Source organism: Phoenix dactylifera, chromosome 11, assembly GCF_009389715.1.
Source record: "Phoenix dactylifera cultivar Barhee BC4 chromosome 11, palm_55x_up_171113_PBpolish2nd_filt_p, whole genome shotgun sequence".
In the NCBI taxonomy this organism is placed as follows: Eukaryota; Viridiplantae; Streptophyta; class Magnoliopsida; order Arecales; family Arecaceae; genus Phoenix; species Phoenix dactylifera.
Genome location: NC_052402.1, coordinates 4,763,600 through 4,828,821, shown reverse-complemented (window position 1 = coordinate 4,828,821; position 65,222 = coordinate 4,763,600). Strand labels below are relative to the sequence as shown.

At 40.2% G+C, this 65,222-nt stretch overlaps 3 protein-coding genes and 1 pseudogene across 7 annotated transcripts; 2 read left to right on the top strand and 2 right to left on the bottom strand.

Annotated features, from left to right (window-relative positions):
• Positions 1 to 17,954: 17,954 nt before the first annotated feature.
• On the top strand, positions 17,955 to 19,384 carry LOC103713767 (caffeoyl-CoA O-methyltransferase). The gene is made up of 4 exons (XM_008800789.4): positions 17,955 to 18,155; positions 18,246 to 18,325; positions 18,425 to 18,569; positions 18,684 to 19,384. Exons 1-4 carry the CDS (start codon positions 17,970 to 17,972, stop codon positions 19,107 to 19,109), a joined length of 837 nt encoding a protein of 278 aa, XP_008799011.2. The 5' UTR covers positions 17,955 to 17,969; the 3' UTR covers positions 19,110 to 19,384.
• Positions 19,385 to 20,233: 849 nt separating this feature from the next.
• LOC103713765 (F-box protein At5g67140) lies at positions 20,234 to 24,535 on the bottom strand. The gene is made up of 5 exons (XM_008800788.4): positions 24,331 to 24,535; positions 24,064 to 24,210; positions 23,391 to 23,526; positions 22,096 to 22,194; positions 20,234 to 20,685 (listed from the first exon to the last, which is right to left on the bottom strand). Exons 1-5 carry the CDS (start codon positions 24,531 to 24,533, stop codon positions 20,500 to 20,502), a joined length of 771 nt encoding a protein of 256 aa, XP_008799010.2. The 5' UTR covers positions 24,534 to 24,535; the 3' UTR covers positions 20,234 to 20,499.
• A 2,392-nt stretch (positions 24,536 to 26,927) lies between these two features.
• On the bottom strand, positions 26,928 to 54,232 carry LOC103713764 (histone-lysine N-methyltransferase CLF-like). Of its 5 annotated transcripts, XM_039131340.1 has the most exons (17): positions 53,840 to 54,231; positions 44,770 to 45,002; positions 42,443 to 42,544; positions 41,973 to 42,301; positions 38,108 to 38,269; positions 36,180 to 36,264; positions 35,816 to 35,971; positions 35,657 to 35,704; positions 35,510 to 35,578; positions 34,635 to 35,377; positions 32,373 to 32,529; positions 32,044 to 32,264; positions 30,798 to 30,929; positions 30,482 to 30,572; positions 27,692 to 27,739; positions 27,497 to 27,625; positions 26,928 to 27,419 (listed from the first exon to the last, which is right to left on the bottom strand). In XM_039131340.1, the coding sequence occupies exons 3-17, from the start codon at positions 42,479 to 42,481 to the stop codon at positions 27,150 to 27,152; spliced, it is 2,679 nt and encodes an 892-aa protein (XP_038987268.1). In that variant the 5' UTR covers positions 42,482 to 42,544; positions 44,770 to 45,002; positions 53,840 to 54,231; the 3' UTR covers positions 26,928 to 27,149. The 5 variants fall into 5 exon arrangements, with proteins under 5 accessions (XP_038987268.1, XP_038987267.1, XP_008799008.1 ...); XM_039131339.1 differs by lacking the exon at positions 44,770 to 45,002 and having other exon boundaries at positions 32,394 to 32,529; positions 53,840 to 54,232; XM_008800786.4 differs by lacking the exon at positions 44,770 to 45,002.
• Positions 54,233 to 58,014: 3,782 nt separating this feature from the next.
• LOC103713799 lies at positions 58,015 to 60,030 on the top strand (annotated as a pseudogene).
• Positions 60,031 to 65,222: the final 5,192 nt, after the last annotated feature.

The window sequence follows — 65,222 nt, the reverse complement described above, 5'->3', positions numbered from 1 at the left end:
GGAAACTCTAACGCACTCCCCAATCCCGTGCGATCAAGCCTCTGGATCTGAAAAATGGAGAAAACAGAATAATGAGCTACACTAGCCCAGTAAGCAACAAAATACCCCAGAGTGGGGTCAGAGCATATCAGATCAAAATACAGGATAATGTTTGAAACAAATCACAAATAATATCATTTTTTTGTTTTTATAAAACTCTAATATCATAATCTCAACATGATAGGCTAGGGCCACGTAACCCAGTGGCATGGGTTGCACAGAGTGCCAGAAACCACTATTATTAGTCACCGGTGGAAACGGTGTCCAGAAACCACTATTCTAATCACCGGTGGCGCGGTGTCGAAACCGGTTCCTCACAGAATACAAGTCGACAGGTCCAACGTATAATCCCCATTGGCGGGGCCAGAGCAGAACAGAACAGATCATAGCCATGCTGAGAATATATATATATAAAAACAGATTTCATAAATTTTTCAGTCATAGTTTACGGATTTCAGAGCAAAATGAAATGCCAGACCCATTTTACTAAATACAAAACATATTTCAGAATTTAATATATTTATTTGAAAATCACACTTGAAGTATTAAGTCACTTACCTCTTCTCGCTTGATTCCTACTTCAGGTAGACGGATCAGGTTCACCTGTTAAAGTTTAATTAATTCTTTGTTAATGTCAGAATTAAGCAAAAAAAATTCAAAAATAATATTATTGGACACGGCCCAACAGGGCCCATAGTTAGCCCATAATGGGCATGGCCCGATAGGCCCATATTGGGCACGGCCCAATGGGTTCGGGTTTCGGGTTCCGGGTTTCGGATCCGGGTTCGGGTTCCGGGCTTGGGTCTGAACTGGGCCCAAGTTGGGCCCACAAGGATACTGCCCCACTGGGCCCAACCGGACTGGACTGGGCCGAAGTTGGGCCTGCAGGGGACTGGGCCGAAGTTGGGCCTGCAGGGGACTGGGCCCAAGTTCGGCCTGCAGGGGACTGGGCCCAACGGCCCAGTTTGGCCCGTGATGGGCCTCCTCCTTCCCCAAACCCCCCCCCACGAATAGGGGGAGAAGGAGAGACGGAGGAGAGAGGGAGGGCCGGCGGGGTGGCCGGCCTGGGTGGCCGGAGGCTGACGCCCGGTCGACGGCCAGCCGACCGCAGTGGTGGCCGGCGGCCGCTGCGGCGACCGGTGTGAAGGAGCAACCGGGAAGATCTCGGTTTGGGGCCGAAACAGGGAAAGAAAGCATCATGTTATTTGGCATGGGAACGAAGGCAAGGAGGAGGGATGCTCACCGGCGGTCGACGGAGGTGGTGGGTCTCAGCCAAGGGAAGCTCGATCCGGTGTCAAGCGGCGGCGGCGGCGGCGGTGCTTTCCGAAGAGGAAGGAGGTCTCGAAACAGGGGAGGCTCGGATGGTGGTGGTGGTTGATCGGGCGGCACGCCGGCCACTTGGGAGGTAAGAACAGAGGGAGGAGAGGGAGAGGAGAAGGAGAAGAGGAGGGGGTTCGGTGGTGCCCTAGGGAAGAAGTAGATGGGGCTTTATAGCCCCATCGCAACCGTTCTCCGCCGCGAAAATCGCGGCGGTCAAGCGAGATCCACGGCCGTGAATCGGCCGTGGATGGACTAGGAGGGGCGCCGCGGGACTCTCGCGGCGCCCTTGCCTTGTTTGCCCTTCCGGAGGAGCCGGAGAGGATCGCCCACGCGATCCTCTGTTCCGGCTCCTTCCCCAAATGAATCGGGGCTGAAGTCGGCGAGGGCTGCCGACTTCAGCCCCGTGTCTCACATTCTTCCCCCCTAAAAAAAAATTTCGTCCTCGAAATTTAACATACCTTAGCTTGCAAAAAGGTCCGGATATTTTTCCTTCATCTCGTCCTCCAGCTCCCACGTGGCCTCTCGTTCTGAGTGATGGCTCCACTGGATCTTAACATAAGGAATCGTGCGCCTCCTCAACACTTGCTCTCTTCTATCAACCACACGTGCAGGCTGCTCAGGATATGTCAAATCTTCTCTAAGCTGCAAGGGAGCCACTTCTACCACATGGCTCATATCTGGAATATACTTTCTTAGCATGGAAACATGAAAAACATTGTGAACTCCAGACAGTGACGGTGGGAGTGCCAATTTGTAAGCCACTGCTCCTACTCTTTCCAGAATCTCAAAGGGGCCGACATAGCGTGGACTAAGTTTTCCGCGTATTCCAAATCGCATCACCCCTTTAGTAGGAGACACTTTCAGAAACACATGATCTCCGACCTGAAATTCCAATTTCCTTCTTCTATTATCTGCATAACTTTTCTGTCTGCTCTGAGCTATCCGAAGGCGTTCCCTGATCAGCTGGATCTTCTCTACTGTTTGTTGCACAATCTCGGGGCCCATAATTTTTCTTTCACCAACATCATCCCAACAGATAGGTGATCTACACTTTCTTCCATATAGAGCCTCATAAGGTGCCATTTGAATACTTGCCTGGTAACTGTTATTATATGCAAACTCAACCAAAGGCAAGTGACGGTCCCAAGAACCTTTCATATCCATTACACAAGCTCTTAGCATATCTTCCAAGGTTTGAATGGTTCTTTCTGATTGGCCATCAGTCTGAGGGTGGAAAGCTGTGCTGAAGCTCAGAGTGGTCCCCAAGGCTTTATGCAAACTACTCCAAAAGTGAGATACAAACCGCGAGTCCCTATCGGAAACAATGGATACGGGTACTCCATGCAACCTCACTATTTGTTCAATGTAGAGCTCTGCAAACTTTTCCAAGGTCATTCCTACTTTGAATGCCAAAAAGTGTGCCGACTTTGTCAATCTGTCCACAATCACCCATATAGCATCATAACCTTTAAGAGTGCGAGGCAACCCGGAGACGAAGTCCATAGTGATGTGTTCCCACTTCCATTCAGGAAGTGGTAGGGGCTGCAACAACCCTGCCGGTCTTTGATGCTCTGCTTTAACTTGCTGACATGTCAAACACCGAGCCACAAATTGTGCAATTTCTCTCTTCATATTATTCCACCAAAATGTACCTTTCAAATCCTTATACATCTTAGTACCCCCAGGATGCACTGTATATCCAGTATTATGAGCTTCCTTCATAATTTCATTCTTTAAATCGGAGTCATTTGGAATACACATTCTGTTCCTGTATCTCAATGATCCATCCTCATGAAGTCTGAATTCTGATTGAGAACCTGATTCAATATCACTTCTAAGCTTTTGCAACTGAGGGTCATCTGCTTGAGCAATCCTGATCTTCTCTATCAAGGTAGGTTGGACACGTAAGTTTGCCAATTGTGCATCGGAGTCATGCCAACATACCTCAATTTCTGCTCTCCTCAGATCTTCCAGAATTTTCCTCTGAGAGGTGAGTAAGGCAGCAATACTACCAGTGGATTTTCTGCTTAGTGCATCTGCGACTACATTAGCTTTTCCTGGATGGTAATGAATAGTCAAATCATAATCCTTCAGTAACTCCAACCATCTTCTCTGTCTCATGTTTAGTTCTTTCTGGGTAAAAAGGTATTTCAAACTTTTGTGATCAGTGTACACCTTACAAGATTCACCATATAAATAATGTCTCCAAATTTTTAATGCAAACACAACAGCAGCAAGTTCCAGATCATGAACGGGGTAGTTCTCCTCATATGACTTTAATTGTCGGGAAGCATATGCAATAACCTTATCATTTTGCATCAGTACACAACCCAATCCTTTCTTTGAGGCATCACTGTAGATGGTATAACCTTCGCCACTAGAGGGAAGGGTAAGGATGGGAGCGGACACCAAACGTTGCTTAAGCTCCTGGAAGCTCTGTTCGCATTTACCTGACCACTCAAACTTAACTCCTTTACGAGTTAGTCGGGTCAAAGATGCAGCAATAAAGGAAAAATCCTCAACAAATCGTCTATAATATCCTGCTAGGCCCAAGAAGCTGCGAATCTCAGTAACACTATTGGGTCTGCTCCAGTTGACCACTGCCTCGATCTTCTTTGGATCCACATAGATACCCTCTTTAGATATTACATGCCCTAGGAACATCACACTGTCTAGCCAGAATTCACTTTTCTTCAACTTACCATACAAGTGCTCTTGTCTTAGGGTTTCCAGTACTAACCTCAAATGTTGCTCATGCTCGGCCTGACTCCCAGAATAGATCAAGATATCATCAATAAAGACTACTACAAATTTGTCCAGAAAGGGTCTGAACACCCTGTTCATCAGATCCATAAAAGCTGCAGGGGCATTTGTCAGTCCAAAAGGCATGACCAAAAATTCATAGTGCCCATAGCGAGTACGAAAAGCAGTTTTAGGCACATCTTCAGCCCTTATCTTTAATTGATGGTACCCAGAACGAAGATCAATTTTAGAGAATATCTGAGCACCCTTTAACTGATCAAATAAGTCATCAATTCTTGGTAGAGGATACTTGTTCTTTATTGTTGCTTTATTTATCTCTCGATAATCAATACATAATCTCATACTACCATCTTTCTTCTTTACAAATAAGACTGGAGCTCCCCAAGGTGAAACACTAGGTCTGATGAAACCCTTATCAAGAAGATCCTGCAACTGCTCCTTTAATTCTTTCATTTCAGCTGGAGCCATTCTATAGGGGGTCTTAGAGATTGGTGTGGTACTAGGAATTAAATCAATTGCAAATTCAATTTCTCTATCTGGTGGCAAGCCAGGAAGGTCTTCCGGAAAGACATCAGGGTATTCATTCACTACTCGAATATCTTCCAATCTTTGATCTGATTGTCTGGTGTCAACCACTGTGGCAATATACGCCATACTCCCCTTTCTAAGCAGCCGCTTAATTTGCATAGCGGAGACAACTCGAGGGGAGGTATAAGCACCACTCCCTACGAAGCTGAATTCGGTATCTCCGGGGATCTGAAAGTTTACCCGTTTCTCATGGCAATTAATGGTGGCAAATTGTGATGCTAACCAGTCCATACCGAGGATTATGTCAAAGTCATGCATATCTATAACTATTAAATCAGCAGGCAAGTCTCTACCTACAATCCGAATTGGACAAGTCTTGCAGACCTGATTACCAATCATCCCACTCCCTGCAGGAGTGCTAACATGCAGATCATACTCTAATTGCACACAAGGCAGGTCATGTTTTTGCACAAATGTAGATGACACAAAGGAATGCGTAGCACCAGAATCAAATAGTGTATGAGCATAAACAGAAGCAACTGGCAATGTACCTGACACCACCGTGTTGGATGCCTGAGCATCCTGCTGAGTCAGTGCATAAATACGACCCTGTGTGCGCAGTCTCCCCCCTTTCTGCTGCTTAGGAGAAGAAGGCTGAGCTGACTGAGCCGGAGCAGGAGAAGCTTGCACTTGCTGGTTTCTTGAAGTTTGAGGCCTCTGAACTGATCGAAGGTCCTGTTGAGGACACTCAGCTACCTTATGACCCTGCTGGCCGCATCTAAAACAGGCACCAGATAATCGTCTACAGTGTTCAGTCTTATGCATACCACCACATGCATCACACTTCTGCTTCTCTTGCTGAATAGTCTTTCCATCAGATCCTTGCTTCCCTGATTGCCAAGATTGGTTATGTGATTTTGCAGTTTTGCTAGAATTCTGTCCACTGCGAGCATCATAATCTCTGCTTCTCTTCTTTTGTTTCTTATCTTTGGCATCATAGGTTTCTTTCCAGACAATTTCCAGATTCTTAGCCCTATCTACCAGATCATCATAGTTTGTCGAGTTTATTGCGGCCAAACTCCGACGTAAGTGAGGCTTCAATCCTTCTTCAAATCTCCTCATCCGAGACTCTGCATCCATGACGAGGGTGGGAGCAAACCGAGATAGCCTGTCAAACTCTGCCTCATACTCATCCACAGTCATAGTTCCTTGATTCAGATTGAGAAATTCCCTCTCCAGCTCCCTCAGGCGACTGGAGGGAAAATACTTGGAGTAGAATGCTGTGCGGAATCTCTGCCAGGTAAGCGCCTCATGCTCGGGTGCCAATGTGCGCTCCACAGACATCCACCAATGATGAGCTCGGTCCTGAAGCATATAGGTGGCAAATCTGACCTTCTCTTCATCGGTGCACTCCATTGCCCTGAAGGCTTTCTCCATTTCATTAATCCAGGTTTCGGCCTCTTGAGGACTAGTGGTGCCTTTAAAAGCCGAAGGTGCCATTCTCTTGAATTCTGCTATACTCCTTCTTTGCTCAGGAGGAGCAACATCCTGCTGGACTGGTTGCTGAGGTTGTTGCCTCTGTTGGCGTACTAACCCGACGACCTCCTCGATCAGTTCGAGCACCCGAGTTTGATTTCCGGCGGCAGCTTCTGGAGTTGATTGACCCTGGGTCCCTGAGTTATGCGGTGCCTCGCCCGCTTGGTTAGTAGGGGCTCTTCCCCGAGGGCCCCTGACCATCCGATTCAGGCTACGGACACGACGAGGCGGCATTCTGATTCAGTAAAAATATATAGATATTATAAAATCATCCAAACAGAATAATACGAAATAGTTAATAAAATAAATAAACATTATCCCCTTATCTGGTTCCTACCCATCTCTCAACCTTTCTGACGGATCCTACGAATCCTAAAACTTAGGCTCAATATAATTGTTTCAGTTACAATCCCTAGTGATCTTAAACCGAGCTTTGATACCACCAAATCTGTCACGCCCCGAGCCCGAGGCGCGGCAGACGCCGCACGCCCGCACGGCGGGCCGCGCAGGCGTGCAAGGCATCGGATTACATCAAAGCAGATACAGATGTTCAAGACTTTATTTAAGGATTAATAGCAGATGCTTAAAATTGACAAAATACTTAAAATCATTCAAAAGCAGTCTTACAAAACTCCAAAATAACATATGCCAACATAATTCAAATGTCCAAACTAAACTAACTAAAATGCCAATAACTGAAGAATCATTGGAAACTCTAACGCACTCCCCAATCCCGTGCGATCAAGCCTCTGGATCTGAAAAATGGAGAAAACAGAATAATGAGCTACACTAGCCCAGTAAGCAACAAAATACCCCAGAGTGGGGTCAGAGCATATCAGATCAAAATACAGGATAATGTTTGAAACAAATCACAAATAATATCATTTTTTTGTTTTTATAAAACTCTGATATCATAATCTCAACATGATAGGCTAGGGCCACGTAACCCAGTGGCATGGGTTGCACAGAATGCCAGAAACCACTATTATTAGTCACCGGTGGAAACGGTGTCCAGAAACCACTATTCTAATCACCGGTGGCGCGGTGTCGAAACCGGTTCCTCACAGAATACAAGTCGACAGGTCCAACGTATAATCCCCATTGGCGGGGCCAGAGCAGAACAGAACAGATCATAGCCATGCTGAGAATATATATATATAAAAACAGATTTCATAAATTTTTCAGTCATAATTTACGGATTTCAGAGCAAAATGAAATGCCAGACCCATTTTACTAAATACAAAACATATTTCAGAATTTAATATATTTATTTGAAAATCACACTTGAAGTATTAAGTCACTTACCTCTTCTCGCTTGATTCCTACTTCAGGTAGACGGATCAGGTTCACCTGTTAAAGTTTAATTAATTCTTTGTTAATGTCAGAATTAAGCAAAAAAAATTCAAAAATAATATTATTGGACACGGCCCAACAGGGCCCATAGTTAGCCCATAATGGGCATGGCCCGATAGGCCCATATTGGGCACGGCCCAATGGGTTCGGGTTTCGGGTTCCGGGTTTCGGATCCGGGTTCGGGTTCCGGGCTTGGGTCTGAACTGGGCCCAAGTTGGGCCCACAAGGATACTGCCCCACTGGGCCCAACCGGACTGGACTGGGCCGAAGTTGGGCCTACAGGGGACTGGGCCGAAGTTGGGCCTGCAGGGGACTGGGCCCAAGTTCGGCCTGCAGGGGACTGGGCCCAACGGCCCAGTTTGGCCCGTGATGGGCCTCCTCCTTCCCCAAACCCCCCCCCCCCACGAATAGGGGGAGAAGGAGAGACGGAGGAGAGAGGGAGGGCCGGCGGGGTGGCCGGCCTGGGTGGTCGGAGGCTGACGCCCGGTCGACGGCCAGCCGACCGCAGTGGTGGCTGGCGGCCGCTGCGGCGACCGGTGTGAAGGAGCAACCGGGAAGATCTCGGTTTGGGGCCGAAACAGGGAAAGAAAGCATCATGTTATTTGGCATGGGAACGAAGGCAAGGAGGAGGGATGCTCACCGGCGGTCGACGGAGGTGGTGGGTCTCAGCCAAGGGAAGCTCGATCCGGTGTCAAGCGGCGGCGGCGGCGGCGGCGGCGGTGCTTTCCGAAGAGGAAGGAGGTCTCGAAACAGGGGAGGCTCGGATGGTGGTGGTGGTTGATCGGGCGGCACGCCGGCCACTTGGGAGGTAAGAACAGAGGGAGGAGAGGGAGAGGAGAAGGAGAAGAGGAGGGGGTTCGGTGGTGCCCTAGGGAAGAAGTAGATGGGGCTTTATAGCCCCATCGCAACCGTTCTCCGCCGCGAAAATCGCGGCGGTCAAGCGAGATCCACGGCCGTGAATCGGCCGTGGATGGACTAGGAGGGGCGCCGCGGGACTCTCGCGGCGCCCTTGCCTTGTTTGCCCTTCCGGAGGAGCCGGAGAGGATCGCCCACGCGATCCTCTGTTCCGGCTCCTTCCCCAAATGAATCGGGGCTGAAGTCGGCGAGGGCTGCCGACTTCAGCCCCGTGTCTCACATTCTTCCCCCCTAAAAAAAAATTTCGTCCTCGAAATTTAACATACCTTAGCTTGCAAAAAGGTCCGGATATTTTTCCTTCATCTCGTCCTCCAGCTCCCACGTGGCCTCTCGTTCTGAGTGATGGCTCCACTGGATCTTAACATAAGGAATCGTGCGCCTCCTCAACACTTGCTCTCTTCTATCAACCACACGTGCAGGCTGCTCAGGATATGTCAAATCTTCTCTAAGCTGCAAGGGAGCCACTTCTACCACATGGCTCATATCTGGAATATACTTTCTTAGCATGGAAACATGAAAAACATTGTGAACTCCAGACAGTGACGGTGGGAGTGCCAATTTGTAAGCCACTGCTCCTACTCTTTCCAGAATCTCAAAGGGGCCGACATAGCGTGGACTAAGTTTTCCGCGTATTCCAAATCGCATCACCCCTTTAGTAGGAGACACTTTCAGAAACACATGATCTCCGACCTGAAATTCCAATTTCCTTCTTCTATTATCTGCATAACTTTTCTGTCTGCTCTGAGCTATCCGAAGGCGTTCCCTGATCAGCTGGATCTTCTCTACTGTTTGTTGCACAATCTCGGGGCCCATAATTTTCTTTCACCAACATCATCCCAACAGATAGGTGATCTACACTTTCTTCCATATAGAGCCTCATAAGGTGCCATTTAATTGTTCCGGCTCCTTCCCCAAATGAATCGGGGCTGAAGTCGGCGAGGGCTGCCGACTTCAGCCCCGTGTCTCACAGTAGGTATAGTTCTCCAGCATTTGTAGTTCCGGCCTGGTTCACCATCCATCATATCCTGCACAATGGTAACATTTCTTTCTAATATTCAATTATTTTCTCCTAGTTAAAGGATGAAAATACTTGGGACCAACAAAGACGGCAGAATCATTGATTCTATTGCTAACAAATCAGTAAGTGCAAACTTGAAAAGCTGGTTACTCCGAATTTTGAATGAAGAATAATAGTTTAGGAGATGGGGAAATTTGAAGGAGTCTCCTGTTGCACGCACATTCTTTGTGTACAGGCCTAGACGCAGGTGCTGCGCTGTAGAAAGAAAGTACACTAATTTCTGCGAAAAGTCTCACTGATGATCTTATTCCATTGTATGAAGGAGTAAATCAGATTGGTTCAAGGAAATAGAGAAAATGCTTTAAATTTTGTTAGATTATAGCTGTTTATATGACATAATCAAAGGTGAAATGAACAAACCATCTTATTTCATGATATCAATTTTCAGATTACTAATTAGTGAGGCTAAAAAATGGGAGTCGGAGAAAGCAAAGCATGACCACTTCTTGTGCTTCAATTGAATCTATTCAATAACCATATGCTCTCAGTTGATATTGGACGGCCTCATAATAGCTTCAGGCACACGGAGTTCAAGAACATCCGGTATCCAATTCTTGGCAAACTGAAAAGAAGAAAGCAGCACTAAATAATGGTATCTCCATACCCAGAAAGCTAATACGCTCAGGCACGTTAGTTTTGTTGAATAATTTTTTAGTTATCTGTTGTCCTATTCTTTGGGTATTAGTTGGCTACGTGTCTTTAAGCTTCCTAGTTATCAGGATTACATGTTATATTGTTTTTTAGTGGCTAAGTGGTTTCTAAGTAGTTGCTAGGTGGTTTCTAAGTAGTTGCTAAGTGGTTGCTAATTTCTAGCTTAATTTAGTTGTTGTTTTTAGCCCATTTTGTAAGGTCGTTTTCTTTCTCTTGAAGAATATGAACAGATGAATTTCCTCTTCCAATTGGCTTGAGTTTACATTCCTTTAGTTTGTTTCACTTGTAAATCTGTTTATGCCCAGCAGGTGTTAGCTTTAATTCCTCAAAGAATATTCACCTTAAAGCTTTTGTTCAACTCTGTTTTTCTACATTTGGTATCAGAACAGGTTCATTGAGGGGACCAAACGCAGCAGCTAATGGCGTCTGAAACCTTTGTGCAGCCAGCAATTCCTCGCTTTGATGGTCACTATGATCATTGGAGCATGCTGATGGAGAATTTCTTGAGGTCCAAAGAGTATTGGGATGTGGTTGAGTCTGGAGTAGCAGAACCAACTGCTAGGATGTCAGAAGCTCAGAAGGCAGAGTTGGAGGCTTTAAAATTGAAGGATCTCAAAGCAAAAAATTATCTTTTTCAGGCAATTGATCGGACAATCTTGGAGACTATTCTTTGCAAAGATACCTCCAAGCAAATTTGGGATTCAATGAAGAAAAAGTACCAGGGAACCACAAAAACAAAGAGGCAGCAGCTTCAAGCACTTCGTTCGGAGTTTGAAATACTTCGAATGAAAGAGGGTGAGACTGTTACTGACTATTTCTCTAGGACAATGGCAATTGTCAACAAATTGAGGACCCATGGTGATAAGACACAAGATGTTACTGTTGTTGAGAAGATACTGCGTTCAGTGACACCAAAATATAATTTTGTTGTCTGTGCTATTGAGGAGGCAAATGATCTTGATGAAATGTCACTTGAAGAACTTGAAAGTTCCTTGCTGGTACATGAAAGGAAGCTGAATCGACAAGAGCAGAATGAGCAAGCTTTAAAGGCCACAATCGGCACCTCTTCTTCATTTTCAAATAGATCAAACAGAGGAAGAGGCAGGGGTAGAGGAAGAAATCAGCAAACTCAGTTTTTTGAAGGAAGAGGAAGGGGGCGTGGCAGATTTCAGATTTCCTATAGACCAAAGTCAGCAGACAAGTCCAAAGTTGAGTGCTTTCGGTGCCACAAGTATGGGCATTACCAATCTGAATGTCGAGCTAATTTGTCCAAAGTTGAGTGCTTTCGGTGCCACAAGTATGGGCATTACCAATCTGAATGTCGAGCTAATTTGCCTAACAATGAAGGAGAAAAATCAAATTTTGCAGAAACTGAGGAGGAAATATCCTTGCTGATGGTATGTCATGCTGGAGAAGGGTCAAATAAGAACCTGTGGTATTTAGACACTGGTTGCAGCAATCATATGTGTGGAGACAAGGCAGCTTTCTCCACCTTGGATGATTCTTTCAGAGATAATGTGAAGTTCGGAGACAATTCTAAAGTCTCGGTCATGGAAAAAGGACAGGTGATCATTCAAATGAAGGGTAATGCCTCTCAAAAAATTTCTAATGTCCTTTATGTTCCAGAATTGAAGACCAATCTGCTAAGCATTGGTCAATTGCAAGAGAAGGGTTATGAGATTATCATCAAAGATGGAGTGTGCCGGATTCAAGATTCCAAATTGGGCTTAATTGCTCAAGTTAAAATGACAGCTAACAGAATGTTTCCTCTGCATCTAAATTGTGCTAGTGAGTCATGTTTCTCAGCAAAGACAAATGATGTGGCTTGGCTGTGGCATTCTCGCTATGGTCATCTAAACTTTGGTGGTCTCAAGCAACTTCAACAAAAGAACATGGTGACTGGTCTGCCTAATTTTGAAAGTCCCTCAATTGTTTGTGAAGAATGTGTTATTAGCAAGCAACACCGTGATCCATTTCCAAAGGGGAGTTCAACCAGAGCAAGGAGGCTATTGGAGATTGTACACTTTGATATTTGTGGACCAATTAATCCAGTTTCCAATGGAGGTAAACGCTATTTCATTACTTTCATTGATGATTTTAGTAGAAAAACATGGGTGTACTTCTTACAACAAAAGTCTGAAGCTTTAATGGCTTTTAAAAGCTTTAAAGTAATTGTTGAGAAGGAAGCAGGGAGTCAAATACAGGTGCTGCGTACTGATTGTGGAGGAGAATATAACTCACAAGAATTTGCAAATTTCTGTGAGACACATGGAATCAAGAGGCAATTGACAGCAGCCTATACGCCCCAACAGAATGGTGTTTGTGAGAGGAAGAATCGCACTATCTTAAATATGGTGCGGAGCCTTTTGAAGAAAAGCAACATTCCCAAGAATTTTTGGCCTGAAGCAGTCAACTGGAGCATTCATATTCTGAACAGAAGTCCAACTTTTGCTGTTCAAAATATGACACCTGAGGAAGCATGGAGCGGAAGAAAACCAGGTGTGGATTATTTTAAGATTTTTGGTTGTATTGCTTATGCTCACATTCCAGATGAGAAGAGGAAGAAGTTAGATGATAAGGGAGAAAAGTCTATCTTTCTTGGTGTTAGCAATCATTCCAAAGCATACAAGCTGTTCAATCCAAACACCAAGAAAATCATCATCAGTCGGGATGTGATTTTTGATGAAGGAAAATTCTGGGAATGGGATGAAGGCAAAGCTGAACAGAAGATACAAGTTGTTTTTGATGGGGAAATTGAAGAGGAAAAACAGCAGCAACTTAGGGAGAATGAGCAGCAAACACCAGGGAGTCAAAGCATCATTCCAGTAGCTCCAGCAACTCCACAAGCTCCAGAAGCTGAATTAAATGAAGGACAGCAGTCTCAACGTGTCAGAAGAAGACCAGCATGGATGATTGATTATGAAGTACCTGGAATTGAACAATCTGATGAGGAAGAACTGACATATTTTGCTCTATTTTCCGACTGTGATCCTACAGTTTTTGAAGAGGCTACCAAAGAATCCAAATGGCAGAAGGCAATGGATGAAGAAATTGCAGCTATTGAAAGAAACAATACTTGGGAGTTAACTGAACTTCCAAAAGGGAAGAAGGCTATTGGAGTAAAATGGGTCTACAAGACAAAGTTGAAGGAGAATGGTGAGATTGACAAATACAAAGCTCGTCTAGTTGCCAAAGGTTACAAGCAAGAATTTGGTATCGATTATAAAGAAGTTTATGCACTGGTTGCAAGGCATGATACGATTCGCTTGGTAATTGCTTTGGCAGCACAGAATTCATGGCCACTCTATCAACTAGACGTTAAATCAGCCTTCTTGCATGGAGACTTGGATGAGGAGGTATTTATTCATCAACCCCTGGTTATGTTAAGGCTGGAAATGAGCATAAAGTGTATAAATTAAAAAGGGCATTGTATGGACTAAAACAAGCCCCACGAGCTTGGTATAGTCGTATTGAATCTTATTTTCTGAAGGAAGGTTTTGAAAAATGTCCTTATGAACATACACTTTTCATAAAATCAGAAGGTGGGAAGATGCTTATTGTCTGTTTGTATGTAGATGATTTAATCTACACCGGAAATGATATGGTTATGTTTGATAAGTTTAAAAAGTCTATGATGGCTGAATTTGAGATGTCAGATCTTGGATTGATGCATTATTATCTTGGAATAGAGGTGAATCAATCTGCTGCAGGCATTTTTATTTCGCAGAAAAAGTATGTTCAAGACATTTTGGACAGGTTTAGAATGAAGAATTGCAATCCTGTCAGTACACCAATTGATGCAGGAATGAAGCTTGTTAGAAATCCTGAAGGGAAGAAAGTCAACAGCACTTTGTACAAGCAAATAGTGGGAAGCTTGATGTATTTAACTGCTACAAGGCCAGATATCATGCATGCTGTGAGCCTTATCAGTAGATACATGGAGAGTCCAAAGGAAATGCATCTCCTGGCAGCAAAAAGAATTCTCAGGTACTTGAAAGGTACAGCTGAGTATGGTTTATTTTATAAGAATGGAGAAAAGTCAGAGATGTTTGGCTTCACAGATAGTGATTTTGCAAGGGATCTTGATGACAGAAAGAGCACATCTGGTTATGTTTTTATGATGGGAACAGCAGCTGTTTCATGGTCATCAAGAAAGCAACCGATTGTGACTTTATCAACAACTGAAGCTGAATTTGTAGCAGCAACTTCATGTGCTTGCCAAGCAATATGGTTGCAAAGAATTCTTGAAGAATGTCATTTCAAGCAAGAGGGACCACTTATTATTTTCTGTGACAACAGCTCAACAATTAAGATGTCCAAGAATCCAGTTTTTCATGGAAGATGCAAACATATAGATGTGAGGAATTATTTCTTGAGGGACCTTGTGAAAGAAGGGGTCATTGATCTTGTCTACTGCAGAAGTGAAGACCAGATTGCTGATATTTTTACCAAACCTCTCAAGTTGTCAATATTTCAGAAACAAAGGAAGTTGCTCGGTGTTTGTATGTTGGAGAAGTTATTAAACTGAACTTTGATATAAAGTTTAGTTTAAAGGAGGGTTTGTTGAATAATTTTTTAGTTATCTGTTGTCCTATTCTTTGGGTATTAGTTGGCTACGTGTCTTTAAGCTTCCTAGTTATCAGGATTACATGTTATATTGTTTTTTAGTGGCTAAGTGGTTTCTAAGTAGTTGCTAGGTGGTTTCTAAGTAGTTGCTAAGTGGTTGCTAATTTCTAGCTTAATTTAGTTGTTGTTTTTAGCCCATTTTGTAAGGTCGTTTTCTTTCTCTTGAAGAATATGAACAGATGAATTTCCTCTTCCAATTGGCTTGAGTTTACATTCCTTTAGTTTGTTTCACTTGTAAATCTGTTTATGCCCAGCAGGTGTTAGCTTTAATTCCTCAAAGAATATTCACCTTAAAGCTTTTGTTCAACTCTGTTTTTCTACATGTTAGTTTAATGTTAGAAATTTTAGAAGAATCTTTAAGAGAAATTCCTAAATTGCATGAGTTCCAAAACTTTCATCCACTTTTCTCCTATGACCCTTTTCCAAGTACCTAAATTTAAATTTCAATAAAAAAAACAAATTTGTTCTTTCTATGAATAACTCTGGAAATCTTCAATCCAATTTTTTTTCTAAATTCGTTTTGGGATAAAGAATATGGGTGGCAATTTCTAACCAACTTGTTTACCCAACCACAACCCGATCTACCTAATCAGAGATGTTGGGTTCGCAGGTCTAGAGCAGATCGGTCGATCTTGACCCGTCAGTATGCTGGGTTGGGTTCGATCGGATCAGGGCCTCTGAACTCATCGGGTTACAAGGGGAGTTATATAATACACACTTTTAAAATATTCAAAATTTTCTAATATATATATAAAGGCAACTATATATGTGATTTGAGTCGATGCACTGTTGATGTGATGGCTTAGAACTAAAAAGAGAGATGACTCACCCAAAACCGATGGACCTACTTAATGGGCTGGATGTTAGACAGCTCAGCGGGTTGGCCGCAAGTTGGTGGGTCGAGTACGCTGTAGATCGAGTTCAAATTAGGTATTCGTTACCTGCTGGTGAGTCGGGTCTGGTTCACGTCAAGACTATGAAACTTTATATATGAGGTCAGCCCGAGCAACTGCGCTGATCGCCACCGAGATATTGTATATAGAAGATGATTATTTTAGTGCGTACTAACTCCCCTAATTTTTTTGTGGAAAACTTGATAAAAAGATGAAAGGAAAATGCTTCGTCTGTCTCAAAACCTCTCAGAAACTTGTTCATGGATTTCTCACCAAGTGGTTGCTTGGATGGTCTCGTCCATTTGCATTCGAGGACGGGTATGGGGTTCGATTTTGATGGGATGATATATGGGATGAGCACCACTTCTCGGCATGCCCCTTGCGTAACGCCAGCAAGCCCCAGACCGGATTTTTGTGCACAATACCCGGAGACAGATGATTGATGAAGAATTTTATTCCAGGTAGCTTGCAATCAAAGATACACAACGTAAGCACCATCCACGAGAGCGACTAAATTATCTTATAAGTCTGATAATGTTTTTTTGTCGTACAAAGAAACTGTATCCAGTTAAAGTAGCAAGCATCGCTTTATTTTTAAAATTTTACATAAATTAAAAAGTATATGCAACATCAACGTAAATAATCAATGTCATTTATTTGAAAATTCAGGAGTCTAGCAGTCCATGTACGGATCGAACATGCATGCCATTGCCAGCGATCGCCAGCGGTAGGTAATAGTTTGGAACGAATCCATGGTTGGGTTATCGGTGCTGCTGATGCTGATGTAATGACGACGTCATAGAGGGTCTTCGTCCCAATTGTCGTGGGAGTTACATCTCCACTACTCTCACCAACCTCTCCTCTGCTACGCACCCACCATGATGACCTGGCACCGGCCCTGTCGTTGGTCAGCGGCCGCGTCCGGAGCATCGGACCCTCCTCCCGACAACAACCGGAATCTGCCACCGATCGAAGGGAGAAGGATCGGATCCAATGTCGAGATGACAGGTTGGGCCAAGTCCGGTGGCAACCGCACCATTGTTGCATTTGCATATATTAATTATGCGGCCCGGTCGTTCTGCCTCGCGAGCCAAGATATGGTGCGCAACCTCGTTTTTCACACGTCACGTGTGGATGGGGGGATATTTTATAGTTGCTGCCGCTGCACCCGCATGAGACTCTGATCCCAACTGGTGGAATGATCCTACCACCCACCTAGTCCTGGTTGTTCCGCTTAGTTCCTTTTTTTTATGACCGCATCTTTTTCCGGTTGAGAAATTGAAATTCTCTCTCTCATAATATGGATCGAATGTTGCATTTGTTTTCCTCAACCTAATTTTTTGAGACACGCTATACTAATGGCCTTGGTTCTAAGGTTAAAGCTAGGGACGCCGGTGATCAAATATGCAATCATGGCCGCCTATGTATTGCAGGATCGGCTATGATGGATCAAGGCTTGTGCAGTACACGAGCGAATTACCATGTAGAGGATGAGTCCCGGTGCATCATGGGCCATCCCATATACACCCGATCGCTTCTTCGAATTGAACTGAACATGAAGCGGGGGAAAAGGCGCTTATCCTTTGCTGGTAAATATGGGCACAGTCTAGAATAATACGGGTTACTTCCAGCCCGTTCTCCGTAATCAGAAGTTGGGAGAGGAGACACTCCTTTCGCGGAGGGAAAAAAAAAAAAAAAATCTGCAAACCGTGGTGATGTGAGCTGAGAATTATACGTGTCATTTCTCCGGATGGTCTTTTGCCGCGGACAGCAGACGCTCCTCCGAAACTAAGCTGCGGCCTTTGTTACATGGCCGATTCCGATTGGCCTAGGAGGAATCTAGGTTCCGGTCTTTGTCTTTGTGCCATGAACCATCAACATTTGCATGTCTAATAAAAATTTGCCGAGTGTCCTAATTTTTGATGATTGTTTTTTTTGGAATTTTCTCTGGTGGATTTGAACATCTCTTCCTGTCGTCGCGGCGGTACACGCTAATGTGGCGCGTTAGGTGGCCAAATCGCGGCCATTTCTCCTATTTAAAAGATAAAAAAAAAATGTTGACCAAATGTGAAGTGGGAGGTTGGTGGGTGGGTCCGGTTTCCAAGCAAGTGGTGGCGGGGACACTCCGATTGACTCAAGCCCCAACTCACCAACCGCGGTGGTGGGACCCAGCGGCCGGTGAGGCCCAACCCGGAAAACGCACTACTCCTCCTTCCTTCCGAGTTCCAACCTGTCCCATTTCAATTATATTATATATACCCGGCCAGATGAACATCCCCACCCAGCGAGCAGGCGCAGAGGGAAGACAAGAAGGGAAGAAAGAGAGCAACCAGCAATCCATGGCTACCACCGAGACCGAGACCAAGAGCCAGAGCCAGAGCCAGAATGGGCAGGTGGGCAGGCATCAGGAAGTCGGCCACAAGAGCCTCCTCCAGAGCGACGCCCTCTATCAAGTAAGCAAATCGAGACATGGATCTCTTTCTGGATCTCTTCCGGGCCGGCCCTCGGATCAGATCTGACTGACGCGTGCTGTTTGATTGCAGTACATACTGGAGACCAGCGTGTATCCTCGGGAGCCCGAGTGCATGAAAGAGCTCCGCGAGATCACCGCCAAGCACCCCTGGTTGGTTACCTAGCTTTCTCTCTCTCTCTAATTCTGTGCTCGAATCAAAAGATCCTCGTGAAGCCAAATTAATTAAGACGCGTGTATGATATAATACAGGAACATCATGACCACCTCCGCCGACGAAGGGCAGTTCCTCAACATGCTGCTGAAGCTGGTCAACGCCAAGAAGACCATGGAGATCGGCGTCTACACCGGCTACTCCCTCCTCGCCACCGCCCTCGCCCTCCCCGATGACGGCCAGGTATGCATACATGCATACATACATCTAGATCTGCATCAATGTTAATTTGGTTCATTTTAATCCTCGATTATAATGCAATAATTAACGCGCACCCGCACGATTAAACGAATAAAGATCTTGGCGATGGACATCAACCGGGAGAACTACGAGCTGGGGCTGCCGGTGATCGAGAAGGCGGGCGTGGCCCACAAGATCGACTTCCGCGTCGGCCCCGCCCTGCCGTTGCTGGACGGATTGGTGGAGGACGAGAAGAACCACGGTTCCTTCGACTTCATCTTCGTCGACGCCGACAAGGACAACTACCTCAACTACCACAAGCGCCTGCTGGACCTCGTCAAGCCCGGCGGCATCATCGCCTACGACAACACCCTCTGGAACGGAACCGTGGTGGCGCCGCCCGACGCCCCCCTCCGCAAGTACGTCCGCTACTACCGGGACTTCGTGCTCGAGCTCAACAAGGCCCTCGCCGCCGACCCCCGCATCGAGATCTGCCAGCTCCCGGTCGGCGACGGCGTCACCCTCTGCCGCCGGATCAAATAAATTCCTATATTATTGCTTTTCTTTTCGGAAGAAGAAACTGAACAGAAGACCACCATCCATCACAATTAGTAATCATTATCTCTCTCCGTTTTTTTTTTTTTTTTGTTTGCCCCTCTTTTACTTGTATTATGTCTTTAATTGAAAGCATGTAAACATATAAAGCCACCGCACCGTGGAGCTGTGAAAACGCGTGGATGGGTGAGCTCAAATGGTTTGATGCCCTTTCGATCTCGATTAAATGAATGGTTAATGGGGAGCTAGGTTCTCTGTTTTTATTTTTGTTGTCGTCGTTGTTGTTATTGTTGTTGTCCCCTTTCTCTCGACTGTGGACTCTTGGCCTTTTCTCGACCGTGTCATTCCTCATTACCAAAAGCTGGTGGCAGCAACCAGAAGGCGGTGGCCGATCCTACAACAATCATTAATAAGAATAGGAAAGATGACCAAATCTTATAGTAACGGCCGTTTGTATACTGTTCTAACAGTTTTAGAAGCTCCCTCCGTTATGATAAATGCGAGCTTTTTGTATGCATCAGGGTTAATTCCGTGAGGAGCGGCTGGCTAAAGTATAAACTCCGTGATGGAGATGGAGATGGAGATGGAGATAGTGATAATAAATAATAACCTCATGTTCTCCAATGACCTAATCTTGTGAAGTGGGAAAGTTTGCATGTCCTTGTCCGCGTTGGGTACAACAACCCGTTATTATGCAGAAGAAAGATCCGGTCAAAAAGATGGACTTAATAAAAGCCTGTAGGTTGGGGGAACTCGCAGCTCACACCCTTTTTCACCCAAAATGGAAAAATAAAAAATAGCAAAGTTAACTTTGTTACCGTGACTCGACAGTCAGCTTAGGCGGCCAACCTACTTAGATAGGATGTAGTTAATTAATCCAGGATGCTTCAAATTTATGGCTCAAATAATGCAGTTTCCCAGCACTATTATTTAGTTACCATCGAAACCTACCCCCGCAGCTGCCATCGGCCGAAGTTATTGCTGGAGGAGGTATGACGATGCGGGAGATGATAGATGTGACGTGGGATGAATCTAGAAGATCCAATAAAAGAGCGATGGGAGACCTAACTGCCTCATTGTGGGAATCTGCTGCTTGATTGACGGTTGACACAGAAGAAGAAAAGAGAAGAGAGATTTATTACTGCCGGTGTTAATCGTGCTCATGGTTAGCAGCAAATTTGAATTCCAGGAGATTGGTAATATTAGTCTCCAACAAATGAATATATGTTGAATTTTTCTTTGGATCCACAAGCTCTGAAACTTTATTTTTTGGGTGGTTGCCTCGACTGCGCTGCTGCTGACGTCTTACCATGAGCACTTTAATGTGCCGACAAGATGCACCAATGACCGTAAAGCCTTCGTTTTCCGGCCACCTATTTCAAATATTCAGATGAGGTGAGATGGGTTTTATCTGCAGAGCAGGGCTGATGTGGAGCAAGCTGATGAAACAGTCCGCAGGGACCCTCATCCCCCAGACATTGATGGACTCCAGTCTTCGGCATTTGCTTACGAGCATGATGAGGCCGCTCTCGGTCGCATGGCGACAGCTCCAGAGGCTGATAGCCTGTAAAGCCAATAGCACCAATACAATACATCAGCAGCAAGCGAACAGTAAGAAACCAAGTCAAGAATTTATTGCCATAACTATATCAACGACCTCCAAATACTATCACATCATAGTTTATACGGCAAATGTTTTTCCTCTCTTCCTCCCTTCAGGGCCATAGCATAGTTTCGTCTAGAATTTCCAGAGATGCAGGCCATTCTCCATGGACAATTAATTATTATGGTGATCGATGTGTTAGTTACATGGTAGTTTCGCGCGAGTCAGATGGGACAAGACAGGGTTGAGGATATTTCTGGAAATAGAACATGATGGATAGCCTCATCGCTTGAACTGTAAGGACAGAGACTCCGCAGAAAAATTCCAGAATCTACGGTAGGAATGGATTACATTCCTACCATAGAATTTACAACCTAGAGTCAGGTCTTTAGACAGTCAGCAGCTAAACTTACCCGCCAAGTTTTTGAGACATATGATCCGGGTAAGTAGGTAACATCGGCCAACTGTTCACAGTTTTTCCAATTGCAGTGTCATTGCCCTCCCTTGAATCTTGTCCCCTAAAGCCCTTTGCTTGATCGATGAAGCTCAGATCGTGCTTGATTCTTGATCATAAAATCCATTGGTATTTATTGCACAAGGTTGTAGATTCAGAAGCTGTTGGTGCTTGGTTGACCAGAGCAAATTTTGTTTTAGTCAACCAAGGACTGTCAGATCTCCCGTGTATTATATAAATATGCAGATATTGGGTAAGAACATGCTGATTATGTTCTAGATTAAGATTGATAAGGGATTCAGCTACTCTAACTTCTATGCAAATGAGCATGTTTGCATTTATGAAAAAAAGTCACGAATGTAATCCATTCCTACCATAGGTTCTTCCATGGATAGGCAAAGCTAGGTCGAATTTCAGAACTCTAGGTTGTAAATTCTTGTTAATTCAGCTGTTGACTCTAGGTTGTAAATTCTTGTTAATTCAGCATTGATTGGCAGCAATAAATCTAAATCAATATCGGTCGTCAACTCAATTGCAACAGACTCAAGCAAAATTCACCATACCGGTGCATACCGCTCCATACCAGCAATTCATACCATATCGATACCGAACCACAACTTAGAACAGCAAGCATTCCAAGTGTCGATATGCCAAACCAACACTCATACCGAGTGTGCCAACACAGTACCAGCATGAGTAGTGGTACAGGAATGATACTAAGATCGTAAACCTTGGATTCAAGACAAAAAAAGTTATATATGATGTGCCAGTGCATGAAGAAATTTCTTTCACCTTGACATCAATAACAAGTTGCTTCTCTATTGCTAAATCAAGCATATGCAGAATTTGAGCATCATCATTATAATGGAATGTCAAATAATAGCTAGAGCTCATATTGCAGCACATTGGAAACTTACTTTCAATCGTGGACAACTATCTGCAATTGCATATAAGGATTCATCAGTAATAAATGTACCGCCGATATTCAGGTTTTGTAAAGACATAGCTCTTGAAACCTGCAGAAAGCCAGAAAGCACCATGAACAAGAGGTATGGGAAAAGCAGAGCTGCAGAATCATAAATTAATATCGTTGTTCCAAATTTTGAAAAATATATAAAAGAAACAGAAGAAAGAACCTATTTTATAAGCCAAATATGATGTTAACCAAGTCAAGCGTGGAATGGCTCATTCACGAGGTCATGCGCCTAAATTATTGTGTTGCTATTAGGAAGTTCCATTTGCTCAGGTTAACATGGATTCATTGCTCAGTAACTTCTTGCCTAAAACTTGTCATATGTGCGATGTCTGTTTCTTGGAATGTGCCAATAATTCAGCATGTCTTTTAGTTTAATCAATTTAAAAGCGAATTGGAGAGTGTGCTCCTAAATGAAGACACCCTGCACATATAACCAGCTGTGCAACTATCTTTTTAAAGACCAAAGTTAACATGGACAGATATTGTGAGAAATGAATTGGAAAAGTTTGCAATAACATCAGATGAAACCTTCAGTAGGAGTGATTGGCAAATAAGCATTCATTAAGCCAACCCAAGTAGTTGGGTTAAGGCTTAATGGTTTTGGCTCTCTTCGAGCATCTGCTCTTCACTCTTTCGCTACCCCTACAACACCTCCCCATTGCTCGAATTCAAGTAATGTAGCTAATGCGCCATCAGACGTGCCACATGCAGGTCTAGTCCTATCAGCTGAGCAATTCTTTTCTTCCCCAAATTTCCACCATCAGGTAGACTTGCTCATCAGAGCCTTATTTCAACACCATCGACAACGTTTTCACTGTTTTATTGTGCTCGTGCTTGCTTGCATATAGCGTCACCCAGAACAAGACAAATAAAGATGTGATTTTCGGGTTCTGGAGTCATAGCATGCTAAATTCATAGAAATTTACAGAAAAGAAAACGCAAACATAAGTAATGAAGGGGGAAAAAAACAACAACAACAAATTTCTTCACATTGTACATAAAGAGCTCATTGGGTCAACAACTATGGTGCTGACATATACAGGGTCGACATTCAGTCCATGTATAATTTCGTGCTAAGTAGAAGAAAATATTCATGGCAGCATGTATAACAAAGTTGTGACACAGCGTTTATGAGCAAAGATAGGCTTTAAGCGATGCATAACGACAATTATGCAAGTTCGTCAGGCGTACAGATCAAACATCTAAACTGCTATTGACAGGGGAAAAGGCTGTTACCAGGTGAATGACGCCTTCATCAGTGATGCCAGCCATACCCCACAAGGATATAGATGTCAGATTGCGGACACACTTCGCCGAAGAGATCTTATACAGTCCTTCATCAGTGATCTGGCAACCCCAGCAACTCCGAGAGCTATGAAATGGCAAGTAAATTAGAATAAGCAGGACATAGAAGCAACGACGTCGTGATGCAACAACAACGACGACAACAAACAGGAACTACTTCGAATCATATCCTTAGATGATAACAAGTCCTCAAGGCACGAGTTAAGTTGTATATATCAAATATAGTAATTGCACCAGTCGACTTTTTAAGAGGTACAATCTGTCCCTAAGAAAATGATTGCGATGGACGCTTTCGTGATACGAAGCCGCTTTCTTGTTCAAACCAAGAAGGAGAAAATAAGAAGGAAGCTCATTAGTTATGTAGCTAGACGAAACTAGTTATATGAATTACATATATACGAAAGATGAGGGAGAATAGAAGTTAAAAGCAGAAAACAATGGGCCGGCAATGTCGAATTTATTTATTTATTTATTTTTTTGGTGCCCGTAGCCTCCCGAACAGACATATCCGAGGAACTCAATACAAGAAGGGCTGAAGTTTCAAAGAAAGAAAGAAACGAAGACAGGCAAACAGAGGGAGGAAATTAAGGGTGAGAGCGAGTACATGTCGAGCTCCTTGAGGTTGTAGGCGGCGCAGACGAGGCGGGCGGTGGAGGCGTCGTCCATCTTCCACCCGGAGAAGCTCAGCCGCTCCCTGCTGGCCAAAGACTGCTCCACCCCTCGCCGCCACTTCCAGCACACCCCGCTCGCCCTTTTTTTTTCCCGATCCATTCATTTCAAAACAACTATTAGTTCTAAACCGCTAATCACGAAATTAATGAGAAGGAAGAGGGAGAAGAAGATGACGAAGGCCTCTTGGTTGGATGCTCACTGTGCGAGGTCCCGGAAGGAGGAGAGGAGGGAGAAGATGTGGGCGAGGAGGTCCACCGGCAGCCGCTCTATCTCAGCCTCGGCGCCCATCTCGCCCTTCCCCGAGGAGGAATCGGGGGTGGGGGTAGACAGAGGAGAAGAGAAGATGGGAGAAGGTTCCGTGATCACTTGGAGCTGGGACGGGCCAGGGATGTTAATTAGCATACGAGCGGTACCATATTTGTGTGGTCATCTTGCAGTCATCGTTACACCAAGTTAACGACAGTGCGATTGCGTGGAAGGAGGAAAGGCGACGACTCTGGGCTCCGGTCAAAAGGCCTTTTGGGATTTTATGAACGGGGGTGGATTCGCTGCATGGAGTAATTTCGTTTGTCTGCAGCTGGCAGATGATCGATCGACGCGTATAGCGCCGAGATGGGTTCGCGGATGCTGATTAGATATTGAGGGTGCTCGCATGTTTTGTACCGATCGCGACGGTCAGGTCGATCGCGGGAGGATTCGGGATGAAAAATTTCTTCAAATGGTTCGCGAAGCTGAAGTGGAAACGGCAACGGCAATCTAGGCTGGGACGGCGCCCATTGGAGGTACGCAATTGCTTCTTTCATATATATTATTATTTTTAAAGAACTGTGTGCCGTGACTGTGAGGGGTGCCGAAGTCTTAAAACTTCCACCTAGATCTGAATTCGGATCGGGGCAGATCGAGCCACGCTGCTCGCAGAATCGGAGCATTAATCATGATTAAAATAGAAAGAAAACCATGGTTATCCAGAATCGGACTCTCCATCTCTTCTTGCTTGGAGGGCAAGAGATTGAAACGTTCCAACTAGGATTCAGCGGTGAGGTACATAATTCTAAAATGCATTGGACATGATGCAAAGGCTTTCTCAAACGGAGGAAAACAAAAGCAATGCCAGCGGAAGCCTGTTCCATACATGAGAAAATTTTAGCGAATCCACATGACTTCTTTTGTGCATATAACCCAGCTTCCAAAAACATTTTCATATACAAAAGGTAGAAATTAGTGCTGCGCGCTCATGAAATGCGAGCCAAATATCACGGTATCTTAGCCGATGCTCGCGCATTCATGCAATGTACACTTGCTATATTTAGGATCGTATATGCGCGATCGCTGGTCAAAGAGGATGATGCAGAACAAGTAGCTCTGGATTGCTTGCGGACTATAGAACAAGTAATGGCAGCACTAAAACTAAATTGCAGTTGAAGTTGCAGAAGCATCCAAACTCCTTGTTCACTTGGATGGTTCGAGGGAAAAAAAAAGGCAAGGTTAAGGTACCTGTAGCCATGCCGCTTTCTATTAGCAACATGCTGTAGGTTCCACTGGTAGGGGCAGCAATAATCTATTAATATCTTACGAAGAAAGGAAGAAAATTAATATCAGAGGCCCAACGAAGGAGGAACCGATCAGAAACTTCTAAAATGAAGGGGTAAAGGATCTATTCTTTCGTGGTGCAAGAAGATGACTTACTTTTCACCCCCTAGATGTCCTAGACGAGCTGAAGCCATTGATGAAAGAATTCCAAATGACCTACCACCAGTGTAAGAATGACCTCATTCCTGTCCTGGGGCGACCTTACCCCAAGGAGCGTGAGATTCTAAAGATGCTCAGCGGAGGACCTAATGCAGAAGGGGGGCTTAATGCCGGAAAGCTTATTATATCCATGTGCTATTCCGATTTTATTGATGCCGAACAAGGATGGGGGTTGAAGCCAAAAAAAAAACAAACAAACAAAAAAAGGATGAGTTGGAGTATGAGTGTGGACAACCAGGTGTCCAACCGAACAACTCTGAAGTACAGATTCCCAATACCGTGTGTGTATATATATACACACACGCTAGCTCCATTCGGCATAAAACGCAAAAGAAAAAAAAAAGAAAAGAAAAGAAATAAAATCTTCGACACCAGACGGTGGCAAACAAGACTCCAATGCTCGAAAGAAATGCTCGACGGGACAGAGATATTAGACAAAGAAATGGCGTCCCCAAAAAAAAGTCATCAGAATATAATTTGCTTTTATTTTTCTATTTCTAAATTCAAGAGATGCACAGTGCACTCATCTTGTTTCTTCCCCTTTAAGAGTTAGAACCGAACTATAGAGACAAACACAATAATAAGAACCATTCCAGTTATTCACAGGTGGAGCCACACTAGAACTAGAGCCATGGATATGGAGCTTCAATGACGGAAGGACTGGCATGACCCAATCGCTCATTTGAGCAATATCCGCCGTTCAAGTTGGATGAAATAATATGGATGGACGTGAGGCTCAACACGGGAGTCTGTATCATATAGTAATCGATTCCCAGGACCCAGTTCCTGCTGCCTCTGACAATTCCCACTTCTTGTGGACAAGCCAAAGAAAATTAGCATTTAGAAGGGCAGCAAAAAAATAAAGAGAAAAATAGCAAGCCACCAGGGAGTCCACGAAATCCAAGGATCCTCGGGATTCCATCTCTGAACAGCCTTGGAGGCGGAGCCCTGGCCAACCAAGGCACTTGTAAAGAGAACATAATTGCAGAGGCATCGGCCCCATTTAAATATCCCAACAAAATAACTTTACACTAACCACGCAGAGAAGAGAGACAGAGAGGGGCAATATAATTGACGGTCCAAAACGAACCTTTCGGATGAACAAGGTGATTAGAAAGTGCTCGAATTGCACAAAAAAATAATGAAATCCTAAAATCAGAAGATAATGTCATGGTTTCTATCGCCTGAATGAATGATTTCGTTGTAAAAATGGGCAGAAAAATGAATGTTGGAGTTTCACGGCAACAAATGAACAAAACATCCATCAAATTATGCAAGCTTTTTGGCTCGACCAGTAGAAGGCTGCATTTCATCCTTCTTCGAGCCTGAAGCTTCTGGTTTTCGAGCCCAAGCAGGTGCACGGTCTGGCTCATAACGGTAGTCATAAAAGAGTTCTTCCCCTGCACTTATCCGTTCTTTGGCAAATATACCTACCCTATGATCACCTGCTACCATGATCACCTTGGCATAGCAGTTTGGATCGGGCGAATGGTTGGCAAACTTCAACTTATCTCCCTTCCGGTATGCATCGAGAACAAACTGCATAGAATGCGCATGAGCAAAGTATGATAATGTAGATTAACACAAAGCATTTGTTCTGCAATTAAGTTGCATGCCTGATCATTAAGGTTGAAAAGAAATGATGAATTTTCACGGTCATATATCTTTCCACGCTTATCTGCTTCTCGATGAGAGATTAATTCTCCGGTGTATTCCCCAAGGTATTCATGTTTACCAACGCTATTCTGAAATAACATCAAAGACAATTTGGTAAAATGAGCAGGAGAGAGAAGCACAAGCAGAAAATTTACCTTAAGGAATGCTCCCCAGCCAGAAACATCAGATCTTCCAAGTAAGACCTGCAAGCATTTTAGATAAACATACCCTTCAGCTCTCCATAGCTTGAAATGTCCGAGTGCAAACAATAAAAATAATTCATAAAATAACTAAAAACTTTCTTCTTAGTGAAATGAAGGTGGAATAGATGATCAAAGATTTACAATAAATTTTATCATCAGAATGAAAAGAACAAAAATTTAAGCACACATTTTTCAGCTCCTAACAATGGCAGGTGTCAAAGTAAAAGGTAAACAACATCTTGCCTGATGAAGTTTTAGTTGCATCCAATTAGAAATTCTGTCTTAGCCATTCCTTCTGCTATACAAATCCAACTTATCCAATAAGTTGCTGGCACGAGGAAATTTGGCATAATTTGGTGGAGCGTTGATATCATATTAACTGGTAATCTTAGAAATGTGCTCAATATTATAAAAATGCCTTCTAGTCTTGGATTTGTTCTCCCGAGGTGACCCTGTTCTATTATAGAAAGAAATTATTCTTGTTGTTGCAGCAATGTTATTTCTATTTCTTTCTCTTTATTCTCTTTCTTAGGAGGCCAATGTCTACACAATCATATTCCGCTCAAGAATAGCATCATTGAAATCAACAAGAATTAATTCTACAATGGCTATTGGAAATTTTAGATCCCATAGCAAGTAACCCAGGACTCTGATGCACCCTTTGAAGAAACAATCAGTGGACTGATTGGCTGCTCTATATACATGAGACTATGTATGACGTGCACACTGGATCAGGACTATAGCATTTTGAACCAGACCCTCAATATTCAGTGGGCATCAGGGGTGATCTTGTTGCCTTTTGATTCACAAGATGACCACCAAAAGATCATCGCGACAACTAAATGTTCATCTCAGATACAAGTCCCTTTTTTTAACATTCATGGAGAACAAGGAGATTATTGGACCACATGCATCTCAACTATCAAGGTCCTTGACTAAGCAGGATAGGCCATCAAAAGCATCCAGCCAGGTTTTAGAGAAAAACCCTCCACTCTCATGAACAATCCTATCTATTTATATCCTATTCCTAATGTAAACATAAGCAGCATCTAGATATTCTTTAAGAAGGGCGACTTTGAGTGACCAAAACTAGTACTTAGAGAATCTACAGGATAGATGCTGCCAACATCAACATTTTTATGGCGGTGATCATTAGCACCATCTGAAAACTTCATCTGTCTGGAAGACCATGATAATCCATATATATATGATAATCCAATGGATCCTTACCTCTCCAATGCGATATTCGGTGGTGGTAACAAGTCCTATGTGAGTTGACTTAAACGCAATACATGGTAGCCACCACTAAAACTACAGGATCAACACCATCAACATCAACATTCATGGTAGTGATAATAAGGAGACTCTAAAAACACATGTACACGACCATGATAATCCATAATTCCATACCTATGACAGTCCAATGAATCCCTGCCTCTCTTTTGCTCTGACCGCCCATCTCCTAGTTCATGCAATAATTCTTCGTGAAGCTTTGAAGCATCGTCATAACCTTTTAACCAAATCCAGAACCAGAATGCAAGTGGACCAGCTCAAGGCTGATTACACAAAAAACTTCAATATGGTTGACCAGACAACCTGGCCTAAATATTAGGCCAACAATGCCTTTCAGCCAGCTTGTTTACACCCCCAACCCTAAATGATTCTCACCTCAGTTGTCCTACTAGGGCAAAGAGAGATCTCGGGTAGGAATAGCAACAGTTCTAATTCCCAACTTGCCTCAAGCAATTATCATGTTGTTCCAAAGATCACTAAGAAGTTTGACATTAAGTTCCCAGAGTATTATGAACATGGATATGATCATATTCACACAAGCATCTGACTGCTTGAGTCTTTGATCGAGCAGGGGAAAAAGAGATAATAGGTGCGCAAAGAGAAGGAAATATTTTTATGAACATCAAATTAGTTCCTACAGTTTAGCAAAAAAATATAAAAATATCAAAAATAGTATTCCTTGAGGTACTTATGTTTGAAAGGGTTAGCAAATTGTGCCTTTTCTCATCAAGTGTTAACATATCTAATCCATATAACAAGCAGGGAGATATCAGAAACTTGAAGGTGGGGTCTCTAACCTTTGTTTAAAGAACAAAAAGGACAAAATGGACAAAAGTTCTGGCCTCTTCACTATGGTTTACATATCCATATCACTCCTCTGTCCTTTATTACCATCCTGACTACATCTCAACCTTCAAATCTTTCCCTATCCCATCATCCGATAATCCAGTTCTATTCTAGGAAAAGCAACAAAACGAATACAGCCCCATTCACCATCAATTGCTCATGTCTCACACCATCAAAAATGCCCTGCAAATTGAATTAGTTTAGACGTAAATTTTTTCTCTAAAGTTCTTAAACATGTAACATGGCTCCATTTTTCAATAGAACCGAAAACAGTATTGTTCTACTTTGCCGACATGATTTACTACTGGGTGGAAGCTACAACAGCCTTTGAAGCATTGAGTCCTCAAAATCCTTTTTAATGCTTACACTCAAAAACAGTTATTAGAGTGAAAATGAAGCAGTAGCGACAGTTATGAACCACAAATTAACCTCTCTAAATGGGTAACAATAATCTAAACTACTGAGGGAAAATAAAAACAGTAGGTTCATTTCCCCAATGAATGCCTACTCCCAATCCACTAAACAAATATTCCCAATAACAAGTACCTCTGCAAGCACAAGAATGCATCAAACTGAACAAAACAAGGAATGACCAATATTTACCCTTTGTTGTTGTTTGAGGAGAAGCTTCATATTCCGGCATTCATAATTATCTCCTCTTTGATTTGGGCCTCCTAAAGTACCATCACCACACCTGAATGAAAAAGGAATTACAAAATAAATGAAGATAAAGACTAAAGAAACAAAATGCATAGGTTCAAACAATCAATTTAATCAACTAATAGATTGAAGTTTAATAAATAAGAGAAGAAAAAAAATTCAAGCATTTGCCACTAAAAAAATAAGAATATATCACTGAAGCAGAGAAAGCCAAAGCTAGATTTGGGATCAAAAGAGACACTTAAGCTCTGAAACATACCCAACCCAGCAATTTCTACAAACATCAGGGTCACATTCCCTATCAGCAGCAAAGCATGGGCACTGACGGCTTCGACACTGGCTCTTGGCACAATGACAACCTCGAAATCGGTTCTTACAAATTTTAGGACACCTAAATGCAAACAAAAGCAAGTATATAAATAACAGATGAAAAAGATGTCGCATATAAATTGCCATAGTTTTTGCTCTGATCACCCAAAAAAGGGATGGTATTTACTTAAAAAGAACATAACAGTGAAGATGTATCATGTTCAACTAAATGCTAGTAACACAATCAATTCAAACACTTTAGATCCATGTTTCCTAAATTCTTCATCCATAAATCTAATTCTGTTCCATGAACAAAAATCCTGACCCAGAAGGGGGAGAAAAACTCAGGTTTCTCCATTGAGAGTCTTGTTGTGTCTGTTTAATATGTAGTACAAGTATGCTTAATCAGGTTTGCAGGCCAGATACAGGTCAGACATCCCCAAGACCCCAACCCTGTAGCAGCTTGGATCAGAGGCTCTCAAACCTTCAGGGTAGAATAGCAGAGCTATATTAAATACATAAACATATAGGATCGTAGTTGCATGGTTCAATGGGATCTAGGCCTTGTTATTAGCTTGAGTTGCATGTGACAGGCCTTGTAGTTAGGTTGTCATTGCTTTTCAGAAGAAATAAGCAGTTCATAATAAAACTCCAAGGTGCAGTCCAGAACAACCACCAGAAGCCCAAAAATGGACAGCCCAAATTTGTGCAATTGTGCTGCGTATACAGTCAAAAAGCCCAAAATTTAAATGGGCCTTGAACAGGTCAGTAGTTTGGCTATTGGTCAGCCAGGTCGACCCAGGTCAGGTTCAGATCAGACATTACCAAACATCTGGCGAGTTGGGTTGGCTTCAGGACGGCTGGTGTAGACATGATATAGGGCATTAAGACAGCCCAAACTAAACCTGAACAGTTACACAACAAATCTTATCTTCCCTTTATTGGAGACGGACAGGTACACACTTGCACTTCGAAAGTGTTCCATATACCTGGCTGCAATGTCTGTTAATCCAACATAGTAGATGTCTCACATATAAAATAATTATAAAAAAAAGCAAATTAGAATATACAAAATCTACATTTCCTATCATTAGATGTTCTTTCCATACTTTGCTACAAATTAATCAGAAAAAAGGCAGAAGCAAACCACATATTTCATTATGTTTTACATTGAGTTTAATAAGAAAACAACTCACCCGCAATATTTTTCACAGCATGTTCCATTTACAAGGCAAGGGCATTGCTTTCCACAAGCAGATTGACAGCCACAAGGATTATACTGCCGATAAGGTTGATCCTTTCTCTCTGTAATTCTTTTTCTTATGGAATGGTAACCAGCAGATTTCCAAGTGTATTTCAAGCGACGAACTCTACCTCGTCTTCTCAAGAATCTTGATCTTGTCTGCAATTCATTACCCTACAAGTTATTACCAGAATAATAATCAACAACATCATATTAGACCCCACATAGATATGGAATTAAGTTCTCGTCTAAAATTTATATACATGCAGGAAGAAGACAAACCATAGATTCATTGTAGTCAACCTTGGCATGGCCTTCAACCAGAGAATTTGCACCATCAGCAGCTCCATATGTTCTTTTATCTTCCACATAATTCATGTACTGAAAAACCTCCATACATGTTTTCATTCCACTTAAAAGATTTCTAGCGATGAGACAGCTGTCCAGACAAAGAAAGTATACAATTTACAATGATGTACAAAAATCATGAATTGCATAAGTCCTTGTCAGCAAGTAATTTCGATGGATGACAGATATGAAAATTGGTAATATGGCTCACTAAAAACATACCACAGAGGTACTAGACTAATAGTCTGTCGATTGTAAAGGTGTCCAAAATTGTTCAACATCAATAAGAAAACAATTCTTTACAATATGTGTGTGTATATGCATATATTTTATGTGTATACACCATTACAAATAAAAGCAACTTGTTAGTGCTGGATCTAAGTAGGAAACTATGAGTTGAATCCATTTTCAGGTTCTATAGATTTCTTACATCACCTATAACTCAAGTAATTTTTTTAGGCAAAGGAACCATGTGAATCATTTTAATTATTTTTTAGAGATAGGACACTAATGTTGGTTGTCTCATATACAACTAATGTAGATAATGAATTTTATCCAATCTTTAAGTTAACCATGTTACTCCCTCACGAATTCCAATCGAGGGGCTTAATACCTGTAACTGTCTTCATGACATTTCTCAACACTTCTATCCATGTCAATTTTTAGTCAGCGTAACTAAATTGCATCCTATCACACCAAATCCAACACCTTTAAGCAGATCATACCTTATGCAGCAAAACATGTCCACACGCACACAGAAAAAAAAATTCCTTATTCTTTTTTAGTCTTTGAGATTTTCTCAAACCTACTAATTTGTAGACTCAAGCTTGATACTTTGCAATATGTTTATCTACCTAGTTCATTCTCCTCACCTTTAGAATGATCGTTCGACACTTGTATTGTCTTCCACTTTCCAGCATCTTGATTCATACCCTAAAGTTGTTCTTCAAATTATCAGTGCAACTACTTAGAGAAGCCCATATAAAAGTGTAATACAATATTCTCGATAAGGAATCTACTACCTAACAAAGGACAATAACTAAATAGGTTAATATGATTGATCCGACAATCAATAACGCTAGCAATTTTTCAAGAAATTTGATGAATTTTTTTGAATTAAAAAATATACTTATATTTTTTTGAAGGTGTTTTCTTGGAAAAGTGATTCTCCAATGTCTAATCAAATCCTAGAATCTATTCTTGGGAAATTATCTCTCCAATATCTAATCAAACCCTAGAAAATAATAAATACAGCAAATATTGGTTATGGTTCAGAAAGTTTAATATTTTGTCGCAACAACTTTTGTGAGTTACTGTTATAGTGGAGGGATTTGAATGCAAATAGCCATATCATCATACGATAAGTCGATAACCAAATTTCTAGGAAATTCATTGTGATATGATATTCCCTAAATACATGCAACTTAGATGCAAGGATCACATTTCATATTGTATGGCCCTTGGATCGAAACCCCAATCTTGGCCTACTTGAGCAATCCCTTGAGCCATAGAATGTACCAGCTAATGCTGAAACTGTTGAATTTTCCTGGTTGTGTTACCTACATCAAGCCCACTATATAACCTCTTGAAGCATACGTAGCAATCGGTCAGCTTCACTAGGCCAATAGCCTAAGAAAAAGCATAAGTCTTGCTGTGACCCTCCTAGAGCACAATACTCTCTCCCTTTTCTTGTTTGATGTGGGTGATCAAGAAACCTTAGGGGTCCTAATGCAGGCATCTAGTGTGGGTACAAGAGTTAGAGATTGGGATTCACCGTTGCAAGAGTGCAAGTCAGATCTCGCACTAAGCATTACTTGCACATCAAGTGATCATTTTATGCATGTTTGATTTAACACATTGTTTTGCAGAACGTACTGATCTAGGTGAACATGATAGACTTTTCTTCAGTTGATTTCCATTTATTATGCTCTTATTAGATGTATCAATATGCACATTTAAGATAAACACAATTGGTTGGAGTAATTTTAAAGTATTAATTTCAAGAAATGTAACAAGTTCAGAAAAGATCAGAAAGGATATTGTATGCAAAGAAAATGAGTAGTTGAAAGATGTCTGCAAATTTCAAGGCAGAAAAAATAGAGCAGTCCTTGATCATGAAAGAATATGAACTGATAAAAGATTTGAAAAATTGGGGGTTTGCAGAAAACCAGCTACTCAAAAAGGATGTAAACTGACCTGTTCCTTCCAAAAATTTCCAGACCTTTAACAAAAAGGCTTTGCTCAATCATTTTCCAAGATTTACGACGAGTATTTTCATATCTGCAACTGTTCTCATCAACAAACTCCTCTTTTCTTGAACTTTCATCACAATCTGTGGCCAGTGACTCTTTCCCTATCTCACCAGTAGAATCATTTTGAGTTTCAATGTAAGCTGAATTGATACTGTCCTGATGTGATAGTCCCTTTTTTCTGGAACTTCTGATTATTGGAGATTTGACAAGTTTGTTCTGTGAAGATGAAGTAGAATCTTTACTGCCATTGCGTGTATTTGATCTAAGCTTCATATCATGCGGCCAGAGGCATCCATTAACAATGGAATCAGAGTCTGGGGGCACCGGGGTCACCATTTTCTTCTGCTTTTTCCGCATGCATACAAGAGCCCGCTCAGCAATTCTTTTGTTGTCTTTCTTCCGAATACCAGATTTGCCACCCTGTTTAATTTTCAAGGGTGAAGAGAGTTGAACAGACATGGCATCCTGTCGAGGATCTACTTCAGATTCGCTACTTTCTGAAACAACTCTTGCATTAGAAGAAGCACTTTCACTTTGATGGGATTTTGCTTTCCTCCCTACAGAAGAACCTTGACTTTTCTTTTTTGGAGACAGTGATGCTCGAGCACTACCAGATGACTGTGTTGGCTCTTCAAAAACATGTGGCACCTCAGAATTCATGGTAACCATACGCTCTGATTTTGGGACCTAATAAAGCAGTAATTTTCAGCATTTTTTTAGCATGAAACATTGCATCTCGAATAAAATTTAATAATTCAAAAGAATATATGGCCAATCATAAAACATCAAAGTTAAATTGCAATATAGTTAAGTATATACCAGTTTGTAGCAGTGACCACAACAAGGTGTGACATCATCTGAGTTGCTCCAGGGAAGTTGTTTTTCTGACTGATAGAAAGGACAACTATGAAACTACAAAGAAAACACAAGAGGTTGAAAAATCAAGTTTTCAGTTCACCAACTTACAGGAAATACCAAATCTTGAGAACATCCATGCAGTCTACAGTCAAAAACCTGTACATATTAACCAGGAAGCAGACAGAAGCCATTATTGGAATAAAGTAGCATGTACATAGTTATAACCTAGGAAGTACTAAATGGAAAAACAATTGCAATGGTACTTACTAGACATCGCCTACAAAAAAGGTTATCAAAAGAGTCCAATGCTGCATCCAGATCTTTTTCTGATAATGCATCTTCAGTTTGAATCTCAACTCCACCTTCTCCCTTTTTAACACACTCCTCAGTTTTCTCTATCTTTATAATGCTCTCATATCTTGCCTGTATAAGATGTTTGATGTTGTTTCATACCTCTGTACATGCCAGCATAAAATAAATGGGAAACAGCTAAACCCAAGTTTACACCAAACTCATTCTCATCACACTTTAGGAGGAGAAAGTAAACTGGGGCCGGAGATTTAATACAACCATGCAATAATGTTCACAAGTGAGAAAGTCCGAGTAGATAGAATTAATGGATAAGATGTACCCTGATTTCATCAGTACTCCTTTCAAGGCACTGAGCCAATGAATCCAGCACAGCATCTGATAAACCAACTTTTTGGATGGTCATCCTGGATGACATGGTTAAAAAGGCAAATCAATAACCTGGATAAAATGGATGAATGAGAAAACATATATCCTGTTATTCAAAGCCATCGCATGATGGATGGGTCCAAAATATTAGAGGCCCAGTTGCATAAACTCACTAGTAGATGTCAGTGGCTTTCACTTTTTTTCTCTAAGGAAAAAAATCACATTAGCTCTTGTTAGGGCAACACCCTGCTGCCTACCAACAGATTGCAACCAGCATAGAGTTAGTGTCTGTTTCTTGGAGCTATCTTCCTGTACCTTTATTTGATACTTCTTTCACTTTCCCAGCTTCTATTCCACTTTCATGACTATGTAATTCATGGCATAACCTTCTTCATAATATCTTCAATAATCAAATAATGTTTTGATGTCACCCAAGTAATGTATCCTTCTCAACTTCATTTCATGACAACAGCTACAAATATATTTTTTTTAAGAAAACTGCCGCCTTAGCCATCTAGGCTCTGGAAATGATGTTTTGCATCAAGTTTAGGTATGACAGATGAGACTGAATTACGCATTAACATTGAACATTTCCAAGTTGGTACTTCCCATTGACTTGGTAAATATTATCTGATATGTTATGTTCCATGTCTGGTGACCTCTAGGCACACATCTAGGACACAGGTGCTAGCTCGCCCTACAGCTGCCTATCTGCCACCAACATTCTTTTAAAATGTTGGCTTCAAATTGAACACCCAGTTCTCCCCTGATTGTCTAGTGAAACGGTGTTACATTCTTTTGTATATTGTATTATATGTCAGACCTTGCACAAAGATCAAGTCCCCCAATAATTAGTCTTAATTGACGATTTTCATAACAGTGATTGGTTCATGTTACTTGTTCAACATGCAACATAGGCAGCTTAGTAATCATTTATCTTTGAGACAAACATATGGGGATTTTGCAAAAAATTGCCCACTTTAACACAACCCCAAGTTAGGTTGGGTTAAGGTTAGCGGTTAAGGTTAGCCTAAATCCAACCCAAAAATAAATTTATACTATGATTCAGATAAAGTACTTGAATGTTTCATTTAAACATATAATTAGGCCCATTGAGTTATAGAATTGTGCAGCTGTGCCCAAATAAGATCCCTACAAACACAATACTTACATAAGAAAAATAACCTTTTTCCAATCTTAAATTACATATATAACCTGATGTAACCTGATTAAGCCAGCCCTACCAGCCCAATGCCACCCTAGCTTTAAGCTTAAGATGTGTTTGGGATTGTTGGGTTGGTTGGAGAAATCCCAGCCGGAAGTCAAGTTGCATACAGTTATGGTTGGGAGATATAAAGGTTTGCAGAAGAGATAACCCTTAAGACAACCCTATCTACCATAGTTTTAGTCCAAGTGATACACTTTATCCTCATATTTAAGTGGAGTTTAATGGACATGATTCCTGAAGTAAATTGATATTTTTTTATATTGAATGCACATATTTATGGAGTGATGGATGCACTCTTTATGTTGAATGGCTAGAGTATATCCTTGGGACCCAGACAAAAGACTCAGAAAATTTCAAAAATAGGTCATTTCTGCAAAATAAAATGTGACCTGAATCTGCAAAAGCAGAAAAAAGTGATATTTTTAAGAAATTCCTCAAATATATGCATGAAAATAAAGCAGTGTATAACAAGTTATATGCAAAAAGGCAAACTAAACAGATAGCAGAACTGTATGCAAGAAAGAAAGAGCAAACGGAGTAATAAATTTGCATTGTTAATAGAGCAAACTAGGCAAAGGTCGCCATCTTTAAGTAAATAGAGCAACAGAAAATTTTAGACCCACAACATAAACAAATTTTAAGATTATACCGACCGAATAATAAAATCTTCAGTACTTCCAAACTGTCTCTTCTCTTCTTCATCGTCAACTACATCATCCTCACTATCGCTGCAAATCAAAGCTTCACCACAACTTTGATCATAATAAATTCTCCTACGACCAACAACGGACTGGTCCTCTGCCATTCTTTGATTTCTGAATGAAGTATTCTAACAATCAGTAACTCTAGCAATACGTCAAACAAACAAAATGGACCAGTCACCAAATTTTCAATATCAAAGATTAATTCACTTGAGCAAACTTCTGTTTGAGTTTCACAATATTACAAATACATGTTAACCAGTTAGTTGGTCGATGAAGATTTGGGAAATAAAAATGGGAACTTAGTCAAATATCAGCCAGAGAAAGCCATTTAGTGTCTAAAAAATACAAGAGGAAAAAGAAGTTGAATAGCAAAATAAACCTCAGACATAGGCGTACATATTAGTTCATTATATTTACTAAAAATAGGTTGCTTCAATATTGCAATATTTAGAATGCCTGCGTCAAGAAGCATTATTGATCACATTAAATAGTTATGCTATAATATGCATGATTAAGTATAAGAAATCAGACATAAGCGTACTCCAAACCTTAAGTATTATTTCTGCTACTATATTTAAAAATTTTCATTGATCAGAAGATAGATAAATACACACACACATTTCTCTCAAGAAAGACATACACGCATACATAATATATATATATATAGAGAGAGAGAGAGAGATAAACCTAGGATCTCTCAATCAGGATCAAAGCCTCAATCCTATCACTTGAGAAGGAGACATAAATTAGAAATCTACAATGTTTTAAAAATAATTTATGACATTTCGAAATGCCTAAAACCACATATTATGGATCTCCTTCTCAAGTGTTCCAATTAGACAATTTTAACAATACAAAACAATGTTTTGATTTAATTTATGGTTTAAAAACAAACCAAAAAATTGAGTTTTGGTTGCATACATCTTTAGATATCTAGATCAAGACTGTTGGTGTAGATTCTGGCCTCCAAAGTATTTAAACATGTGAGGACACTTACAGATAAGCAGGTCAAGAACCTAATTGATAACTTTGTGGCTAGTAGCTTTGGGCAAGGTCCTCGGTCGTTATAAATAGAATTAGAGCTGACCTAGCCCATATGCTAGGTGACATTGTAGCACAAGAACTCTTAGGGCTGACCACAAACCAGTGGTGCTGCTTGTGATTGGATCTTTCCTCCAACAAGGATGTTAGGGCTTAAAAGAGGGAGCATGTGAAGACCCATCAGGCCTGTGATTAGTCCAACATTTGGTGTGTATTAAGAACTCTTGACTGCTTGAGCAAGGTCAACGACCCCAATTATAACTTTGCGGCTAGCCAGTTTGGATAAGATCTTGGGTTCTTATAAATGGTATCAAGTGAAAAGGCCCTTGCAGGAATCTGTTTAGTCCCGCATCAGGTGTGGATTGGGCGAACTTAAGCTTGACCGAGGATTCTAATTAAAATTTTTGTGTCTAGCCTTTTTAGGTGAGGTTCTTATTGTTAGAAATGATATCAGAGCCAACCCAATCCATGGCCCATGTGGCTAGGGGACACTACAGCACATGCTGTTTGGACTTGACTACAAGCTGGCCATGCTGTTTGTTACTAGACCCCTAATAAGGACATCATGTCTTAAATGAGGGTTGCAGATATGTATTTAGTGTATTTAGCCCCACATCCGGTATGCCTTAGGGAGATCTTAGGTACTTAAGCTAGCCTAAGGATCCTAATTAATCATATTCCAGCTAGCCTTTTCGGTAGAGGTCCCAGGTTGTCACAAAGTACACTATAGCTATTAATACATAGGAAAGCTACTAGAAAAAAGTTATTGTTTTTTACTTTAATTATATTAAGTAATGCATATGATGTTCAGCAATGTCAATCCTCCCATCAATTTTAAATTTGCAAGCACTTGAGGCTTCAGTCATTTTGGGAGATTATTAGGTGAACATAAAATATGTACACATAGAGCAGGTCTATAATACAAAGAAGCCAGATGGAAAAGTTTTACAAACAACACCCAGATTATCTAATACCCTGCACATATCCTTCACACTTGAAAGGGACAAGTATATTTAGAAATTTATTAGACATTAATCGTATCCACAATAGCCCATGTGATTACAATCTAGCTATGTTACAGAAGTGAAAGGAAACAAAAGAAAAAAAAACTTGCCCTTTAAATTGATGGGAGGAAAAGGTAATAGTATTTAAGTAAAACATTTTATAGAAATAACACCAAAGGCTTCGCTTATGAGTTTATGCGTGCTCAAAACCTAAACTATTTCCTTTCAAGGAGGCATGCACCTGGCTTTTTCACCATATTTTCCAGTACACATTCCTTGCTAACTTGGAAGTGGAAAAGGATCATGCCACCAAGGAGAATCCTGGCAGCTTCCCTCTTGTGCTCCATATGAAAATAACTTTTCTGTATGGAGTTTGCTAAATGATTCTCAAGAATGAGTTATTGCCCATCAATAGTTCATTCTTAGAAATAAATATTTTCCAACTGCAAGCATTATATGATGTGCATAGGATCATAATAGTGATCATGGCATGGTCTACTTACAAAGATCAGGTTATAAGAATTAAGATATAAATTGCTAATACCAAGTAAAAAACATGTATTAGAACCACCCAATTATTTTACACTATCCAACCCAAAAGTAAAAGCTTTGATAGGTTCAGAAATTAGACAATTTTTTTTAGTTTCCAGAATTGTTTTCTTTATTCTTATGTTAATTCCATAGGTACACCTAGTTTTGTTATATTATGTGTGTGTGTGTTACAATTGGTTGTTAAGAATAAATTTTTTTAGTGTATTTATCTTAAATAAAGTTTTCTATTTAACAAATTATCTGGTTTATTCACAAAAGGATGTATTTGGCCTTTCAAAGCCATGATTTCAGATCAATTTGATTTCTTCCATTATGAATCATGTAAAGGGAAGACTTTAAAAACTTACTAATTACTTAGCAAAAGACAAAAGGGCAAGAAAGGATTTTCATATCAACATGGTTTTTGTGGATGACAAGTATGGGTATCACATATCTATGTGCAATACAACCCACACTGAACTGTGAGTTGTATCCACCACCACATTTCTTTTGTCGTTCCAATCATGTCAAAATTGCCAATCTCATCTTGGATCACTATAGCATCCACATAAACAAGATGTTTAAAAAAGGGTGTAGCGGTGCATGAGGCTCTCGCCACCATGGGTCTAGAAAGGGTCAGATGTACACAACCTTAACCCCACATATGGAGAGGTTATTTCTGTGTTTCAAAACCATGACACTAAGGTCATAATGGTGCAACATTATCATTATCCCGGCAATCAGGATTGGGGGGGAGGGGGGGCTAGGGAAAACCTAACCTTTGGCATTTTTTGGTGCAATAAAGGCCGCTCTAGGACTCGAAAACGTGCCATTGCACTTGTTAGCCCAAGCCTTTTACCATTGCATCAAACAATGGCCCCTTTTTATATCAATAAGATTATCAAAGTTGACCAAAAAAAAAGAAGAAGCACTATCGTTAACTAGCTTGCATTCATGAAGCATTGGAATAATATCCAATGCCAATAAATGAACAATCTAAGAAACCATGTGAATTAGCATAAAGCCAACATAAACACATGCTGTACAGTCTACACAGTTAGTTGGATTTAGCATACAATGTTGCAAACATAAGAAAGTCTATTCATCAAGATGTAAGTATTGAATAAACACTTGTCAATATAGAAGCAAGAAAAATGTACTTGTGTACGCATGAAAATAAGCCATGAATCAATTAATGGAATAAATACCCAATTCTTTTATAGTTCTAGATGTACCACCTGTCCAAGAAAATCCATGTAGTATATGGAGGTAATTTTGGCACTTCTGGCAGTTTGATTGGACGAACTGTATTCTTTCCTCCATAGTTGCTCCCTATAAGTACAATCGACGAGGCATATGAACTTTCTTCTTGACAACTACTGCTATCTTTTTCCCCTCCAGATAGTTCAAGACTACTTAGCATACAAAGTGCATCATCTTGCCTTTTCGTTAACAAATTTACATCTATGTTAGTATTGTTCGATGTTGTATCTCTCCTAAACTTTGATAAATTACAAAGATGTTGCGTGATGCTACTGAGTTTCTGCTTGTTCTCTTCCATTCTTTCCTGATAAAAAATGAAAATATGAAATGAGCAATGCTGCAATAAGTTTTTAAGCTCACATCACCAACTGAAGCAAGCGAATATTCAGCAATATTAATACTTTAAGATTGGTAATAAACAAGAAGGCATGTTTACTTGGTCTACCTTAATATATATGTAACGGTCAGCAACAACTTGTTTCATCAAGGAATCAATAACTGACAAAATATCCTGAGAAGTATGATTTCCTTCTTTAATTCCGGTGATCTGCATATCATGAACAGCCAAGCAAAATATCAGTAAAAAGTTACACCAGTGAGGTTTTTCTAGAAAGAAGGAAAAAGTTGAAAAATCATATAAAGCACAGATAGACAAGCGGTTAGTATATTATCCAAACTAGTAATTACCGAACCATCCCGAACTAAGCAGTTCGGGGCGAACCAATCCGAACCAAGCAGTTCAGGGCATACTGAACCAAACTGAATGGTTTCCGAGATGGTTCAGTCGGTCAGTTCATAAAACAATTTTTTTATAAAAATCTCTTTGCCTTCTCCATCTTTCTCAATTCTTTGATTTTTCTCCCTCTCTCTCTCAATCTCTCGATTCCTCTCTCCCCCACTCTCCCTCGCTTCCCCAATCTCTCGATCTCCTGATTCCCCTCTCTCCCTCTCGATCTATCAATTCCCCTCTCCCTCTCTCCCCCTTCTCTCTCTTCCAATCTCTCAATTCCCCTCTGCCTCTCTCCCTCTCTCTCAATCCTACTCTTCCAATCTTCCTCTCGCCTCGCCCCCCTCTCTCGATGCTTGGTCGCTAATGATGACTCCGCGACTTCGGCAACTCCCGAAGACAATACTGACTACAATTAGGGTTCCACAACAACGAGCTACAGCCCCTCCCCCCCCTCCCTCTCCTCTCCCCTCTCCTACTCCCTATCCTTCCTCTTAGTTCTAGTATGCGTAAGCTTGGTATGATACATATCAGAACCATACCAAACTAGCCACCAATCGATATATCCCCCAGTATTGGTTTGGCGAACCTTGATCCAAAGGAATAAACACCGTACTTAGTCCCATGCCGATTTTATCCCAAATGATATAATACCAAGATGCTACCATCTCGACTTTTGGGACAATCTAGCATCTTGGTATCATACCGGTCCTATCGAGATGCAATGAGAGCAGACCAGATCTACCCTCATTTCTCCTCGCCCTTCCTCTCTCTTTCTCTTCTCCTCTATTCCCCCTATTTCTTTATTTCCAACGGCACACACCCATGACAAAACCCACATGAAGAGACCATGCCTCCCCCCTCCAACATATTGTTCTCTTTCTCTACTTTTCTTTGAAAAACAAGCGACTTGGTTGAGTTGCACCTAGTATCAGCTGAACCAACCATGGTACCAATTGATAATGGACTATTATCCTACACCCATTCTAGGTAACATTTTCTTATCAGAATAGTATGGCACTAACAAGAGGGGTCAGTACTACTAGTGCCTAGAACCTTGACCTACCATGTGTTTTACATGGCAAACTTAAGAAATCTTATACCTACTTATCTCCACAATTTTAAATGCCCAATAAATCAATAATTTCAAGCATTGAATCAAGATGTCAAAATGATTCCCTGTCAAGACACTACCCTTTCTAAAAGGACCAAGACTTGCAAATTACAATCTCAAAAGCATGGATATGGATACGAGATATAGATACGATATGATATGGATAAAGTGATACAGTAAATCTTGAAAAAATAGGATATGATACTACCAGGATAAAACTAAAAATAAATATATATTTTTTACATATGGTCAAAAAGGCATCCAATAAGCATAATGGGCTTATCATAAAACACCACATAGCAATATCTATCACAAATTATAAGATACTTCAAGAAATTATGGTTCCTACTCCATATAATAAGCCAATAGCATAGTACCATATCTCATCCAGTCAGGTCCATCATCAAAATGTTAACATGAATCGAAAAAGAAAAGTAATTCTTCTCATCCAGCAACAACAATCCAACAAATTATTTAAAAGAAACACGGAGCCTAGAAAAAAAATAACAAAAATCTAGGGTATCAAAATTCAAGAATCCAACAAAAGAATTAAATAATTTATAAAAATAAATTAAATAAAAAATAGAAAGCTAGCAATACAAGAAAAATTCTATTGTTCAAAAATAAATGCAAAACATGAATATAATGAATGCAATACAAAAAATTCACCATTAATAAAAACATTTGTAGATAGAACAAAAAACATTATTCTATCCCAAAAAAGAGAGTTTTTTTGGAAGGTAGAACCCTCCAAGACTTTGCCATGACCTATGCCAGTTATTTGATACCCATGAATGAGAATTGAACAGCCGAGGTGAAAAAAAAAAAAGGAATCTCTATTGATCATAGAGATGAATAAGGGAAAAGCACAAAAAAAAAGTTTGGGAGAAAGAATGAAGAGAAAAAAAAGAAAGGAAAGAAAAATAATTACCTCGTTTGCTAGAAGCCACTGCTCTCCCACCGATGTCCTACCACCGATGTTCAACAGCTAGTGATTAGCAGCAATCGGTGGTTCAGTCCCCTTCTCCACCCCGCCTCCCCCATCTTCTATCAAAATTAGGGCACACCATGGGAGAGCATGGGAGCCCATTAGGCCACCTTATTGTTGCTTTTAAGTTATTGGACCCAGATGTAAATCCGAGTTCAAAATTCAAAACCCGAGTCCTGTAACCCATTACTTAAATTAGAAGTATCCAAGAAATGTATGAGAAATACCCAGGCATATCCACAAAGTATCTAATTCATAAATATTAAAATATTCAAGATACTTTGTTTGCTTATCAGACAAATTTGAGCCGTATCTGACCCTCATCCATGTCTGATACGTACCGGATACTACCACAACATCCCTTTAAGAGTATCCGTGCTTCCTAGGCTACAATATGCATTCTTGCTATCTCGATGACAAATTTTGTTACCAAATATACCTCCTCTTTTATTCTTGTGCAATAAAAAAAGGAAAGTCATCTCTTGTTACAACTAAAAATAAACATGGAATAAATTGGGGAAATGAGCATTTAAACTAGTTTCATCCAAAATCCACCGAACCAGTACCATAACTCATACCAGTCAGCTACCGATATGGTATGGTACGGTACTGTGTTGTGCCAGAGTATACCAAAATAGGAAGAGAGAGAGGGAGAGTGAGAAGGAGCGCGAGGGAGAGAGAAGGGTGGGGGAGGGAAAAAGTGGGAGAGAGAGAGACTTACCAGATGAGAGCTTCGATAGGGACGACCGACCAGGATTTTGGAAGGGACGACCGACAAGAGCTTCGATAGGGACACAAAGAGGGGGAGAGAGAGGAAGAGAGGGAAGGACTATAACCCTAACCCAAGCAGAGTGAGAGAGAAAGAGGGGAGACTTATTGATGAGATATGGCGTTGAAGAGCTTAGAGCGAGCGGCGTCCAATGACGTCGATACCATCAAAGGCGACATCTAAAGAGCGAGCGAATGGGAGAGAGCCTCCAAGACTCTCGAACCATCAAATGAGTGAGGCGGGAGGGATTTTATATATGAACCAACCCAAGCAGCTAAACCATCCCAGACCAACATCGATACAATTCGACACAAGCCAATGATCACTAGTTTCATCTCAAGCATTTGGTTCCCTTTTAGTAATTTAAAAAAACTCCAAAATGAGAAGAAATCAAAATGAATAAAGCTATTTTCAAGTTTGGAATGCCAAAAAACCATGACCAATGATTTCATGTTGTTCTTTTAAGACTTTTGGAATAAAGTTATATCTCTATAAATTTGTCATATTTAACCATAATAACTAATACCAAAACTTACTTAGAGACTCAACTTTGAGCCAGTTTCACTTAGTATCCCTCGAATTTAAAAAGTTTCAAAGTGATCCTTCAAGTTGGTGTAGTAGTTTAATGTGGTCCCTCTGTCCATTTTCGTTTACCTGGGCTCACGGAATTCTATCATGTGATGGTCATGTGAAACTTTTAGGACTAAAATACCTTTGTGAGGAGTGGTTTAGATGGAGAGGACAATATTAAGGTTTAGAGAGGAAGTATTGGAAGAGGAGTTAGTGGGAATGGGTGGGGCTCAAGACCAAGTTAGATAGAGCGAGGATGAAAAGAGTGACGGGGTTTAGAGAGAAGGAGGAGGTGGTGGAAGAGAAGGTAGTAAGAGTGGGTGGGGCTCATGGCTAGATTAGATGGAGAGGAGGGATGAGGACAATGGTAGGGTTTAAAGAGGAGGAGGACGTGTTGGAAGAGGTGGTGGCAGTGGATGGGTTCAAGTGGGACCAAACTAGAGAGGAGGTATGAAAGGAAGGTGAGGAGGGTAGCAGGATTTATAGAGAAGGAGGAGGTGTTAAAAGAGGAGGACGTGGTAGAAGTGAGGAGGGATGAGAAGAGGAGAAGAGAGAGCATTTTTTGATAAATAAGCCATTGCAGTAGGGACCATATTGAATCACCTCCTTAGGAATCATTTTTGAAACTTTTGAAAGTCAAGGATACTAAGTGAAACTGACCCTAATTTGAGAAGATGTTTAGGTAATTTTCCCTAACTAATATTTGCATACAAATCCTCACCATCTAGATTTAATAGAATACATATCCTTGCACTTAAAATTTAGCTTGTCCTCATAAAAGCAAGCTATTTACTATGTAAAATGACCAAAAAACCCTTCTTGCAACAAAATCCTCCAACATTTCCACATAGTATGATGAAATTGTAGAGAGATATTTTGCAAAAATACCCCTCCAGACTTCCCCAATGGTCATATGGCTTTAAATAGCGATAAAAATGGGCCATAGAAAATATCCATCTAGATTCATTATCAAGTTTAAATCTATCTAGATTTGGATACAATTCTCAGCATATGTCAGATATCTATATTCATATTTAAATCCATCAAAGAAAAGCAAATATGAATATGAATAGACAACTATCAAGTCTGTATTCGATATAGCATTTATTAATTGTAAAGGAAAACAAATGACGATATCAACATGCCTTTGACTTGATTTACTTTCCAATATCTTTGATTTGGTAGTTCAAAAGTCTAGCCATTCAATTTATATCTGCATTTGTATCTCAATTTTCGACATCCAATTTGTATCCAGTCTATTTAAAACAAATATAGATATGGATTTTAGCATCTACTTAATATCCATACCGGTATCTATAATTGTAAAATAAAAACAGATACGGATATCGCTAACTAATATCTCATCTATATATGATCCATTCTCAACCTTATTTTAAAGGTTTTTCCAAAAATACCACAGGAAATAATATTATATTATATTGCATTTCGATTTTAATATATAATAATGGTATAATTAATAATATTTTATTTTAATATATAACTATGGTATAATTAATAATAATATTAATGTAATTACAGTATTTTATGACTCATGTTTTAATATTCATATATAGTTAAGAACTATATCAACTTATTATTGTAGAATGCTATTATATAATATTATAATATAATTGTAGATAAAATGTTTATTATCATATGTTATGTTATAATATTCTAATAACTCTAGAATTTGCATTTGGACAATATATTATAAATTTATTATTATATTGTATATGCAATAATATTTGTAATTTCACTCAAAAGAGATATTATAACATACATAACATTACAATAATAATATCACAAATATATCCTATCAAGTATAAATTACATATTTATCTACTATAATTATAGATACTAATTTTTAGAGGTGAATATGCAAAAAGGAAAATTTGCAATTATATGCAAAAAAAACTTTTTTACTATTTATGCATATCCAAGTCATAATAAGATCTTTGAATTTGTTAGGATCGGTAGAAAAAAATATGCTCGAGTATAATTTAGTATGCCTTGCATATGTATATGTGATTGTGATACGAATTACCTTTTCAGTCCCGTTATTGAATTGTCTAAACATAATTGTTGTAGTGGAAATGCGGACTGTTTTACTGTTTCTTGAGAGCTTCTGCTTCAATGCATGTGTAATATGCAGTATTATGTCTTTCTACATACTAAATCGAAAATGTGTAATTTGCAGCTATGCTCAAAAGGATCTTGATGGACTTATAATGGCAATTGGCAAGCAGGTATCATCAAATGAACATTATTGTTCTCAAATAAAATTTCTCCCAACAAATCTAGAAGGTTTTGACCTTTCTATTTGCATCTCATTCCCTCTTGAAGACCTATTTCATTGGTCTTTTTTCCTTCAGAACAATTACTGAGGGTCCAAAGTCCAAACAAAGTTTTCTTTATCAAATTCATTTATGATTTCAAAAACCTCAGCCCGCTTTTCTCACATCTATTTCCCTCATCACTTCTTGATACATCATAAGATTAATGTCCAGAGCTTGAAAACACCTCCTTCAGGTGGATGCAAAATTGTGGTTCCAAACACATTGATTGATCACATCGAGGTAGTGCTTAATCAATATATCCATCAGTAGTTAAGGATTTTCTGGAACAATCTCTCCAAAAACAAAATTATTTCCACTTGATTAAAGATAAGAATATTGCCCTCCAAGAATTTTTGCGTAGTAAGTTACAAAGATGCCTTGATCTACAATAAAACAATAATATCCGGTGGTTTGCTTAGGACACCCACTAAGAGGAACACAATCCACAAATAGGACTCAGGTCCATTATTTGGCAGCCCTCTCCTAAAAGATTCCTCTTGGGAGAGGTCTAGGGTCCAAACCCCGGTGGTGGCATTCCCATCATATTCCCTAGAAAAAGAAAAAAAAAGGAATGGATGCCACAATTTGATCTGAGACCCTAAGTTCACAATTTCATTAAACCACAACTCAAAACATGTCAAATTAATAAACTCGGCCAAGTTAGCATTATATGTATCATAATCTAAAGCACACAATTCCCAAAATGGAATGAAATCTTCGTGATTCATCATAGATCATATAATATCAAACAATATCTGGTTTTACATATTGAAAGCACCAATCTCTTAAGGATTCTGAAGTGTAATCCAATAAGAAAAATTATGACTAAAATATCTTTTGCTACACTTGCACCAATGACAGACTAGTACAGTATGGTAACAAATTATGCCATTTCAGCACTTGTGGGTCATCTGCTCCTAGCAAAAAAGATAAATTCTAGATGTATTGGTCTGCAATGCAATGCTAATTACACATGGTAAATTCCAAATAAATTTAGTACATATGTTAGTTAACAATTGCAAAAAGTGGAGTAAGCATCTCCTCAAACAGCTCTTGCTTTAGGTTCAATTTTGAAAAAAAGTAAAGGACCTCCACAATGTCACAAAGCGATTTCATAATCTCAATCGTTTATCTCTATCTCAACCCAAAGTTTTTCCTCATGTGAAATACTTTCTATAGATGGTTGGTGCTCTGATGCTATAAACATGAAGAGCTTCTAGTGAAAGGAAGTTAGATGCTTGGGCTAATGGGTCAGGTTTAAAAATAGTTTAGACATTTTCCCATTTGGATTCAACTACAATTGGAAGGGCCAAAATTTTAAAATGGACTATTCATATAAGCTAACTTACATATGATTTTATGAAGCCAAAAAAATCTTTTTGATGCGTTAGGTGCATAGATAGCTTCTTCAAACAAAGTTGCATGGATTAGAAGGCAAAAATGGAATTAGGAACTTAAATATCCTTCTTGTCTTCTTTAATCAAGCTTGATTTAAGGGCTATGATTAATTTAGTTATATCAATTAGGCCATGTACTCTTGTTATCTTGCACTTTGAATCCCAATGTCTTGTACATGTAAATAAGCTTGGGGGAAGCTATAATGAAATTCCAATTCCCTCCCTCCTCTTTTCTTCTATTTTCGAGTGTGATGATTTGCCCTCAAGTCAAAGTCTCTCATGTTGATCCTTCATTTTTGCATAATCTTGTATCAATTTCAGTTTTCAGCAAACTAATTCACGTTTGAAAATAATAAAAATTAGATATGGGGCTTTTCTTGTGGATTTAATGTTCTAGACCTAATCTGCATCCTAAAATGCTATCATTCAAAAATAAGGATTAATACCCTAAAAACGTCTCTAGGGCCCCATTTCACATTGCTTTTGGAGAGCCGAAAAGCGCTTCTTGGAGGGCAAAAAGCTCATTTTGATGATTTTGAGGTGTTTGGTAGAAATTTTGAAATAACTTTCAGGCTCATTCAAAAACTGAAAAAGATCTACAAGAAAAAAGTTCCAATTTGGAGCTTTTAGGCAAAAACTCTACTCGAGATGCATCAGAAAGCCTTTTTTTTAAGAGGAGAAACTCGAGATCAAAGTCTGGGCAACAAAATTTTTAAAAATTAATTTACAGATAATTTATAAATTTACAATACTTTGTAGTTATAATTTTTGATAATACAATATAATAACAATATAATATAATGATATAAAATTATGTTATATTATATGATATTATGATGATAGTATATTATTGTCATCGTTATTATATTATAGTAATCATATTGTAATAATATAATCTTATTATACTATAAGAATATTATAATATAGTATTTTATAATATACTAAAATAATAAAATCATATTATAATATTATAATAATTATTATAAGATGTTAAAATGTTTAATATCTTATAATTAAAAATTTATTATGCATCATATTATTTAGATTGAATATCACTAAAAAAATTAAGAATACTTTTTTTTTCTTTTTCTTTTTTGGCTGAAACGGGCATTTCATATATCACGGAAGAAAATTAAGAATACTTTTTAATAACAATTTTTTGATAATATATATAGACAATTGAAAGCACCATGTAGTATCCTTTATTATCATTTTTTGATACTAAATGCGCTATCTCAAGTTCGTTACCACATAGATGTTAAAGCTCTATAGCACCTCAGAAATGTAGTTTCTAAAAAAGTAACTTTTTATTAAAAGATTTGATCGAGAATATCATCATCTATTAGGTAGGTCAACCGACCAACCGAGTTGGGCTGGGCGTCCATGTCACAGAACTTTCTCTAGCTAAGAATTCCATTTTTGATCGAATCGAAGATATATTTTGAGACGGATCAGACTGCTTCCCCGAGGAGGGCTAAAGGTGGGGAAGAAAGAGAACCGGTAGGTCGGCCTTACTCCCGTATCTCTCTTAAATTTGCGAGGAAAACCCGCAGGATACCATGGGAAATTTAAAACTCTTAGATAGGAACGTTCAGCAATTGAATTGCTTAGATTTGACTGAAGCAAGTTAGACACTTTTAGCTTACAGTCACTGCTTCCCTCTCTACTACGGGCCCCGACATCGCTTGCCAAACGACTCCTTCGATAAAAGCTCTTGGGAGTCATCAACCTGTTATCCCCGGTGTACCTTTGATCCGTTGAGCGAGAGCCCTTCCACACGGGACTCCCGGATCACTTAGGGAATCTAAAGAATGAACCGAACATTGGTTTTGTAGCCCTTATCGCTCTGTAGTGTTCTCTTTGCTCCTGATTGAGAAATCCCTCTTTGAAAATAGAAACCTATCTGGCCCCAAAGCTTAAAATGCGATATACCTTCCGAATATGAAAGGACGCGAAATCCTGACATGAATACAAACAATTTGGTGGGTATTTCAAAGGAGCCCAAAGGCGCTTACTATGAAATCCTATGGTCATGTCTACTAGCAAAAGCTCTCCCAGCGAAAGCTCTACATCCAAAACTCTACAAACAAAAGCTCAACTACCTACAATAGTGCCAAATAGCACCTCAAGGTTCTTAGAAGTTGCAATATGCAAGCTTTCAAGGTGCCATATGGCATTTAGTTAGTACTTCGATGCCTACATGGAAGCAGAGAAAAAAATACAGAAAGAGGAGAAAGAGGTGGACAAAGGGGAGGGGAACAAACCAAAAGGTTAAAGAAGAAGGAAATAGTGGGAGGATGTGGAAGAGTAGATGACGAACAGGATGGAAAATTTTATAAAAAATAAAAATAGGAAAAAAGTGTATCTAACCAACATTGGTTGCTGACAGATTTCTGCTACACATAGTCCAAGTGCCCTTGTTCACCATCCTTTGTCAGCAGCCAGCATCCTCTACAGTGCCTGCTCCTCCTTGGTCGCTCTCTCTACTCTCATTTTGGGTTTGCAGGCAAATGGTTAAGTATGAAGCAATTTTCAAAACTGCCAAATCTGCACATTCCCACCCAAGTTGCAAATGCAGGTAGTTTGGGCAATTAGTGTTCATTCTGGCTCTATATCTGAACCACCTAAGTCCCATGAGGGGGGCCAATCGGCTGTATATACACATGTAGTTGAATAGATTACAACAATAGTGCTCCTAATCAAGAATATGAGAATCTCTTTTCTTTAATGAGAAGTGATAAAAAAAATCCAAGTTACTGCATGCCAATCAGCATTTTCAGGACTAGGCCTAAGAGGCTTCTAGTGGGTAGTTGTGAAATGTGATTATTAACGGTGGTCGGTTCACCAATAAAAATCTATTCTCATTGGACCATTCAAATGAGCTTTTATTTTGAGGTGTTGAACAACAGCCAATCATATCATGTTTAACAATCATGAGCACATGGAAATCAGGCATGTGTCTGGTCATGTTTTCGCATGGGAATCTCGGGGGTGGAGAATAATGTAATGTTGCTTTCACATTTGTGGCAAATTCACTTGACATTGATTGCAAATTTATGCAAAGCAGCAGTAGATGATGGTCAAGCTAATACATGGTTTTTCCTTTATCATGCAAAGAGAGCAACTCTCGTGACTACATCTTGCAAGAGAATGCGAAGTTTTTAATTTTATTAAGTAGCAATCCTTTGCAAGTGTTATCAAACCTCGTGGCAATCATTAGCCCATGACTTTAAAAAAAAAAATAAAGACATAAAACAAGTTAACGTCGAAGCCAGCAAGAAAATTAAATTTAAGCTTCATGCAGACAAAACAAATGGCATAAAAGGAGACAGTCTAGGTTTTTATTTTCTTTATATGATTTCTAATAAGAATTTGAGAGTTGTAAACTTTTACCAATCACCTGCACGTAGACAAGGGTAGGATTCCAAGATCATACCTAATCAGGAAAGTATACAACTTCTTCGCGTATTAAAATTTCTGTCCAGAGTACTTCTCTTCTCTTCGGATTTTGCAAAAAAAGAAAAAAGAAAAGAAAAAAAACCTTATCTTTCTTGGGGAATGCTAAGTCTTTGCTTAGGGATCGATGCAGAGTAACGAATTTGCATTTGCATCACACGACAACGTTACTGAAAAGATATCACGGTTAAGAAGTGATCAGGTAGCCACAACACAGTGGATCGAGCCTGCTTTTGGGAAACCAAAATCCCAGCAGCTGAACTAAGAGCACGCTGTGACAATGTGGTTCCCATCACGACGACAACCACCTAAGAAAACATCGCATGACGCATCCACATTGCAGTAAAAATCCAATCTCTTGGCAAATCCCAGGCTGGGAGAGGGGGGAAATTCAGGAAATCGAAAATAACAGGCACCAGAAATCACGCAAAGGGGAAAGAAAAGGGGAAACCGTCGAGGGAGAGGAGTGGGAGAAAGCGGAGAACCTGAAGGCCGGTGGAGGGCATGGATTTGCTGGCGGAAGCCGAAGACGAGGCCTTGGACGCCATGGCCCTGATCTCTCTCTCTCTCTCTCTCTCTCCCCCTCCCTCCCTATATATCTCTCTCTCGGAGAAACCCTAGCAATAATGGCACGCCTCGAGACCTGGAAGGGCCGGAGACCGCCGCCTCCGTGACATCCGAAGGAAAGAAAGGAAGGAATTAAAAGAAGCGAAGTGAGGAGGAGGGAGACAAGCGTTGAAACGTTATCATGTGAGAGGGGCGGCCAGAAATAGAATGAACTCCCTCCTTTAAATTTTGATTTTGAAATCGTGTCCAAAAGAATAAAGAGGGGTTGCCTGCCCGTCCTTCGCTACTTCAAACGCCTTGGCCTCCTGGGATGGGAGGGGTTGGGGGGTTCTCTAAGTAGTACCAGCAGCAGCAGGTTAGGTTGCCCGTAGCCGTCACAAAGGATCCAGAGAAGAGAAGGGCCGTGCCTTACCCTCCGTTTGGGAGTTTTGGAGGGAAAAATAATAATAATAATAATAATAATGAGAAGGAAAAAAAATAGAATAGCCATTTCTCTCCACTTATTTGGAAGTTTTAGAAGAAAAAAAAAATATACTTTCCTTCTTCTTATTTAAAAATTTGAAAAAAAAAGAAAAAATATCATATATTTTTAACACTTTTATTAAAATACATTTGAAGTAAACTTACCTTTGAAGCTTAATAACTGTTGCTCCTCCAAAAAAGTGCAGCTGTGGAGATAGAGCTTCGTAGAGATGTAGCAGATGGGTATATAGAGATGGAAATGACATATGAAAGGTTAAAACAAAAAATGCCCTAAGATATATTTGTCCTTTTAATTGGATACTTCTTTAATTTAAGGGTAAAATAGGTATTATAAAAAATTTATTAAGTTTTAATTCTTTTCTCTCCAAATTCTTTCACTTATGGGAGAAAAGAAAGGAGAAAATTGGAGCCCAAAATTTTTGCTTCTACTCTCTTCTATTTTCTCAATTTTTTTTTCTTTTCCTCCACTAAAAAACTTTCAAACATCAAAATTTTTAATTTTTCCTTCTAGTTCATTTCTTTCCCCTTAATTTCAAGTTTTCAAACAGAGCCTTAGGTTGGCAAAGTATTGTACGGGGCTCCAGCTTCCCTGCCTAATTTCTTCTCACTCCGACAAAGGGGGGATCCATCTATTTATTCCCGCCAATGATCAATTTGGATGTCGCCTTCTTAGGCTGGGGTCCGAATTGTAACGTGGCCAAACCCTGGCACTGTTCCAACGGCACTCCATCCCCCCTTCCCTTCTTTTTTTTTTTTTTTTTCCCTTTCATTCTCTGGGAAAACATTAAATACCGTATCGGTATCACGTGCAGACTCCGACTCAATTTGAGTCCATCGACAGGCAAGTCAGCCTTGTTTTATGTGGGCACGGGGAAGCGCAACGATGGCTGAACTATGTAGCTTCCGCATCTCAAAATATCAGTTCCATGTTTTGGCATATTATGTTGGAGTTATGGCTGCTTTCTCCACTTACAGATGCAACCGCTGCATATTTAGATGCAAGAGCACGTGAAATGGCAGCTGGTTTGATTTGAGATTTCAATTTGGATCTTTATCTTAAAATACTTAAATATAATATTTATATGTCTGGGTATATATATTGGCTAGAAGCAAACCAGATCTATTTGTTCATCAACTAATAATAGATGTTAAAAATTATATATTATCAGATTTGAAATTAAATGAATATTGAATATCTTTGAGCAAACGTGTCCGCCGTATTGGATTTTAGTTCGCTACATATGAGTTTCTAAAGAATTACATACTTGCATCTGTTTTCTCGGACCTATGAAGAAAAAAAAAATATTGCTTTAATAAAAGGAGGGGGGGGGGGGGGGGGGGAGAGGAAGGAACAAGCCCACCCCCGCATAGCAGTCCTCACTGGGCTCCCGTTCCGCTAGGAGAATATTCGATGCGGTCAGAAATGGCCGTGTATTGGACACCCCCGATCGGTTTTACTCATATCCTCCCCATCTGTGGGCCCGGCTCAGCTATCCCTCTGGGCTCTGGCTCTAGTCCCACATGGTGAGTACGTCACATTTGGTACCATTCCGGCTGCTAGAGGTCCAAAAAGCGTTCCTATGCCTCATGTCCAAGCAGTGGCCGAAGTCACATTTTAATCAAAGCTGCAGCGACTCGAATTTGGGACCATGAGGATAGAAATTCCGCCCAGTACCATTAGGGTACCACCTTGGTGGCTACGAAGAAAATTTTTTGTAGGTGGAAAATTTTAAATATAGAGGAACTATAAATTATGATATAATATTAAATAACCATAAATACAACAAAATTTTGGTATCATTTAAAAGTTTAAATAAATATTTTTTTTTTCTACCAGCTCCTCATCAATTCTCCAAACATCTAAATGGATAACACACCTCTTAGCAAAATATTTACTAACTCGTTTGCAATCTCGATAAGGAAAACTCAACTTGTTTGTGCACACTCACGGATATATTCCTTGAGTAATTGTCCTTCATTTTCCTTAAAATCAAAATATAAGTAATTTTACGAAAGTCTATAATTCTAATAGCTAATATGAGAAATTCTTATTGCTTGCTTGTCATATACCATATATATTTTCCTCATTATTCTCAAATATTGCAAAACTCATGAAACCGATATGATCCATCAATTCAAGCCTCCCTTGGTACCTATCACGAAATAATTATTTGTATTTTTACGAATTTTATAAAGATCTTCATACTCTATACTTGAGTAAATGACCTACAAGGATTTTCAGACTCGATATGAATCATATACATGAATATAAAAATTCGAAGTTTAAGTTTTTGATGCAAGGAAGATATAATATATTGAAATTCTAGCAGGTTTGTCGTCAAAATTCTCTTTACATTTTCCATCAAAAATGCAAGAGATCCTATGTTTTGACTTTCATTTCATAGCATAATTGATTTCTCTTTATTATCATCCTTAATTAATCTAGATCAAGGACAAAGGTATAAAAAATTTTCACAACTATCATCTACAAATTACTACAAAAATATTTCTCTTTGTTTCCTTCGTTCCTAGCTAAACAAAATATTTATGGAGAATGTGGATGAAATGTAAATTCCCCAAATACTGTAAATTAATCTTTTTAAAGTATAATGATAATATGAATAAATAATAGATTTAAAAGATAAAGTTTGGATCTGTGTATCATGTATCTAAAAAATGAAAACAGCCTCTCGACAAGCTATGTAAGATTGTATATATCCAACCCTCCCCACTCTATGGAAGCAAGACTCTCCACGGCATCCTTTTATCATCACATTTTTTTAACACGAGCAAAGTTGTTGCAGTAATAATTTATATATAAACCAGTTCAGCTACTTTTTTCCGCCATCAACAATGATAAGCAGATCTTGTGCTATCATCCATGTGCATCAAAATGCATAAACTTAAAACAACAACATATGATAATCATTCAACAAGAGTATATGATATATTTTACAATACATCCATGAGTGTCTCGCCATGTTAAGTGACAGAATGATTATTTCAAATCTTGAGATGCATTATAAATGATACTTTAGAACAAAGCCTACGGCATAGGAATATCAAGAGAGTATATGTTTCAATATATTAAAATGTAATAAGCTGGTTGGCATCATTTTTTATTCTGTATTTTTAAAATTTTATAAAAAATATATTTCGTACTATTATTTTTTTTATTTTTAAATTATTTTATTATGTAAAAAAAAAATAAATATTTTATATGTTTTTAATTATGTATTTTACCACCAAGACCGTTCCATCGCTGTATTCTGAGAGATGCGAAAGCAAGCAGCCAGAGGGGAGTCGAGGACGGTGGTGGACAGAGCGGCACGACATGGAGGAGGTTATGCGGCTGCACTGAGATTTCTTCTGATGTCAGGGACTGGTACTTCTTACGCTTTCAGCGCCCTTTTCGTTACTGTCTCTTGTACCACCCTTGCTATCTCAAATAAATTTCGATGCAGTCACTAGACGTTACTGGATCGCTTTGTGATCAGGATCACGGTGTAGTTGTGGCTGCAGGTGGCGTCGGATCCTGGATTACAGTTGTGTCGGAGCTGCGGCTGCTTGGAGGCTTATCCTATGCCAGGCAGGTCCTGGAGAGGCCGGGGAGGACAGCGACCTGAACACACGCACCTGCCGCCGACGATGAATCCGGTTGCCGCCATCCACATCCGGCCCCCCCCTCCTCTCCTTCATCTCCTACCTCTCGTCTCTCTCCCGCCTCCCCTGCGACTGCGATGTGCGATTGCGGTTGCGACCGCGACCCCGAGCCCGGCCCCAAGCCTGTCCTCGCCGCCGCGACGGCGGAGGGGACATGGTCCGCGACCACGACGGCGTGTGGTCGGCGCGGCAGGAGCAGAGGGTGGCGGTCCTGTGGGACCCGGACAACAGGGCCCGCCCTACGAGGTTGCCGCCACCCACATCCGACCCCTCAAACCGCCTCCTCTCCTTCATCTCCGATCTCTCGTCTCTCTCCCGCCTCCCCTGCGACGGCGATTTGCGATTGCGGTTTCGACCGCGACCCCAAGCCCCCAAGCCTGTCCTCGCCGCCGCGACGGCGGAGGTGGACATGGTCCGCGACCACGACGGCGTGTTGTCGGCGCGGCAAGAGAAGAGGGTGGCGGTCCTGTGGGACCTAGACAACACCCGGGGCCCGCCGTACGAGGCCACCGTCGCCCTCCGCCGCGTTGGGGAGCTCTTCGGTTGCGTCGTCGACATCTCCACCTATGCGAACCGCGACGCTTTCGCCCTCCTCTCCCAATGGGGTGCTCCCAGCGTCGCAAGCGCCGCCGCCTGGTCGCCCTGGAGCGCAAGGGCCTCGCCGTCCCCGACGAGCCCTAGTGTGCGGCGTCTGCGGCCGCCACTGCCGCACCTGCCCGGACCTCAAGAAGCACTTCCGCCAGCTCCACAAGCGCGAGCGCCAGAAGAAGCTCGCTCGCATTCGCTCTCTCAGGGGTAATAAGCGCCAGCGCTACTGGGAACGCTTCATCGCCGGGAATCGCAGCTACGAAGAGGCCGCGCGCGAGCTGCTCGCCCCCAAGACTGGGTACGGCCTCGCGTCGGAGCTCCGGCGGGCAGGGGTGTTCGTGCGGACGGTGGAGGACAAGCCCCAGGCGGTGGATGCAGCACCCCATGCCGCGGGGGATCGACTGGCTCCTCCTCGTCTCCGACGACTTCGACTTCTTGGAGATGGTCCGGCGAGCCAGGGAGTCGGACCTCCGCACTGTGGTGGTCGGAGACTGGCGGACGGCGCTGGCCCGGCACGCGGACCCCTGGGTGTCATGTTCCCGCGTGGAGAACGGCCAGGTCGGCGGGGAGGTCCTGTGGTCTTGGCAGAGCAAGGCAGGATCAGGATTTCCGACCATTTATGATTACGACGATGACGATGACGGTGATGATTATAAATGCAGTTCCGAGGAGGAGGGGTTCTTCTCTACTGTTAGTTCTTATGAGGATGATGGTTCTTCAGAAGATCTGAATGAGGTCATCGATAAGATTATAGTCGATAGTTCTGGGTTTTGTGGTGTCAAAATCTCGGCCTTTTTGGAGGAGGAGGCATTGGGTGATTTTGGGGATGATAGTTTCCGAATTTTCGAGCCATTATTGCCCGGTGAGGACATGGTCTGCGACAGTGCGGAAGAGAAGGATGGCTCCATTTGATCAACACGGTTAGGTAATTGTAGTTATATTTTAAACTGCTGAAGTTTTTTGTTTAGTACTTTCACATATGCCTTAAGCTTGGAATGATGCATTTGGAGTTTATTAAGAGATGATTATGGATTATGATCAAGTCCATTTGAAGAGTCTTGATTTATTTTTTTCTGATTTGTTTAATGTTAATTTAGATCTTTCTAACTACAGAATAAAGAGATGATTGTATCGCCAGATTGTATGTAATCTTCCAAGCAAGGAGATCCAACTTTATTTTTAATCATGGTGAGCACTACCTAAGTTTTTATCTATTTTTTAGTATCTAACTGTTATTAGAGCCGTGTCTTCCAATTTTACCTTTACTTTCATCAAGACTTGTTCCATGACTTACTCTTGCTTCTTCTGATGCTTCTAAGCACGTAACTTTCCCTCATTACTTATTATATCCTTTGAATCAGTAACTGTTTATAATTCATTATTTTAATCTTTAAATAGCGGGTTGCTTTCTCCTACTGACCAAAAGGTACAAGCTACAAACTCTACCACAGTTTTTGTTGGGTTGAATGGCAGTTGATTTCAAGGTTGTTGTTTAGTTATTTTGTGGAGTCATCACTACAGTGTTCTCCATAGTTGCTTATATCTAGATGCAATGAGACTTCTGTTTATTGTCATAGGATAGAGAGGATTATCCATAGCCATTGGATGCAAATTGCAAGAACATCTTAAGATTTGGGCATGTTGGTGAATTTAGAAACCAAAAAGGGGACAATACATGAGGGAAGAAGGCTATTGAAGGCGAGGGAAGGCCCAACCAAGACTATGCCAGAGTCAATGGCGAATGGTTAAATGTGAAACAAGTTTTAACAAGATTTATTCATTGCTTGGTGGCAGGTTTGGTTAAAAACCATATCTTGGTCTTGAAAGCAGCCTTCATTGGACTTTCGCTTCCTGCACAAGAATAGCAAAAAGAATTCACCTAGTGAGCATTCTAGCATCAATTGATAGTCATAAAGCTGGAATTGATGACATGCCTAATTTTTCTCATTAAAAAGGACCAGATTGCAAAATGATATCATAAGAAGTTGATCCATGCTGGTATATTGGCAGTTGGAGGTCAAATCATTCACAGTAAGCCTCCAAAGTCATCTTAGTAAGCTTGTACGATCATATTCTAGATTTGAGAATATGAAAGTTGAAGAGGGCATGTTGGATGTGTTAGATAGGTGTAATGAAGTTACATGTACATTACAATGGAGTAAGGCCCATGGTGCATGCTTTTAAGCCACATGAAAACATTGAGTAAACATGAAATGTAAATAAGCAACAATGTTTCTAGGACCCAATCCTTTTCCTGATTAAGAAAAAAATCATGCAAGTCCATTATGATTTGGCTTTACTCCTTTTAGCTAAAGCACATAGCTCATGCATACCAAGGACCATGCCACGGCCAAGAGCATCTCATTGTCTTGGCTTTTATAGGGATTTTTGCTATTATGCAAGTTTTCGATTCTTATAAATTCAAATGTTGAAATCAAGGTTTGTTATCTCGGTACTGAATCTCGTACCGGTATGATTCTATTACAGTGTTGATACGTGGTACGATATGAGACGATGGAGCATACCGAATGTCGATATGGTACGAGATAGAGTACTGATTCAGTACTAGTATGGTACAATACGCTAAGTACAGTACGGTATCGATCGGTACGGCAAAACTTGGTTGAAATTTTGTTGTCGATCAATTTAAAGTTAGTTGCTTGTTATTGAAAAATTCTATATCATCATTTGCCATCTAAAACCCTTTGTGTATCAATGTTATCTCGACACACCAAATTTTATGTTTCTTAATCTATTGAACACCTGGGGCTCTTCATAGCAATCTTTGACACTTTCTAGCATCACACTGTGATGTAATCATCATTGCACGGCTACTCTTGGCATTTCTATATGAACCCTTATTTTTGCTCACCATTCAAAGGACAACATCAGTCATCCTTGCACGAAGAACTACTAGGAGGTGGCATTTGTAGGAAATAACTTTCAAAAGAAGTTATTTCTGCATTTAACTTCTGGGAGTAGTTATTTGGACGCCTAAGAGGAAGCTATTCATGGAGAAAACTACTAGTAATTACTGTTGAAAGAAAGCTATTATTGAAATTACCATGCCCTCAATTATAAGTAAGGGAATAATTCATGATCTATGCACACTCTCATGAGCATCTGATCTTGATATTGACATGGAAAAGGCTTTGAAGCCGCTTCGTTGTGCCTTTTTCTTTTTTGCTTTTCCACTAGAGTGAAGGTTCAAGATGCACTAGATTATCTTGGTGTTCTTAATTATTTTTTGTTGGTTTTTCAAATCATTTAATGCGTCAAGGATGTGTGAACTTGGATTGGATGAAGGTTGATTTATTTCTTTTCTTTTGCTCTAGTTATCCTCCTTGATACTTATTTTAGTTTTCTTTTCAATTTAGTTATTTTTGGCAAATTGATAAATTGTCATGATCGAGGCAAAAATAGAACCTGTCTCCCTTTCATTGACTTCTCTATCAGCCATAATAGATGAATAGTTTTTAAATATATGGACACTCAGACAGCATTAGCAAATGTTTTATCAATTTATCAACTTAATGAGAAATTGGTTCAGCTCATTGTTTATTGCATAGGGTACATAAATACATATTTACAAAGCCATATATAAGATGCATATGTGTTCCTACGTCCAATGTTTTAAAGGTTCCCATGTTTGATTCTTTTGGACTTCTAGACAACTGGTATGCCAAGTAACTCTCTCTCTCCTTTTTTTTAAAATTTTTTTTAAAGTATCATTCAACTCTAGAGTATCAGTCAGAGCAGCAAGTCTTTCTTGCAACATGAAGCATACCTTATCTTTAGCAATAACTTGTTAAAACAGGCTTTGTATTTTTTTTTCACCATATAATTTAGGAGCTTAAAACCTATTCATTATTAGCCAGGTCTCCGAAGCCTACACTGTTATATCCATTTTCCTTCTATCTGTTTATTCATCTTCATGTTTGTTAAGAAAGTAGAGCATGTATGCTGGTCTATCTATGGCCCCTCTTTAGCTCCCCATTCTGTTAAAAACCTTACCTTCTGTTTGGTACGAATGAGGAATTGGATGAAGGATGGATAGGGAAGGAAGAATGGATGAGCGAGAGGATGGATGGGTCTTCCATCCATCCTCCTATATGTTTGGTGAAACATAGAAGATTGATGGGAATGATTTCTTCCTCTATTTGGTATAAAAGGAGCGAAAGGGAGGATGGATGATATTCGTATTATATTTTTACTAAACTATTCTTTAATTAAAAAAAGGTGGGGTTGTGGGTCTCTTATTTTTTATCAAAAAATTAATGAGGAGTAATTTTGTCAATGTAGAAACCCACCCCTCACTTGCTCTAACTATCCTTTCTTTCATTCTTCCAAATTGGGAGGATGCAAATTGGTGGGCCAGGATGGATGGGCAATTCCTCCTTTTCATCCATCTTTTCTAAGATTTTTTGAATCAAATAGTGAATGGGGGCCATCCATCCTTCCAATCCCATTCATCTTCTCTCTCATGACCCCAACCAAACACAGTGTTAAAGTGCCCCCAAATTTGAAACCTTTTAGATCTCAAACTTGAAATAGAGTTTTAGATAGAAATAAATTTAAAAACAGCAAGCCTATTATATCTATAATGCAGTGCTACCAAATCTTATCTAAAGGTGATTAATTCCAGTATTTCCATTTTCTAAAGAAACTGAATATGCACATGCTGTTTTCCTTTCCCAACCAAGTCAACTAGGAAAGATATTTAAATATAGATAAAGATTAATATAAATCAAGAGTATTTAATTAAGATATCCAAGATTCCACCTGCCATCTGCGCTAATAGAGACCATTAATGCAACTTCTTCCCATCTGGTTCTGGTGACCACTCACGAGAGAGAGGTGTTTCTTTTTTGACCATTAGCAGGGAAAGAAAGGAGGAGAAAAGGAACATGTATGCTGCAGTATACAGTATTAAAATAGTGAAAGATATAGTTCTTATCCTTTTCTATTTATTTTATGCTTTTCTCATCTATTTTAAGATTTCATTTGATTGAGGCTTTTTAGATTCAAAAGTTTTAATTTACGTGTTAGACTAAGTTTTTATAAGATTGATTTTGGTGATAACAAACATTATGCGGATATTTATTAAGAAGATTTTCAAAGTGTTGTTAGTATGTGGCATATTACCTTGTTTTATATGCATACATGAAGTTTTTGGCATTGCACTTCATAAAAGGTTAGTTATAAAAATTGAATTGGATTAATAATTAATAATGATATTTTAGTAGTTATTTATACTCTCTTAAATATTGTTTTTATATAAATGAAAGCGGTATACATTCAAGTAAATGAATCATTCTTAGTAACATGATTGTTACATATACTCCTTGGACATTGTTTTAGTATTTTTGGCATATTTCGAGATGTACCAATTAAATTGCTGCAAAATTTGATTATGTTATACTAGACTCATATATCTATAAGTTTTATGTTTTGCAAATGTTTTAGATCTAACTTCTTGGAGATGAAATAAGAGCTGCAAATGGAGTAATTGCAGCAGACAGCTTTTCAGAACGAGCTTTTCTCTATGTGGTTTGGATTACATCTCCCAAATCACATAGAGAAAAAATCTAAAAAATATATGGCAAGTAGACAACTCATAGATCTACTTTTCATCCTTCTGTGGCCTATGCAGAAAAAATCGTTTGAAGGGAGAAACAGAGGCTGCAAATGGAGTGATTGTAGCAGACCGCTTTTCAGAACTAGCTTTGGTATTTGGACTACATATCCCAAACTACATGGAGGAAAAATCTAAAACAGCAAGTAGATAACTCATAGACCTACTTTTCATCCTTCTATGGCCTATGCAGAAAAAAATGTTTGAGGGGTGAATCAGAGGCTCCAATCTATCATATCAAATCAAAAAGTTAAAACTCAGAATTTTCAAATTTGAAATTCAAATTTTGGAGCCCAATTCAAGGATATTTTGATCTCTCAACACCAACGGTTATGAACTCTTGAAGCCTATAAATAACAGTATCTTCATCAATATTTGAAAGGAGGATTGAAGAGAAATCAAGAGAGTATTGTGCTTACAAGTAAAAAGTCTTTCTTGTTGAGAAATTGAGTATAGTGCTTTCATTCTTGCTATTTTGATTAAGTATTGTAAGAGAGTTGTTGAGCTCTTGTTAGCTTAAGTGATAGAGAGGATTGCTTGGAAGGATCGTACTCTAGATAAACAAGAAGTATTTGAGGGAGTAGATCAACTAAGGGTTGGCTCGGATATCACCAAGTGTAAATGTTGCTTGCATCTGAAAGACAAGCATTTTGTAAAGCTTTGAATAAGCATAGTGGATTAAATCTCGGGAAGGAGTTCCGGAGAGTGGATGTAGGCTTATAAGGAGACCGAACCACTATAAATCGCCGTGTAACACTTTTCTTCCCTTCATTCTTTACTTTTCCATATTTACTTGTATGTTTGTGATTATTACTTGATGTATTGTTGCATCTAGTTTATTTTATTAGATTTAAAAATTTGAGGGGATTTGATTTTATTTTTGCAAAATCTTATCAAATCCAATTCACCCCCCTTCTTGGGCTTGCCACTCT

What these genes read in the sequence shown, in the direction of transcription:
- LOC103713767 (XM_008800789.4), top strand. Translation starts at nt 17,970, where the DNA reads ATGAACATCCCCACCCAGCGAGCAGGCGCAGAGGGAAGACAAGAAGGG. An exon ending in AGAGCGACGCCCTCTATCAA is followed by an intron (nt 18,156 to 18,245) that starts GTAAGCAAATCG and finishes GTTTGATTGCAG; the next exon opens with TACATACTGGAGACCAGCGT. An exon ending in CCCTCCCCGATGACGGCCAG is followed by an intron (nt 18,570 to 18,683) that starts GTATGCATACAT and finishes AAACGAATAAAG; the next exon opens with ATCTTGGCGATGGACATCAA.
- LOC103713765 (XM_008800788.4), bottom strand. Translation starts at nt 24,533, where the DNA reads ATGCTAATTAACATCCCTGGCCCGTCCCAGCTCCAAGTGATCACGGAA. An exon ending in TCCTTCCGGGACCTCGCACA is followed by an intron (nt 24,211 to 24,330) that starts GTGAGCATCCAA and finishes GGAAAAAAAAAG; the next exon opens with GGCGAGCGGGGTGTGCTGGA. An exon ending in AACCTCAAGGAGCTCGACAT is followed by an intron (nt 23,527 to 24,063) that starts GTACTCGCTCTC and finishes GCCATTTCATAG; the next exon opens with CTCTCGGAGTTGCTGGGGTT.
- LOC103713764 (XM_008800786.4), bottom strand. Translation starts at nt 53,902, where the DNA reads ATGGCGTCCAAGGCCTCGTCTTCGGCTTCCGCCAGCAAATCCATGCCC. An exon ending in ACCGTTACATATATATTAAG is followed by an intron (nt 42,302 to 42,442) that starts GTAGACCAAGTA and finishes ATTTTTTATCAG; the next exon opens with GAAAGAATGGAAGAGAACAA. An exon ending in ACTGAAGATTTTATTATTCG is followed by an intron (nt 36,265 to 38,107) that starts GTCGGTATAATC and finishes CATGTCATCCAG; the next exon opens with GATGACCATCCAAAAAGTTG.